The following is a 71824-nucleotide window of genomic DNA, read 5'->3' as shown; positions in this document are numbered from 1 at the left end:
TGAAGAGTTAAAAGATTTCTAGTTCTTGATCGTTATCAGATTGTGTTTCTTAAAATAATGTGTGTGTGACTTAGTTTAAAAAAATAAATGAATGCTTAATCATTAGAGATATTTAATGCTGCTTGTTCTTCACATAAATCGTTCAAAATATTATTTTGTCGTTATTCTATACTTGAAGACTCCATCACGTATATACATGTTTAAGGCCTATTTCTCTGCCGGATGATAGTAACATTTTAACATCTGCATATATAAAAAATCAAGTTAAGATAAAATTTGTTATAAAAATCCCATTTTGATGCCGTAAAATATATGGTTCCATCATAATATTAAGTTCAATAAAGTATTAGGAATAAAATAATTTGTAAGCTCCATTAACGTTTAAATTAAATTAGTTGTATTAGTGCTCAAAGAAAGTTGGAAGTTGACATCTTGCAACCTGTCTGTTGCACTGAATGGTCGTAGAACAATATTTTGCGAAATTATATTGCCTGAATCTTAAATTATGGAAATAACTTACTAGGAGAAGGTTTTTTATGGTTTTCCATTACAGATTGAATTTTTATGTCTCAAATTTATGGTTTTCAATTTGTGGCCAGAGTATTTATAAATATGTTAGTATGTCAGAAAGTCAAGAACTAGTATAAATCAGTGCCTAGAATATTAAATAATGAAGTCTTTTTTTCTTCGCTTGTGACTATTTTAGAAGCTTAATATTGATATTAATAAATATGGTGCATGTGGTGATGCAATTATACGTCAAGATGTGAGATTAATAAATATTTTTTTAGTCTAGTACCAAATCTTCCATGATTACATTGCATTTAAATTTTATTCACGCAGTAATACTTGTTGTCAATTTAATATTCATACTCATATTTTATGACTAATAAAAATTATATGTTTAATTTGATTCATAGTATTGTATTGAAGTCATATGTTTATGTTAAAAATATGAAATCAGTTTCTTATTTATGTTTTTGGTTTGCAATATAGTTTGGAAATGGAAAATCAAGACGATACAAATAAAGGAATCATGTCAAATCCAACTTTGAGTAAGAATACAAGTAAAAATTCAAATAAAACAAATCAACAAAGTGAAGGGCATTCATCTGCAAGGTGGAGTACATTTATGTCCTTGAAATTTGTTGATTTTTGTGAAGAAGAAATTTTATTGGGCAATCGGCCAAATAGCCACTTTAATACAAACGGATGGAAAAATTTAGTGAGAAAGTTCAATGAAGCAACTGAAAAAAATTACGTGTACAAACAGCTTCGAAACCATTAGGATTCTATGAAAAAAGATTGGTTATTGTTCAAAAAGCTTATGCACATGGAAACTGGAATTGGTTGGAATCCTACTAATGATTCTCTTGATGCATCCAATGAATGGTGGGAGAGGAAACTTAAGGTAATGTTTCTATCTTTATTTATATAAAATTGTTTATTCATTCATTGATTCTTAGCTTTATAATAATATACTTTATTATTGCAGGAAAATAAAGATTATGTCAAATTTATAAACAAAGACTTATCAATCATTTGGTTTCGATACGATCGATTATTTTCTGATGTTGCTGCCACGGGAGAAAGGACAAGAGCACCAAGTCAAAGAAATGTGCATTGTGTTGATGACAATGAAGAGATTACGAAGGAAAATGACAGTGTTCCCGAGTTTGAAAAGCATGTCGAAATCGATGATGTTGAGAATAATGAGGATAGGGGATTAGAGAATGACGTAAGTTTTGGAATCAAAGAAACAAGTAATATGGGTAATGACATTGTGTTTTCATATTTGTCTTATTTCAAGAGAAAATTTAATGGAGATAATGGTAAAGAAAGGAAGAAAATTTCTGGAGCGGTATCACTGAAGGAAGGTATTCACTTTCTTTTGAAGCATCTGGAAAATAAGAGCACTTCAACCTCTACACCTTCGACGGAGAAAGACATTGAATCTGCAATGGTGATATTAAAGAATATTCCTGGAGTATAACATAAAACCGAGCTTTGGTGTTATACTTGCAATTTGTTGAGCAAAAAAAAAAATGCGGGCGATTTTTCTAAATCAACCTGATAACGATTGTCGTTTGGCCTGGCTAAAGTATAACCATGACATGAGCAAGAAAACTTATTGACTTTGATTGTGGTTCGTACTCATGTGATCTAAGGAATTCAGTAGTTGAAGTTGATGATTTGTTTTCCAGTTTTGCGACTTTATTAGTGGTTTTGCTACATATTTAATCTTTTTTTTTATTGTTGTTTGACTGATAAACATAATATAATATTTTATTGAAGTTAATCATTTTTTTGTTTTGATATCTCATACATATTTTCTTCTATGATTTCTATAGTTTAATGGAGCCTTGGGATGTTCGACACTGTGCTTTAAATGATTCAAATACATTTTGTGAGGAGGTACAAATTGAAGATGAAGATGGAATCCACGACGATCTAGAACGGTTGATTATATGCAAAATAACAGCATTTAGCATTTTAACATATTTTGAGACTTATATTGATAAAGTTCCATGTCGTACATCTGAGCGAACATGTAATAAATTCATAGAAGAAGTATTGAATGGGCATGGAATAAGGTGTTATCAAGCCTTTCGTCTGACAAAACATGTATTCTTGTATTTATGTCACGAGTTGACCCAAAAGTATGATCTTATTCCTACTAGGGGAATGTCTATCTATGAGGAAGTAGGAATTTTTTGATGACTTGTGCTCATGGTACAGATAATAGGTTACTGCAAGAGATATTTAATCATTCAGGTGAAACCATTTCAAGACATTTTCATAGAGTTCTCAAGGTTGTTGGGAAGCTAGCTGAAGATATAATTAAACCTCATCCTGAGTATAATGATGGCAAATGATACCACATGCCTCAACATCAACGATACAAACCATTTTGTGATGTATGTTATATTCTTTTTGAAGATCATAAACTCCACATATTCATGTATTAAACTTATTTAGTATTCCTAATATACTGAAGTGTTTGTTTTTATATAATTTATAGGATTGGATCGGGGCACTTGATGGCACACATGTTAAGGCATGATTACCACAAGGAAAATCAATCCCATACATTGGACGCAAAGGTTTTCCCACACAAAATATTCTAGCAGTTGTAGATTTTAATATGTGTTTTACATTTGTCTGGGCTGGTTGGGAAGGAGCTGCTCATGATAGTAGAATATTTGGAGAAGCTATTCGTAGACCGGAACTTAATTTTCCTCACCGTAAAGGAAAAAAATATTACTTGGTTGATGCTGGATATCCTCATATGCCAGGATATATGGGTCCGTATAAAGGTGAAAATATAAGGTATCATCTTGAAGACTTTTGCCGAGCTAGGACCTTACAACTTCGTGCACCAAGAAATTTGAAGGAGAAATTCAACTTCTATCACTCTTCTTTTAGAAATTGCGTTGAACGTACATTTGGAGTTTGGAAAGCAAGATGGAATATTTTGGCTGATATGCTTTATTATCATATTGATACGAAAGAGAAATTGTGCTGGCAACAATGGTCATTCACAATTATATAAGAAAAAAAAATATTTCACATGAGGCATTCCGAATTGCTGAGTATGAAAATTATCAACCATCCACGGAACATAATATTTCTACTGCAAACTCTACGATAGAGAATGAAGATATTCCCGGCAATACATATTGGATGGCAGTGCGTGATTCTATTGCTATGGAAATTTCAAGAAGTGGACGATAATTTTAATGATACATTTTTTTATGTTTTTAATTAGTTGGTCATGTGTTTGATATTGTCACTTGGTTGTTTTTATTAATTTAAATATATATTCAATTATTGATTGGTTTATAATTTTTCTTGTTATTGAAATCAGGTTTTTGTTTTAAATTTTTTTTCTTATGATTTTTTTTTTAAAACAATGGCCAATGTATTATTGAGTATTATTTAACTACGATTTTTTTAAAATATTAATGATACATTACAGTTTTCATTTTTTCTAAATATAAATATATATATATATATATATATATATATATATATTAAATATGAATATAAAATAGATTTAAATTTTATATATAAGTTTAACATTTATTTATAAAATAGCAAAACAACTTCGTTTGTTTATATATATAACTATTCACATTACATTAATAATATTATATTTTTTTGGTAATTTTGTTACTAAAAAGATCTTAAATTACCAAACACATCAGCATCTTTAAGTTCTTTAAAATAAGTTTATCCAAACACTTTAACAGCTAATTTTGAAAATAAGACCTAACATCTTATAAGCTCTTAAAACAGCTTATAAGTTCTAGGAGCTTATAAGCTGTTTTTAATAAGCTTAGCCAAACAACCTCTAAATCAGGAAATCAATGGGTATAATACCCTTCTTTAATTGGAATTTAGTTAGACTATTTAGTTAGACTAAAGACTAAGAAGATATCAGATACCATACTAGGAAGACGTTGATTCAGCGTCAGCATCCAACCCAGCATCCACGATTGCCACTAAACCCGGAATCGCCTTTCTTCTCCAGGAACAGGAGGCCTTCACTTCCTTCATGAGTTTGTTGGCCCTTTCTTTCTTTAGCTGCAAATGCGCTACCAAGGCTTCGGAGCTCAGCCTTCCGTATTCCAGCATTTTTTCCTGAAAGCTTTCCATTGTGTTGTCTTTCATATTCTGTTTTGGGATCTTCCACAGTTTAACAGCGTACACGCCCTAATATGTTGCGGGGATTTTTTAAAATCTCTGAACCCAAATCCATACCCGAATATTCTCCCTCGAACCTGCCCTATTTTTGGGACCGTCCCGATAATGTGGATAGCATCCCCTTACATGCCCCAATATGTTGCGGGGATTTTTTAAAATCTCAGAACCCGAATTCATACCCGAATATTATCCCTCGAACCTGCCCTATTTTGGGTTTCCCCACGGGGACCCAAATCTGCTGGAAAAATTGTCATCCCAAACTAAATTAGATAATGTAACAAAAAATACAGAATTTAAATATTCATAATAATAATAGTAATAGTAGTAATAATAGTATATCTTTAACTTAGTTGATTCCGAAATAAATTAAACTATAAATAATGTTTTGACCAAATAAATAAGTGTCACCGAAATTAATAAGATAATGAAAGAATAACCAAGAACAATTGAATTAAGCAGTCCATCCTTCCACACCAAAGGTCCACAATTCAATTTAAATGAAAATCGATCGACTCAAAAAAAGAAAAGAAAAACCAAATCGGCGCAACAAATGTCCAGGAATCTCACAAAGTGGGGGCCCAGTTTATACATAAAATATTCTATTCTATTTGGCAGACCAGTGCCGTATACGTTGATCACATTTGTTCATTTTTTATTTCTTCAATCTTCAAGATTTCAATGGTGTTTTTCTTGGCCTAAAAATCTTCTTACGTTTACTTGAGAACCACCTTTAAAGCGGTGAATAAAAACTCATTGGAGTATGCTATTTGTGAGTTATCAAAGCTGAGGGGTTTATCAAGATAGGGGACAAGATTTTTTATGGATGTTCGAAGATTAATCTCTTACGTCACCCCTTCTTCTTTTTTTAGAAGGATTCCACTATAAGAATTTGATTTATACAACACTTTTTATAAATCCAATCCAATCAATCCTTTGAGAGGAACTCCTTGCAATACGCTATCTCGAAGCAGAACAAATACTCTTCTTTGAGCTACAAAATGAAGCCACAGAAATTGCTTCTGAAATTTGATCTGGAAAGCTACGACTAGCTTTGATCTGGATCATCTTTTAATATGAGATGTATTCCTTTGAGATCGATCGATCTTGATATATCTTCTTACTCAGAATTTCGAAGCTCTGATCTGAAAGACTAAGTTTCTGAGTTAGACTATGATGTGAAGATTTTTGGGCTTCTCGGATGAGTTTGAGACAATTTTTTTTGATTTCAATAACTGTGTTGTTCACTCTCTGTATTTGAATCTTTAAATCATCGAGTATTTATAGTCTTCAAAAACTAGCCAGTATGCCGCCAAAATTTTCTGAGATTTTTCTGAGATTGAGCCGCCAATAAATTCCTTAACTTCGGCTCACAGATCTTGAATTTGAGAAAGTTAGCCAACGTTTAAATCATCATTAAATGATTTTGTCTTCTAGCTCAACAACCTTGGCAACTCGTGCATTAATCAACTTCTTTTGATCTGAGTCGATGGTTTTCCCGCTTGACGGGATGTAATTACTCTTGTCCAAATAGGCTTGAGTTCGGTTTGATAAGATAAGATTTAAGTCGTTCTGAATTGATATTTTAGTACGAGTTCATTTGATCTGTTGAAGTAAATCTTTGTGAGGAAAACATAGATCAAAACTTGATTTATCCGAAACTCCAAATTCATCGAAAACTTGATCTCGACAACTTTGTTAGGTTTGATCTGTGCGAACCTATTTGATTTGTCTTGAGTTTGTCTTAAAATCTCATTTATTTAAGCACTTGGTTTTGTTTGACTTGTTAGCACCAAAACGTTGAGTTTGATCTCCAACATGTTGCTATTATATAAGTGCGATTATCAGAGATTGCTATGGAGTATTAATTGCAGCAATTTCCTACCGAATTCGTAATCCTGGTTCAGTTATTAAAGGTGAGCTCTGGGCTATTCGGTGCGGTACGAAACTGGTTATGAGTAGGGATGACAATGGTAGGGGTGTTCATATTTCGGATAAAATCAAAAAAATCGGAAATCCAAACCGAAAAATCAAAACCGAACCGAAAACCGTATTTTTTTAATTCGGATATAAATATTAAAACCGAAGTTTATTTGGTTTGGTTTTGGATTATATAGTCAAAACCGAACCGACAAAAAAAAAGGAAATTGAATTAAATTAATAATTTTATTTATATTTTTTGTTATGAGATGATTTTTAGTAAATGAATAATAGTTTTGAATAATTTTTAGTTGATTGTTGTTTATTTAATTTATTTGTTGTTGTTTATGTAATTTATAGTTGATTAGTTGATTGTTGTTTATGTAATTTTTAGTTATTGTTGTTTATGTAAGTCATTTAAACTTTATTTTTAAAGTTTTTACTAAGAAATCATGTAAAAAAACATATAATATTTTAAAATGTTTATATATTATTAATTTTAATAATTGTATCAAAATCAGAATAACCGAATCAAAATTTGTTTTGTTCTTTCGAAAATATTATAAGACTGTGGTCGAATATTCGTCCTTTTATTATTTGTTATTTGTTATTTCTTATCGTTTTGCATTGGTTTTGCATTTTTTTGCACGATTTCATGTTGTTAAGGCCATTCATGTTTATTTATTGCATATTTGTTTCATTCGGATCACTCCTCATGATTTTCGGTTGGTTGTAGGCAAAAGATGGAGAAAGGGAAGAGTTTGATCACGGAGAAGTGGAACAAGTAGGAATCACAAAGCATTAATGATCCAATTTTTTTTTTTTTGAATTTAGAGTGATCAAATCCAATTTCAACCGTTCCGATTGTATTTTAGGATGTTTTAAAGCTTCTGTCAAAATTTCAGCTCGATCCGACGGTTAGAACTCAAGTTATGAATTTTACAAAAATGTTGCGCACTAGGACAACATAGGGCCGCGCCCTAGCGGTAAGATTTTACCGCCCTAGCGATCTTACGATGAAAATTCACCCTGGACAGTGTAGGGGCGCACTCGGATGGCCACTTCTTAACGCCCTAGCATGCCCGCAAAAAGGAAAAAAATATTTTGATCGTGATTCTGAAATGAAGGATTCTTGGGCCACATAAATAGAACAAAAACTGACGTTTTGAGAGGAGAACACGCAGAGAAAAGGCGGCGGCCATCAAGAGGGTGAAGAACGTGAAGAATTCAAGGAAGAACAATAACCAAAGAGAAGCGATTTTCTTTTTTTCTTCTTAGATTACTTTTGTTTGTTGGGATTTAGGGGATCCTAACCCCAAAACTATGTTTTGATTTCTTCTTGAAGATTGAATTTGGGTTTTAAGCATTCTTGATTATATTATTGTGTTTATTGCAATTTTGGAGATTGATCAGCTTCTTATTGATTTTATGTTTTATAATTGATACCGAGAGAAAATTTTATGACATGATAGGGTAATATAATCCATAGATCTACTGCTTGCATAGAGATATGAGGTTGGATACATGTTGATAGTCATAGTCCACCAGGTCGAAAGCTAGAGGATTTCACAAATCGTTAATGCAATTGCAATTGTTAAATAACACAAGGAGACTTGGTTATTACAATTCGTTAATTAGATTAATATAACTCGAGATAGTATATTGATAGATTAGGGAATTTTGTCAAAAGCATGAATTGAGAATTAAAATTCAATCATTAGAGAAGAAAAGGGGTAGGTGAACCGAGATCCTAACAATCGTTTATTTATTTTCTGAACTTAATTTATTGTTTTTATTTTAATTCATCTTTTTATTTTAGTTTATTAATTTATACTCTTTATCGTTTTAATTAACTAAAAAATTATACTTGAGGTAAATTTGTCAATCAATCTCAGTGGAACAATACTCGTACTGTGACGACCTGAGTTCCAATCTCTCATGAATCAAATCATAATTAATAGACAAAGAATCAAAGTCTAAACAAAGTAAAAAAAAAAAAAAAATTTAAAAAAATGGAGCACCTCGCTCGATCGGTAAAAAATTACCGATCGAGCGAGCACTTAAGCCCAACTATCGGGTAAGTTCAAATGTGGCCTCGCTCGATCGGTCATTTTTTGCCGATCGAGCGAGCACAATTGCTCAAGTTTCTGTCCAGGAAAAGAAGACCTCGCTCGATCGGTAAAGATTACCCGATCGAGCGAGCACATATCCAGAAGAAAAAGATCAGAAACGTTTGCTGTCAAAACTATGCAATCTTCCTAGCATGATCAAGTACTACATGGCATAATTGAACACCAACAATTCAATCTTATAACCACAACTAACATTCATCCTAAACATGATATAGTTGAAGAGAAATAAGATCACCATATACTTGAATAAAGTCTCATGCTAGAATTACATATCATACAAGAATCATCATGCTACATCATGTTGTCTTAAGAATTTACATCATCAACTCAAATCCTATATACATTAACAAGACAACAACTTAATAACCAACAAGTCTTGGTACAAGTAGCTATAACATGATCATGTTTTTGACACTCAACACTATCATTGACAGCTCACACAACCACCTAAACTCGGATCATCACGCTAATCTCCTCATCCCTTGTTCTTCAAGTTCGCTTTTGCCCAGATCCACTCCCGCCTATTGCCATGACATATACACCACACCAATAGCCGGATAACTCCGGTGAGAAATATATTTCCCAGTAAAAGCAACTAAACATGCATAACAAAACATATATCAAATTCATGATATATAAGTAACTACAATGCATGTTTTAATACAAGGTTCTCTAGTTCATCGTTTGGGATCCCGAGAAGAAGATATCATAACTAACCACCGACTCTCCCGATCGAGGTGGGGCTACTTATCTTGCTTCTCTAGACTTTGAAGCCATTATATATGTAAATCAGACGCTAGGCTAAGTCAACCACCCAGGCCGTACATATATAATCCCTCAAATCGTCTATTCGAACGTTTCCGTTCATTTCAAAATCAAAGAATAAGTCTTGCAAGATGAATGCAACATATATCATCATAAAAACATTCATTAACATCAAAGACTCATTCAACAATTCATAGAAGAGCATATAAAAGCAAATAAGCAAATAAGTATGTGATTTAGGGAACTCGATACAAAACATCTCGAGTTATAATCCCATTCAAGTAGTAGTCCACTTTTACCTTTCAAATGTGAGGTTTCAAGGTGTCTTCAAAGCTATCCAAATCTGAACAACAATAGAACCACACCTCTATCAAAAATCTGCACTCAAGTTCAACCCAACTTCCAGGCAAAAAGGCTACAAACCGTGTTCTTTCTTCTATCGGTTTCGAAATCGACGTTCTCAAGCTCAATATCCCTTGTTTACAAGCTGAAACCACAACATAATGACCAAAAAACATCAGCTTAAACTTATCTCAATAGCAGCTCAAGCATAAGATAGTAAACAGCCTCAAATCAAAAGTTCGACGGCATATCGATATCATTCGGCAATCCCGAACTCAACTAAGTCAATTCTAACATTCATATCAGCTGTATATGATTTAAAACCATCATAATTCCTCAACATATCAGCAACATATACATCGAATAGTGGCTGAGAAATCATAAGAACATGATACAACAATCATTCCTCAACCCAACTTCAATATAACAAAGTATAGAAGCTCATCAACCTCAATTCACAACACAAATCTAATAACTACCATTTTCGAATTCTCAAACCCTGATGAACTGAAATAAAACTTACATCAAATCGAAGGACTCGTTGCAAGAATTCCAGAACACCTTTCGGAATCGAAATCGGATACCCGAAACTCAAGATATTGGCATTCGAAAATTACAACTTCAAAGAAATAAAGAGGAATCGATTTGCTCTGTTTTCTTTGCTGAATCAATCTGATGGAATATGTTGAACCACACGTGCATTCTAATAAAAATAACAAGTGTCCAACAAAATAAGAATTTTGCACTTTGACCCTTCAAATCTTTAAAAATTGCAATTTGGTCCTCAGCTTCTCAATTCATTCAATTTCAATCCTAAATAATTTAAGAATATTAGAATTTAAATCAAAACTCCAAATATTCCCAAATTAAATATTTTTGGATTAAAATTAAATAATTCCGGGCGTTACACGTACTCATGTACACTATATTATTACTTGACTCGTGCACTTGCGATTTATTTGAGCTTAATTGATATATATTTGAGTTGATTTTCAGTGGTAGTATTTGCTCGATCAGGATGTTTAAATTACATGTTGGATGAAATTTATGTTTTTTTATTGTGTTATGTATTATCAATGATCAAACCGACCAAACCGAACCGTATAAACCGGTCCATTATAGTACAAAAACCGAACCGAACCGAATTAGAACGGTTTGACTTCGGATTACATTTTTTATAAACCGAAAATCGGAAAAGCAAACCAAAATTAGAAAAATTAAAACCAAACCGACCGATGAATACCTCTACCAGTTTATACCTAAAATATTCTATTCTATTTGGCATACCAGCGTCACATACGTTGAGCACATTTCTTCATTTCTTATTTTTTCGATCTTCAAGACTTCAATGGTGTTTTTCTTGGCCTTGAAATATTCTTTTGTTTACTTGAGGACCACCGGAAAAGCGGTGGATAAAAACACATTATCACGATAGGGGGATTTCTTTTATTGTGTTATGTATTATCAATGATCAAACCGACCAAACCGAACCGTATAAACCGGTCCATTATAGTACAAAAATCGAACCGAACCGAATTAGAACGGTTTGACTTCGGATTATATTTTTTATAAACCAAAAACCGGAAAAGCGAACCAAAATTAGAAAAATTAAAACCAAACCGACCGATGAATACCTCTACCAGTTTATACCTAAAATATTCTATTCTATTTGGCATACCAACGTCACATACGTTGAGCACATTTCTTCATTTCTTATTTCTTTGATCTTCAAGACTTCAATGGTGTTTTTCTTGGCCTTGAAATATTCTTTTGTTTACTTGAGGACCACCGAAAAAGCGGTGGATAAAAACACATTATCACGATAGGAGAATTTTTGGAGAAACTATGGAAGAAGGAAGAAACTACTGCCAATGAGAAGAGGGAGGAGAAGTCCAAGAAGATTTATGAGGATAAATTGATGCAAATTGCAATATCAGAATATTAGCTCCAAGACGTTGCTAGAGGCTAGAGCTTCTAGAACTGAAGAAACTGAAGTTGAAGAAAGATTATTAATTGAAAACAACCTAAGGATGAACATTTTTCCCACGGATTTTGGGACCCGCGGGGAAAACCAAAACGAGACGAGTATTGGAGAGCTTTTTCGGGTATAGATTTGGGTTGGTTCGAGGATTTTTAAAAATCCCCGAAACATATTGTAGTTGGTATGAGGATGCTATCTCCATCCCCAAATTTGTCCCGATAATAATAATAATAATAATAATAATAATAATAATAATAATAATAATAATAATAATAATAATAATAATAATATTTTTTTATTTATCAAATTTTATTAAATATTTAAATAAAATATAAATTATATTAACCATTAAAATAAAAAATAATAGTATTTATTTGTTTGCAATATCAGAATATTAGCTCCGAGACGTTGTTAGAGTTTCTATAACTGAAAAAACAGAAGTTGAAGAAGATTATTAATTGAAATTGTCTATTACAAGTCTAACCAACCCAAGATGAAAACTCATCATATATAATCAAATGTGTGTGTCTGTATATATATAATTAAGTATAAATATAATAAATAAAATTGAGAATTGGTATGTTCAAAAAACAATGTACAAACACTTACATACATCATATATTATTTAAATATATTAAATGTCTAAATTATAAAATATTGGAACATTTCAAATATGCAAGGAAACATATGAAAGGACAAATGTATCTTTTAATGGAAGAAGAAAAAATTAATAATATTTCCCTAAGTTGGTTTCAATTAATAATCTTTCTTCAACTTTTGTTTCTTAAGTTCTATAAGTTTTAGCAACGTCCTTATCTTTTAATGAAAGGTTCCCAAACACGTTGAAAAAATTGTCATCCCTAGGTTGGTTTCAATTAATAATCTTTCTTCAACTTTTGTTTCTTCAGTTCTAGAAGTTTTAGCAACGTCTCGAAACTAATATTCTGATATTGCAATTTGCATCAATTTATCCTCATAAATCTTCTTGGACTCCTCCTCCCTCTTTGCCTTGGCAATAGTTTCTTCCCTCCTACCATAGTTTCTCCAAAAATTCTGCTATCGTGATAAACCCCTCAGCTGTGATAACTCCACCAATAGCATACTCCAATGTGTTTTTATCCACCGCTTTTGCGGTGATTCTCAAATCAACGTAAGCACATTTCAAGGTCAATAAAAATGTCATTGAAGTCTTGAAGATCGAAAAAATGAAGAAATGTGCTCAACGTATGCGGCGCTAGTATGCCAAATAGAATAGAATATTTTTGGTATAAACTGGGCCCCCACTTTGTGAGATTCATGGGCATTTGTTGGGCTGATTTGTTTTCTTTCTTTCTTTCTTTTTTTTTTTTTTAAAATCGACCGATTTGCATTTAAATTGAATTGCGGACCTTTAGTGTGGAATGATGGACTGCTTTATTCATTTGCTCTTGGTTATTTTTCACTATCTTATTAATTTCGGAGACATTTATTTATTTGGTCAAAACATTATTTATAGTTTAATTTATTTCAGAATCGACTAAGTTAAACGTATATTATTATTATTATTATTTAAATTTTGTATTTTTTGTTACATTATCTAATTTAGTTAGGGATGACAATTTCTCGCGCATGAAAAACCCAAAACGAGGCGGGTTCGGAAAAGAATATTTGGGTATGGGTTAGAGTTTGAGATTTTAAAAAATCCTCCCAACATATTGGGGTGGGTATGGGGATGTTATCCACATCCTCGAATCCGCCACGATGATGGCGATGATGATGATAATAATAATAATAATAATAATAATAATAATAATAATAATAATAATAATAATAATAATAATAATAATAATAATAATAATAATAATAATAATAATAATAATAATAATAATAATAATAATAATAATAATAATAATAATAATAATAATAAAGTATACAAATATTTTAGTTCTCAAATTTTATTAAATCTAAAATTTAATAAACATTAAAATTAAAAATATTAATATTTTCTATTTTATATATTTTTTTATGTATCAAATATTTTTTAACACATAAACTATTAATATTAATATATGTATATTTTTTTGATAAATTTAGAAAAAAAAATACATTTTTAATAATTTTTTATATATAGTATTCTATTTAAAAAATATTTATTTAAAATATTTTGATTAATTTTGAAATTTAATATTATAATCAAAATTTTCACCAAAAATATTTTATGTATTTTATAATAAAATTAAATTTAAATTTTTAATTCTTATATAATAAAATTTTAATATACATATATTCTCGGATATGGGGACTGGGATAAGGATTTAGTCCTCGCATGGATGGATTTGGGGATAAGGAATATCCGATAAAAAATTATGAGAATCGGGACAGGGATGGGGACGGGTTTTGAATTCATGGACACCCGGTCCGCCCCATTGTCATCCCTATTCCACATCCCCGTTCCCGAGTACAAAACTCGTCCTCATACCCAACCCATTCCACATTATTTTTAATCGGGGATCCCCATTCCCATACCTGCGGGGACTTAATCCTCACCCTCGTCCCCGTCCCCATACCCGAATATATATATATTTAGTTTTATTTATATATATATATATTATTAGTCAATTTTATTGTAAAAAAATATAATAAAAAAAATTGGTGCAAAAAAATTTGACTGTAAACTGGGCCCCCACTTTGTGAGATTCCTGAGCATTTGTTGAGCCGATTTATTTTTTTTTAATCGACTAATTTGCATTTAAATTGAATCGCGGACCTTTGGTGTGGAAGGATGAACTATTTGATTCAATTGCTCTTGATTATGCTTTTATTATCTTATTAATTTCTGTGACACTTATTTATTTGGTTAAAACATTGTTTATAGTTTAATTTATTTCGTAATCGACTAAGTTAAACGTATATTATTATTATTATTATTATTATTATTATTATTATTATTATTATTATTATTATTATTATTATTATTATTATTATTATTATTATTTAAATTCAGTATTTTTTTGTTACATTATTTAATTTAGTCAAGGATGACGATTTTCCCAGCTGGTTCGGATCCCCACGGGGAAAACCTGAAAGGGGACGAGTTCGGTGGAGAATATTCGGGTATGAGTTTGGGTTCAGAGATTTTAAAAAATCCACGCAACATATTGGAGCGGGTATGAGGATGCTATCTTCATTCTCGAACCCGCCCCGATGAGGATAATAATAATGATGATGATGATGTAGTGTAAAAATATTTTATTTATCAAATTTTATTAAATTTAAAATTTAATAAATATTAACATTAAAAGTATTACTATTTTTTATTTTATGTATCAAATATTGTTTATGTGACGTAAACATATAAACTATTAATATTAATATATGTATATTTTGTTATTTATTTTGATAAATTTATAAAAAAATATTTTTAATAAATTTTTGATATATAATATTTTATTTTAAAAAATAATTTAAAATATTTTTATTAATTTTTAAAGTTAATATTATAATCAAAATTTTCATCAAATATATTTTTTATAGTTTATTATAAAATTGAATAATAATTTTATTATTCTTATATAATAAAATTTACTAATATTATATATATATATATTCTCGGATATGAGGACAGGGATGGGGTTTAGTCCCTGCGGGGATGGAAAATCTTCGATAAAAAATTATGAGGATCGGAACAAGGTTTGAATTCGGGGACGAGGATGGGGAGGACATTCTCAATCCCGTCCCGCCCCATTGTCATCCCTATTCTAATTCTCGTCCCCGAGTACAAAACTCGTCCCCATATCCGCCCCATTCCACGTAATTTTTAATCGAGGATTCTCCTTTCCAATACCCGCAGGACTTAATCCCCATCCGTGGGACTTATATATATATACGCATATTTTTAGTCTTATTTTTATATATATTATTAGTCAATTTTATTGTATAATTATAAAAAAAATTGGTGTAAAAAAATTTAACACTAATAACAATATCTCGAATAAAAAATATCCCTATCAATCAAGATGATTTTTTAAGTGAATGAAAATTATTTTTTTCAAAAAAAAAAAAAGAATATTACATATCAAAATTTTAGTAAAAATATATTTTTTCTCAAAAATTTTCAAATAAAAAATAATAAATATACATAATTAATCTATCGTTTATTTATGTTACATAATCAAATAATATTTTTATATTATAAAATTATTTTATCATAAGCGTATGCATTATATATAATGAATAAAAATAATACAAACTAATAAATACTATTATTTTTAATTTTAATAGTTAGTATAATTTATATATTATTTAAAGATTTAATAAAATTTGATAAATAAAAAATATTAATATATTATTATTATTATTATTATTATTATTATTATTATTATTATTATTATTATTATTATTATTATTATTATTATTATTATTGGGGCAAGTTTCATATTTGTCCCAATATGTTTCGGAGATTTTTAAAAATCCTCGAACTCAAACACATACTCTAAAAAGCTTTATCATATCCGCCTCATTTCGGATTTTCCCCGTGGGTCTTCGAACCCGTGAGAAAAATTGTTATCCCTAGTTAGGTAAAACAGTAAGCGTTCGGTCTTACAACAGTTACCAATAAAGTGTTATTTAAAGTTTTTGAATTTGACATTAAGCACAATCACCAAATTTTGAATGTATTAAAATTATAATTGTAAAGACTATTATATAAATTGAAACATAATTAATTAGTATTATCATTATATTAATTAAATTTATCAACTAATTCGGTATTCATTATTACAATAGATTGTGAATTCTCAGTTCTAACAGTTTTCCCTTTTACTCACGAACAACATCGATATTAACTCGTCAACAAATTTTTTTTATGCACATTTTTTTTTTTGAAGTTAAAAAACATACATTACTCCACCAAATCCACAGATAAAACTTCAAGCACGTTTCGTACATCTGACACAGCGTGTACATAAGTACATCCACCGTTGATGATATTCTAAAAAACGTGAAACGCGTCGAAACGTGAAGGTCAAGTTTCAAGTTTTTCAAGTTTAAACGAGATTACTACGAGTTTAAACGCAAAAAAACGTTTTCAACTTTTATTAAAATTTTAAGGGATAAAACCCAAATATGTCCTCAAAGTTTCTTAACTTTTCCAAAAATATAATAACACTTTATTCGTTCCTAATTATGTTCATTATTTAAAAAATAGTTTCCTTAATATGTCCCCCAAACTAAAAATTGCCTATAATACCCTTGTTTTAGCAATTATAACTAATATTTCCTTTGGACTCAAAAAATGGTATCAGAGCTTAGGTAATTTTATTCAGACTTTATATTATTCATTAAATCATACTTTTCTTTGTTGAGGAAGAGATTTTCAACAAACCATGGATTCAAACGAGAGTTTGAACCTGAAGGATTTCATGAAATCCCATAAACAAGTGAATCTATTTAAAATAGATTCTTTACAACAGAACTTAAAGAGACTTAGATTTTTTATACTCTCTGAAGAGATTAAGAAATATGATTTCTAATTCTCAATTTCTAGAGATCACACCAGATTCCTCTAAACTCTCCGGAGATCTTAGAGAAATTCAAAAGATGGTACAATATTACAGTAATCAGCTGTATGAAATACGTCGGCAGATTGGAGAAATCCTTAAAAAACAAGAAGAAATTCTTGTAACTCTAAATGATCTTCAAACTAAAATCATAAATCTAGAACATACTTCTGGTTCTAGAAAGGGAAATACAGGAGGAAGGTTACCACTCTCGTTTGGTACCGAACCTCTGTTACATCAGAAAGGTAAAACTAAAATGGTTCAAAAACCTTTAACTGATGATGAAATGATGATTAATCTTATAAAGGCAGTATCAGAGAAAAACACTATCTGATGAATACTTTAGAAAGATTAAATCTCGAGGATCTACAAGATCTTGCGGATTTTTTTTCGAATCTTATAGTAGTAGATCTAAAAATAAATTCCCCTGAGGGTGAACAACCCATAGGGAATCCCTCGAGATATGTGGTTAAAACAGAAGAACCACATAGTGAGTTCCATGTTGGAGAAAATTCACATTCAGCAGGAACCAGATCAAGAAGGAGTAATATACCAATACATCAAACTCCTTATGGAAAAATTGTTTTAGACCCGATACATACTTATGGGGTTATGTTAAACCTGAATGTTCTGGACTTCAAAAACAGAGAAGATCTCATAGATGATTGGACATCAAACATGAGAATAGCAGCAGTAACTTTAGATCTCAATAAAAAAGGATTTATCAAACTTCTGGAAATGAGTCTAATGAGATCTGTCAAGATAGCTTGGGAAATGACCATGCCAGAAACCAAGGAATCAATCTTAGTAGGAGAATCACTTAGCGAGATTGGAGGAAGAATGTCCACCCTTTTTAAAGCACAATTCATAGGGGTAGACTATTTCAATAATCAAGATACAGAAAAAAAAAAAAAGAGAAGATATACTCAAGCTCTGTATAGCCTCGAGTTACATGATATCTGTTTAGTTGATGAATATATTATGTTATTCACCAAATACAGATGGAATTTGGGAGTTGAAGAAAATGTAGCCATTCAGCTATTTTTCGCAAAAATGCCAAGCCCCTGGAGAGAAATACTGATAAAAAAACACGTTCCAGGTAATCTTGATACATTAGCAAGACGTGCCTCCTTTTTGAAATGAAAATTGGCAAAATGGTGCCATATGGCAGCATTACAGAAGAACTACAAGAAAATAAAGGGTATTAATAAGCATACTCCTCTATGTTGTAGAGAAAATGATCTCCCTACGGTTAAAGGGAATAAATCACAGGGATTTAAAAGGAAGAAATTCAGAAATAATCCCTACAATAAAAGAATGAAAAGTTCTTGGAAACCAAGAACATTTTGGTCCAAACAAAAGGCCAGATGCCATAGATCAGGTAGAAGAAGTGGACCTACAAGAACATCCCCAACAACAAACGCATCACAAGGCAGGGGAAGAACACCATCTAGAAGAACTTTCAGAAGAACTCATACGACAGCAAGTGAAAGTTTCAAGGATTGCAACTGCTGGACATGTGGAGCAAGAGGACATATATCTACAAACTGTCCAAAAAATGAGAAAAAGGGAGTTAAACTCTTTGAAGCAACACCAGATATGGATGATGCGGTCTTCTTTCAAGATCTAGTCCAAGTATATCAATTTGAGGATATCCCCTCAGATGAAAGTATATACGAAGAAGATATATTGTTTAGCCAAGATGAATCTAAAGATGAATCGGAATCAGAATAAAAAAGAAGTGTTTCGACACGAAACACATGAGAGTTTGGCTGGATTTTTTAGTCAAACCACGATATCTCATAATATGGTCCAAAGGATTATGAGAGAAAATCCAACATTACAGAAGTACCAAGGATTTTCGGCAGGACAAGTAGAAAAAGTCTTAGGCAATCTAGGGCTTAGACAAAGAAGACATCATTTGATTTACAAAGTATCCAGAAGGGAAATGACAATGCCGATGGAGTTAACAAGTAATCAAATAGAGATGCAGTTAATTTCTTTTGAAGAAGTAAGAGAGGAATTGCAAAAGCTGAAAAGTAAGGTAGCAAGAACGATGTCTTGGATTCATATTGGAGCGATCCAAATAATGATCAAGACAACTTTTAAAGAAAGAATAGATTCACCCATAGATATCGTAGTTTGTGATAAAAGAATGGGGAATATCCAAGATGCTGTTCTGGGTACGATCTCAGGAAATCTATGTACAGAAAAAATTGTAGGAGTTATTTATCCAAGAATAGCCTACAATTTAGCTGACAGAGACTTTAGTCGAGCCTTGACGTTGCATCAAAACTTCAAGAAAAAAAGATTAATGAAGGAAGGTAATAGACCATATTCTATTACTTATCAAATTTCATATGCTCTTTCTAATACGCACCATTCTGAATTATTTATTAAAATGAGTTTATTGAAATTACAGAAATCTTTGGGAAAGTTGCTCAAGCAATATACCCAAAAATAATCAAGTTTCCTTTAATTCAGAAAACAGACATTCAAATACAAGATAAATCGGTTTTATACAGAGATCTTAAAATAGAACCCCGAAGGTTATCTTTCCAAGGTGACTGAATGACAAGTCGAAGGTGGGAAAAATCTCCTATTCAGGAAATTCCACCAGAAGAAAAGGAGTTTTCAATAATAGAAAAACTTAGATCTCCAGAAGAATGGAAAAAAGTCAAAATAGTATTCGAAATTACAAGTAACAGGAACCAATTTCCTTGTAACTCGATTTACTATTTAGAGCAGCAGGTAACAGGAACTTACCAAGGATTAATAAATATTGGAGAATTGGAAGTTCAAATCTGTGGAATTCCAGGAAAAGAAGTGGATCAGCTCATTATTGGCCTAGAGTTTCTGGAGGACCATAAACCATGGAAACGCCTTGAAAAAGGAATAGAATTTATGGCAAAAGAAAAGACTTGGAGGATTCAATAAGAATTCTACGAGATGGAAAGCCAAGAGAATTGGATAAGGGACAATCCCTTAATCAGATTTGAAAACTCTGTTTACAAACAGAGGAAGAAGAAACTGTTGAAATTAGTAAGTCATGAACATGATTTACTAGAACGCATTGAAGAAGTGGAAATGAGTAACCATACTCTACCTTCTGAGGCCTTAGGAAAACTAAAGGTGAAAAGTCTTAATCGGATTACTGAGTTACAACACAGTCTGTTAAAAATGGCGGGGCCATTTAGTAATCCCTTTAAAAAATGAAAAGAAGTCCTTTCTCTATATACATTCCGATAGGGATGTTGTATGAACAACATAAGGCTGAATAATTTGCAGCTTATATTGATTCGGGAGCAGAAATTTGTACAGCAAAAAGAGGAGTCTTCCCTGAAGAATGTGAAAAAGAATTGCCAAAAATTGCTGAACGAGATTTCTCTCGAAGAATTTTAATTCTTTGCAAAGGAATAAAACAAGCAAAGATCCTTATGGGAGGAGCAGGTCAAACACCTTGATACAAGGTAAAGACACCACCAATCTATTTCCATGATACATGAGCTGATATCCTGTTAGGAAATAACTTCTTACAAATGTTTAAGAAGTACACACAAGACAATGAGTCAAGAAGACTTATGTTCACTACAATTTGTGATCATAAAATTATTGTTCAACGACTCAAGGTTGTTTTTTATCGACAATTACCGATAATATTTCGCAGCCAGCGTGGTGATAAAGGACAAATTTTTCACCCAAAAATGATAGATCCAAGAAGTTTTGGAGAAACCATGTTGAAAATAACAACAGAACAAGAACTCCAAACAGAGGATATGGAGCTTCTCAAGGTAACTCTAAATCACAGAGATATAGAGTTAAAAAATAAGGTATTCATTGAAGATGTCAAAAAGAGGCTCAAAGAAAGTTACAACGAGCATCCTTTGGCATGGTAGGATAGAAATCAACTCAAAGTCAGTCTTACTCTAAAGGAAAGCAAAGAGTATGAAATCGTCAGATATAAGCCTATCCCAATGAACATAACAGATCAAAGGGATATGAGAATGATTATCAAGGAATATTTGGACCTTGTTCTAATCAAAGAAGGAGTTTCACCATATAGCAGCCCAGGTTTTCTGGTCAGAAATCATGGTGAAATAAAAAGAGGGAAACAGGGAAACCCAGGTTAGTTATTAACTACCAAGGTATTAATAAAATTCTGGAGTTTGATGGGTACTTCATACCCAATAGAGAACATCTAATTAGCTGTGTACGAAATTCTAGAGTGTTCTCAAAATTTGATTGTAAGTCTAGATTTTACCAGATTCGAATGGAAGAAGGCAGTAAGAAATTCACAGTCTTCTCTACACCACAAGGACATTATATCTGGGAAGTTATGCCTATGAGATTGGCTAATGCACCCCAAATATTTCAAAGAAAGATGGATAATTTTTTTAAAGATTATTTCAACTTCATGTTTGTTTATATTGATGATATTCTTATAGCATCAAAAAACATAGATGAACATATTAAACATTTAGAGATTTTCTCCAAAATTTGTACACAAGAAGGACTGGTTTTATCTGAAAAGAAAGCAGTCATAGCAACAAGGAAAATTTAATTCCTTGGAATTGAGATTGATGAAACTGGAATAATTCTACAACCCCATATTATGGAAAAGGTAAAGAATTTTCCAAATAAACTCAAAGATGTAAAACAACTCCAAAATTTTCTAGGAGTAGTTAATTTTGCAGGGATGTTCATAAACAATCTGGCAATATATAGAAAGGTGTTCAGTCCTTTGTTAAAAAAGAATGCAAGGTTTATATGGACCGATGACCATACTAAAGGGGTGAACCAATTAAAGGAGATATGTAAGAATCTCCCAAAAATGGATATACCCGTGGATGAAGATGATCTGGTGTTATTTACGGATGCCAATGATGAATGGTGGGCAGTAGTCCTTACTAAGATCACTCCGGATGGATAAATACCATGCAGATACTGCAGCGGTCTTTTTTCAGAATCTGAGGCTATCAGGTGGCATATCAATGAAAAGGAATTTTATGCGGTTAAAAGGGCTTTCGAAAAATGGCCATTATTTTTACTTGCTAAAAAATTCACTTTGAAGGTTGATAACACTCAGGTAAAAGCTTTCCTCAAGAAATAAGATTGAATCTAAACCTGAGAAAGCTAGGTTATTAAGATGGCAAGCTTTATGTCAAAATTATATTTTTGATATTGTTATTATTAAATCTCATGAAAATATTCTTGCAGATTTCTTAACAAGAGATGGAAGGCAGTGACGTGGATTTCATAATGAAAATGCAGAGGCATCTCAGGAAACACCTTGAGTTGCTTCAAACCGAGTTCAACCAGCTTGTCATAAGTGCCGATATGGCGAGCAGGTTACAACAAGCTGATCGGATCAAAGTATCCAATCGAATCACAGGATGTATGCAAGCTCAAACTCAACTATGGGCTGCTATTCAAGGGCCAATTATGCGTGCCATAGAAAAACCATTGGTTTCTCAGAAACAAGAATGTTAAAACCATTGGTTTTACAAGAACAAGAAATACAGCCTTCGGTTGTAAAACAATATGTTGAAGATTATAATACTCAACAAACAAGCGCTAATCTATCATCAGCTTTTGATGATCTAGATAAAGCAACAATCGATGAGGAAAACTCATCAAGTCAACCCTCCGCCTCGGGGGTAAAAGAGGAAGAGATCAATCTTAGGCCCAATACTGACAAGGGCAAATCTAAGATTGATACTAGCACAGCTGTCATTTCTCCATTTCAGGTTTATCACAAAGATGGGAGAAATTAAGTACAAGAAGTGCAATCAACCCAATCACTTGCAGGGTTGATGTTGCAGAAATATAACCAAGGGTTTGGCTAAAAAACAATATCAATCCTAAAGATGTAAAGCTATGGTATGAATTTGGGGCTTTAGCCTCAGTTTATACAACTTTACCAGGCTTCCAGGAAATATCACAGCTATCAAAATGGATTCAGGAAGCAGTCCAAGAAACATGGGCAAATAATGATCATTTGTCCAGAGGAGAAGTGCTCGAGTTATACTTCTTTAGTGCAGCCCCAGAACCAACAGAGAAAGGATCACACGAGCCCTTTCATTTTATCAAGCTAAGGAGACCTGACATGAATAATCAAAGATTTATCAAGGATCCTATATCTGAAGAAATACCATTAGAGTCCACTTTTGGAGAAAATGAAATTTCAACCAGAAGGGCATGGGGTCTTTGGGTTTGTCTCACCGAGATGGATAAGGTCAAGTTTTCGTTCAAATTTTATCAAAATTCTGAGAACGGATCATTCATGTTAAACACAATGACAGGAAAAACTACGGCTTTTGCGGAAGAACTCTTCAAAAAGAAGAGGAACTTTTTGTGGAACAACAAGCTGTCGGGGAGTAAAGAAACTCGCCGAAAATTTTGTAACATGGCTCATATCGGAAGATGGTCAGATAATATCTGCCCAGAATGTCCAAACCAGAAGGAGCCAGAATTCGAAAAAACCTTCAAACCCCGAATGGATCGAAAAGATTTTTCCGAGACAAGCAAAGGTGGACAGGGACCACCAAAACCACGTTTTCCCAGAGGCCCACTACAAAAGCAAAAGATGCCCCGACAACAATAAGGAAGGCATGTGAGGAGAATAAATCCAAAAGAAAAAGTCAAGCATGTGACTCCTCCACTTGTAAAAGATGTCATCTGACATGTGACTCTCCCACTAGTAAAAGATGTCATCAATAATGGAATAAAGAATTCAAGACAGCTGTAAGATTCCCTGAAATTTCTTGGTGAAACGAGTGAAACTTCGGCTATAAATACATGATTTTGAGAAAGCTGAAGATATAGATCATTCCCTTCAGTTTTCTTACAAATAAAAATCATTGTAATATTTCTCTTTCTACAATTATATTAAGCTTCTGTAATTTTATGTATTTCAAGAACAAGGCTACTATGAGTAGCTAAACTAGTTATCTCCTCCTCTTCAAAGGAGGTTGATTTATGTAATAATACGTTTTCTGAATAAATTTCCGAAGCTCTTCCCTATCATGTTATTTTATTTTAAAAATTAAGCTTTTACTATACGCATTAAGGTAGGAAACGAAATAGGGTTGTGCTAGCTGCTGCTGAAGGAGTCTTTGTCAGGAACCATCAGTTGCGATCGCGTGGTTTGATTGTGAGGAGCAACCTGTAAAACCCGGTGGACATTACCCGGCAACAGTGTGGTCAAAGAGGTATTCTGCTTTAATTTACTGACGAAAGCATGATGGGATTAAGCCTTTAAATATTAAAAAGGGAAATAAAGGGTAGAATGGGCATTATTTAATTTTAAGGAAAAATTCAAGAAATTATTTAATGGATTAGGGATATATTTGGAACATGAAAAGTGAAAGGATATAATACGGAAAATGGAAAAGATACAAGGATATATTTAGGAATTATCCCAAATTTTAATTATATTAATTCAAATAATAAATAAAATTACCATAAATGTAATATTAAACGAATAAATTTTAAGTTTTTAAAAACATAAAAGTATTAAAATTATATTAATTAATAGTTTCCTACATATCTAAAAAATAATATAATAAAAATAAGCTCATTATCAATTAATAATATGTTCTAAAAAGTGCGAAACGCATCGAAGCGTGAAAGTAAGCATGCGTATGTGGTATTAATACGAGCTTAAACGTAAAATTTTAAATATCTAACACAAATTAATGGAGTAAATAATACCTAAATATAATAAATTTAACTAGAATGCATTGATTTTTTGCCAAAGTCTAATTCAATTTATTATATCATTTTATATCAGTTATCATCAAATAAAAACTCAATTTAACTAGACTACTTTAAAATGTTAGCATTAATATTCTTCAATATGTACTACATATACTCATCATTGGTACACTTAACTATCGAAGATTGTACAATTTTTACATTGCTAGCATTACTTACCAATAAATTTGATAATTTATGTTCTTTCTTCGTGTTATTAATCAATTTTGGTATTTTAAAAAATTGCACTTAAGCGTATTTCATGACACTTAATATGATCAACATGTGTTTGACCGTTTTTAGCCGAAACGAGTTTTTTTTTACCGTTTTTAGCCAAAACGAGGCGTTTTGGAGAAGTTTCAAGCTTAAACGAGATTAAACGAGGTTTAATCAAGTTTTTTAGAACACTGGGTCAAACACCTTGGTACAAGGTAAAGACACCACCAATCTATTTCCATGATACAGGAGCTGATATCCTGTTAGGAAATAACTTCTTACAAATGTTTAAGAAGTACACACAAGACAATGAGTCAAGAAGACTTATGTTCACTACAATTTGTGATCATAAAATTATCGTTCAACGACTCAAGGTTGGTTTTTATCGATAATTATCGATAATATTTCGCAGCCAGTGTGGTGATAAAGGACAACTTTTTCACCCAAAAATGAAAGATCCAAGAAGTTTTGGAGAAACCATGTTGAAAATAACAACAGAACGAGAACTCCAAACAGAGGATATGAAGCTTCTCAAGTTAACTCTAAATCACAGAGATATAGAGTTAGAAAATAAGGTATTCATTGAAGATGTCAAAAAGAGGCTCAAAGAAAGTTACAACGAGCATCCTTTGGCATGGTGGGATAGAAATCAACTCAAAGTCAGTCTTACTCTAAAGGAAGGCAAAGAGTATGAATTCGTCAGATATAAGCCTATCTCAATGAACATAACAGATCAAAGGGATATGAGAATGATTATCAAGGAACATTTGGACCTTGGTCTAATCAAAGAAGGAGTTTCACCATATAGCAGCCGAGGTTTTCTGGTCAGAAATCATGGTGAAATAAAAAGAGGGAAACCCAGGTTAGTTATTAACTACCAAGGTATTAATAAAATCCTGGAGTTTGATGGGTACTTCATACCCAGTAGAGAACATCTAATTAGTTGTGTACGAAATGCTAGAGTGTTCTCAAAATTTGATTGTAAGTCTGGTTACCAGATTCGAATGGAAGAAGGCAGTAAGAAATTCACAGTCTTCTCTATACCACAAGGACATTATATCTGGGAAGTTATGCCTATGGGATTGGCTTATGCACCCCAAATATTTCAAAAAAAGATGGATAATATTTTTAAAGATTATTTCAACTTCATGTTTGTTTATATTGATGATATTCTTATAGCATCAAAAAACATAGATGAACATATTAAACATTTAGAGATTTTCTCTAAAATTTGTACACAAGAAGGACTGATTTTATCTGAAAAGAAAGCAGTCATAGCAACAAGGAAAATTGAATTCCTTGAAATTGAGATTGATGAAATTGGAATAATTCTACAATCCCATATTGTGGAAAATGTAAAGAATTTTCCAGATAAACTCAAAGATGTAAAACAACTCCAAAATTTTCTAGGAGTAGTTAATTTTGCAGGGATGTTCATAAACAATCTGAAAATGTATAGAAAGGTGTTCAGTCATTTGTTAAAAAAAAATGCAAGGTTTATATGGACCGATGACCATACTAAAAGGGTGAACCAATTAAAGGAGATATGTAAGAATCTCCCAAAAATGGATATAACCGTGGATGAAGATGATTTGGTGTTATTTACGGATGCCAGTGACGAATAGTGGGCAGTAGTCCTTACTAAGATCACTCCGGATGGAGAAATACCATGCAGATACTGTAGCGGTCTTTTTTCAGAATCTGAGGCTATCAGGTGGCATATCAACGAAAAGGAATTTTATGCAGTTAAAAGAGCTTTCAAAAAATGGCCATTATTTTTACTTGCTAAAAAATTCACTTTGAAGGTTGATAACACTCAGGTAAAAGCTTTCTTCAAGAAATAAGATTGAATCTAAACCTGAGAAAGCTAGGTTATTAAGATGGCAAACTTTATGTCAAAATTATATTTTTGATATTGTTATTATTAAATCTCATGAAAATATTCTTGCATATTTCTTAACAAGGGATGGAAGGCAGTGACGTGGATTCCATCATGAAAATGAAGAGGCATCTCAGGGAACACCTTGGGTTGCTTCAAACCGAGTTCAACCAGCTTGTCATAAGTGTCGATATGGCGGGCAGGTTACAACAAGCTGATCGGATCAAAGTATCCAATCGAATCACAGGATGTATGCAAGCTCAAACTCAACTATGGGCTGCTATTCAAGGGCCAATTATGCGTGCCATAAGAAAACCATTGGTTTCTCAGAAACAAGAAATGTTAAAACCATTGGCTTTACAAGAACAAGAAATACAGCCATCGGTTGTAAAACAATATGTTAAGGATTCTAATACTCAAGAAACAAGCGTTAATCTATCATCATCTTTTGATGATCTAGATAAAGCAACAATCGATGAGGAAAACTCATCAAGTCAACCCTCCGCCTCGGGGGTAAAAGAGGAAAAGATCAATCTTAGGCCCAACACTGACAAGGGCAAATCTAAGATTGATACTAACACAACTGTCATTTCTCCATTTTAGGTTTATAAACAAAGATGGAAGAAATTAAGTACAAGAAGTGAAATCAACCCAATCACTTGCAGGGTTGATGTTGCAGGAATATATCCAAGGGTTTGACTAAAAAACAATGTCAATCCTAAGGATGTAAAGCTATGGTATGAATTTGGGGCTTTAGCCTCAGTTTATACAACTTCACCAGGCTTCCAGGAAATATCACAGCTACCAAAATGGATTCAGAAAGCAGTCCAAGAAACATGGGCAAATAATGATCATTTGTCCAGAGGAGATGTGCTCGAGTTATACTTCTTTAGTGCAGCCCCAGAACTAACAGGGAAAGGATCACACGAGCCCTTTCATTTCATCAAGCTAAGGAGACCTGACATGAATAATCAAAGATTTATCAAGGATCCTATATCTGAAGAAATACCATTAGAGTCCACTTTTGGAGAAAATGAAATTTCAACCAGAAGGGCATGGGGTATTTGGGTTTGTCTCACCGAGATGGATAAGGTCAAGTTTTCGTTCAATTTTATCAAAATTCTGAGAACGGATCATTCCTGTTAAACACAATGACAGGAAAAACTACGACTTTTGCGGAAGAACTCTTCGAAAAGAAGAGGAACTTTTTGTGGAACAACAAGCTGCCGGGGAGTAAAGAAAATCGCCGAAAATTTTGTAACATGGCTCATATCGGAAGATGGTCAGAGAATATCTGCCCAGAATGTCCAAACCAGAAAGAGCCAGAATTCGGAAAAACCTTCAAACCCCGAACGGATCGAAAAGATTTTTCCGAGACAAACAAAGGTGGACAGGGACCACCAAAACCGCGTTTTCCCAAGGGCCCACTACAAAAGCAAAAGATGCCCCGACAACAATAAAGAAGGCATGTGAGGAGAATAAATCCAAAAGAAAAAGTCAAGCATGTGACTCCTCCACTAGTAAAAGATGTCATCGTGCATGTGACTCTCCCACTAGTAAAAGATGCCATCAATAATGACATAAAGAATTCAAGACAACTATAAGATTCCTTGAAGTTTCTCGGTGAAACGAGTGAAACTTCGGCTATAAATACATGATTTTGAGGAAGCTGAAGATATCGATCATTCCCTTCAGTTTTCTTACAAATAAAATCATTGTAATATTTCTCTTTCTACAATTATATTAAGCTTCTGTAATTTTATGTATTCAAGAACAAGGCTACTATGAGTAGCTAAACTAGTTATCTCATCCTCTTCAAAGGAGGTTGATTTATGTAATAATATGTTTTTTGAATAAATTTTTGAAGCTCTTCCCTATCATGTTATTTTATTTTAAAAATTAAGCTTTTACTGACGGAAGCATGATGAGATTAAGCCTTTAAATATTAAAAAGGGAAATAAAGGGTAGAATGCGCATTATTTAATTTTAAGGACAAATTCAAGAAATTATTTAATGAATTAGGGATATATTTGGAACATGAAAAGTGAAAGGAATATAATACGAAAAATGGAAAAGATACAAGGATATATTTAGGAATTATCCCATATTTTAATTATATTAATTCAAATAATAAATAAAATTACCATAAATTTAATATTAAACGAATAAATTTCAAGTTCTTAAAAACATAAAAGTATTAAAATTATATTAATTAATAGTTTCCTACATATCTAAAAAATAATATAATAAAAATAAGCTCATTATCAATTAATAATATGTTCTAAAAAGTTCGAAACGCATCGAAGCGTGAAAGTAAGCATGCGTATGTGGTATTAATACGAGCTTAAACGTAAAATTTTAAATATCTAACACAAATTAATGAAGTAAATAATGCCTAAATATAATAAATTTAACTAGAATGCATTGATTTTTTGCCAAAGTCTAATTCAATTTATTATATCATTCATTTTATATCATTTATAATCAAATAAAAACTCAATTTAACTAGACTACTTTAAAATATTAGTATTAATATTCTTCAATATGTACTACATATATTCATCATTGGTACACTTAACTATCGAAAATTGTACAATTTTTACATTGCTAGCATTACTTACCAATAAATTTGATAATTTATGTTCTTTCTTCGTGTTATTAATCAATTTTGGTATTTTAAAAAATTGCACTTAAGCGTATTTAATGACACTTAATATGATCAACATGTGTTTGACTGTTTTTAGCCGAAACGAGTTTTTTTCCCGTTTTTTGCCGAAACGAGGCATTTTGGAAAAGTTTCAAGCTTAAACGAGATTAAACGAGGTTTAATCAAGTTTTTTAAAACACTACCTTTGAGTGAACATATATAATTGATGGCGAACTCATTAGAGCCCATGTGATTTGACCCAAAGAGCTAAGCCCACAACTTGAGGGTCCCATGGCCCATCGAATCTATAAAAAAGAGGTCATTTCTTCACAATGTTTGATTTGATTTATTATTAATCTATGTATAATTTATTCCATTCAATTTCGCATCATTCTCGTCATATTATTTATCTATCTATTAATTATTAATTTTACATTAATTAAATCAAATAAATTATAATCTATCCATCAAATCAAATAATATATTAATTATTATTTCTTATTTATTTTTAATTACATTATATTATTTATATATGTATTACTTATCCTATAACTCAAATCAAACGCAGACTGAGAAAAAGATATATTTGAATGATGCGGTTCAATACAAAATATAAACGTTGCTGTTATCCCAAATAAGAGCAAGGACTATAAGGCTGTTTTGGCTACCGAAGGCATTGTTTTGAGAAGAGGTAATGAAGGTCGTCGTACAGCATGATTGAGTAGAATCATTAGGGTGAAAAGAGTTAGCGCTCCAGCTTGATGAGCACTTCCTAGAGAAACTGGTACGTACAACAGGAGAGTCGATATCCCCAAGGTAACCTGCAGGCAAGCAAAGAGGAGAAAAAACTATGTTCTGCTCACATTTGAAGAGAAGAACAAAAATGATTATCATAGGGTTCAAATTCTAGATCAAGTGGGAAAAGTGCCTTCAAATGTTCTATATTCTATACATGCTCGCTCGAAACGTAGGATTATTAATATAAGACGAAGATGTACTCAGCGTTATACTGATTTAGAACATGAACTTCTCATAGGATCAGGTGTCAACATCCTTGGTGCTTCAAATCCAAAGCTTAAAATTTTTTTAAAAAAATATAAGTTCTCCCAAAACCGTGGACTTCACTTTTATCTTCATTCAGTATGAACCAGTCACCACTGAAGCTCACATCAAAGAGCAACATTCAATAGTGGATCACACATTGTGCTACAAGAGTTATGTAACACTCGGAAATATGTTTTGCACACAAAAGCTGATCTGAGTACCTGAAGAGCAGCCATGCCCATAGTTGTTCCTATTAAATTCCGTACGGCAGGATGTACATTAAGTTTTCTTGTTGACCACCACAATCCACAAATAGAAAATAATGTTGCAGTTGCGAGGATTCGATGGTCGAGCTGGTATACATTATGTACATGACATCAGAAAATAATGTGTTGAATAAATTAGAATATGCAATTTAGCAAACAGCCACAAATTGGAAAGTTTATTAAAGAATTCTTTCTTTATTGTCTACAAGAACACAAATAACCGACCAAACATGCATCATAGTATCATACATGTTCTTGCTGAGTTTACACTTCTACTCATACTTTCTCGCAGCATCTTAGACAAGAGGGACACAAGTCTGCCACAATTTTAGCTTCTGGGCTTTTACTTAACTATGAGGTCAGATTCTGCAGCTAAAATACTTAAAAGTATGTTTCCTGTCGTGATTTGATCAAGCAGCTGTTGCCACAACGCCACCAAATTTCTTATAAGTTGATAAAATGGCACTATTAAGCGGCTCCAAGAAACATCACTGATAGTTATTACAATCACATAGTTTAGTGAGAAGCAGAAAGATAATTGATGATCTAAAGAATGAAAAATGGTTGTTTACTATATACTCCATCTTCAACCTTCCATTTCCAAAACCCCTCTGGTGATAGAATTTTATCACAATTATGATACCTCTAATCCTAAAACCTCAACTCACTAACATCAACCCCTCTTTGTTTACAGTGATTTAAGTATATTGTTTAGGGAGAGAAGATTGTGATACCGTGTTAAATGTTAAAACTAAAGCCGAGAAAAAATCTGATTAGTCAAAGCAAATTATTTATCATTGGATCCCTAAAATATGTAAAAGTAATTCATACAAAAGCCAATAAATATCAATCAGCTAACCACTCGCCATTTATAATTGTAGATTGAGACACATTCCACGACTAGTGATGTTAAACTGGAAATTTACCTGCACGGTTGATGTGTTCTCAAAGAAATTGCGAATTACCGGCTTCAGACTAAGTATATCCTCTGGAATCCATGTATCCCCCATCTTAGGAAAAGTATTGAATGCCCGACCCTGAAAAATTGAACACGGCCTTATAAGATCACCTTATAGAGTAAATTTTTAAAGCATGCAAATAAAATGTGAAAACAGAAAGGGTAGCACATACAGCATCATTCCCAGCAACGAAAGCTCCTGACACAGCAGTGATTCCTACGAGGATACTCACAGGAAGAGCAAGACGCTTGACCTTAGCAGCCCCTTGAACCCAGGCTACTGATTCACCGGGAGGTTCAGGCATAACAACAGAAAGAGCCGTCCAAAGCAGCCCAGAGTAAATAACAAATGCCGAAGTCAAATGAGCTGCAAGACGGTAAGGACTTACTCTGGGTTCAGCATACTCAGATTTTGGTTCCTAAACAAATAGGAGGAAGTATAATTGAAGAGCTCTGCATCTAAATTAAGTAGTCAGAATACAAGGAGGGAGTGAATGTATGCCAGTTTCTACCTCTAAACCACTCTTAACCATCCACCAGCCAATCAGACCCTGCCCAGCACCAAGAGCAAACAACCCAGAGAGCCTGAGTCCGAGCTGAAGCGTAATATATCCTTTATGAAGAAAGTATGAAAATGGTAGTGCAAACATTATACCCAATGCCCTTCCCCACATTCGATGGGCATACTCCATCCAGTATATGAACTTAAAATCAGCAAGACTCATCCCTTTATTCACACTGGAAGAGCCAAAAAATGATTGAATCCACCAATATCCAATGAACTACTCTAACAAAACATCGAAGTGCAATGAAAAAATAATCATGCAGTACTATGTTCATTATAGAACATTTAATGGCCAAAAATGTTTCTGAGGAAGAATTTTCACATTCAATAAGATGTAAACAAGCTTCAAAGATCTCTAATTATACAATCCTAAATATTTTGGGAGCTTTTAACCAACATATCGATTCATTCGGGAGCTTACGGGTTTTTTAATTGGAACTTTTGCATAGCAAGAAGGTGCCATGCATAGGAGAAGGATTATAAAAGGAAATGGAGTAATGGACAGTGGAGAAAGTGAGTTTGTGTTGGGGACTATATGTGTATGGGCTTTAATATATATTGGACTTAGGCCCAAGAGACTCAAGCCCATAGAAGTATCTAGACGCTTGAGAGAGAGCAATAAAATGTGGGGAGTGCAGTTTGTTAGGCATTCGGTTGTTTTCTTTGAAGGTTGTAACTAGCATTTTGGCTAGGGAAATACTAGCTTTGGCTAGGGTTTATTTACAGAGATACTATCTCTGGAAACAAGTTGTCGTTCTTATTTTCTGAAATTATCACTCCATATTTCAGTATTCTTGTGTTGGTGTTCTTCTTATTTAATTCTGTTGCATATCGGTGGCCATTATACCCAGACCCCATATGGTCAGAGACTGCTCATTCTTCGTCGATGATTCATGTTGGGCAGAGGCTGCGTCATGGGACTCATGAGAGCCAGGTTGGTGGCCGAAGTCCTTGAATCTTTCTGCCAGCAACTGCTCCACAATAGAAGTGATGTAGTCAAGCTTTTTGTGGACGGAGCCCATCTCGTCCTGGAGCACGGCGACTGATTTTTCAAGAATCTCGATCCTTACCTCAGAACGAGTGGTGGCCATGGCAGGTCGGACCAATTGTTAGCTTGCTGGTAAGATAAAGGCCACCGATATGCAACAAAATTAAATAAGAAGAACACCAACACAAGAATACTGAAATATGGAGTGATCATTTCAGAAAAGAGTATCTCTGTAAATAAACAGTATCTCTGTAAATAAACCCTAGCCAAAGCTAGTATTTCCCTAGCCAAAATGCTTGTTAAAACCTTCAAAGAAAACAACCGAATGCCTAACAAACCGTCCCCACATTTTATTGCTCTCTCTCAAGCCTAGATACTTCTATGGGCTTGAGTCTCTTGGGCCTAAGTCCAATATATATTAAAGCCCATACGCATATAGTCCCTAACAGTTTGCATGAGAGGTTTACAAGTTGCAGAATAAACGATACAACAGAAATAAGAATAGTGCAGATATTTTACTGCCTAGAAACCTAACGATGAAGAAATAATGGCCACAAGAATACAAGAAGATAAATTTAGTTAAATAGTTGTTTGGAAAGGGACTGTAAGGTGTCCGGTTATACAGATAACCAGCTGAGTAGACTTGTGCTTTCAAACAATTGAGTAACCAAGTTCTGATGGAAAACTTGTACAATAGCTAAGTGCACCTGAGTTTTTCAGAACTCTCACGCAAATGTACAATGACAAATTTCTGAAATATATTGGATGGATATCATCCAAAAATAAATTAAATAAAAAAGGAGCACATACAAATACCAATTGTATGCTTAAAGATAACAGAACAAAGACCAAAATTAAGTTGTGAAATCATGGTTGGCGCAACTATAAGAATCCTAATATTTTGATTTTCATTATGAAAATAAGGATAAACAAAAATCTATGTAGCAGACCCCAAACTTGTTTGGAACTAAGCAATATATAACGATGGCAATTATTGAACGCAAAGAAAGCATATACATAAACACATGAACTAACCGCTGGTATTCAGGGGATTGTTTATACTTCTCAAACTCAACTACCCACGCTTCATCTGAGAGAGGAGGAAGGCTACCGGTGAATTTCCAGTCAGTCATGGAAAGGCCAGATCTAGTTAATCGTGTTATACCACCAAGTACTACCATACTAAAAACCCAGGAAGCGGATGTAAAAAGCCAAATACCAACTGCTTTCCGAGCACTGTGCTCGGAAGTTACAAGGAGCTTCAATCCTGAAGCATCTTGTGCTGACGAAAATGACGCAGTGGACAAATTCCTGAACAGTAACTGGTAAAAGTTCTGTAAACAAATTCAGAATCACATAAGAATGTTGTCAAGAAGAATAACAAGGGAGTTAATCTAACAAAACTGAGGAAAGATACAAACTACTGAAGCCTACCAAGTACTATCAGGGAAAGACGAGTATACAAAATTAAAAGCCATGGTTAAATAATTCTAAGAGATAAACCTTGCATGAGCTGTATATGAATATTTGTGGGTTGAAAGATACTTTTATCGTAAACTTAATTTGGAGCATTCAAAATTTTTGTATCATATACATATAGTGACATTTGACAAATTAAAATTTTAACCACGTACATTTAAGACACCGGCTTTTAATTGACGAGAAAACTAATAAAATATACGCATGAAAAATCTGCCGTCAATTACCTCACACATATTCACAGTGACTCCACAGCTAGAGTTAATTGATTTAGTATGGAACCCAAGTTGGAATCTATCTCGATCCCTTAGACAGGAGGTGGGTCCAGGAACCGAATTTGCCATGTCAAGGAAATCAATTGGAGTGATATTATTCATCCAGGGAAACTTTGTTTATATTTCTAAAAATATAGCACATAAAAGTTAATGACTGCATCTTTCTCTCTTGCTCTACTGGATTTGCACCTTAATTTATATTTACATGATAACACAAAATCTGAAAGTGAAAAAGTTGGGAAAGGACATAACCTTGAATGAAATTTGGAAAAAAATAGTCAATTTTCTACAGATTATTTAATCATTTACGCCAACAATGTTTTCCACCAGTAACACGAGAACTAAAAATCAACGACACTAAAAACTAATTAATGAAAGAAACAATGATAAGTGCATAACTAAAAATCAAATCTTTTATACCTGGCGAAAATTCTTCTCCTCTGCCATATTTTTGATCTTTTCCGTCAACCCCTTCTCCATTTTCTGAAATAAACAAGGGTTTTAAATATCGACATAAAAAATAGACATAAATTTTTTAAAATAAAATAAAAATAAACCTGAACAAAGAAATGGCCTCTACCACCAGTGAAGTGGCGAAGCCCCAACGTAGATGATCGTCCTATCAAACCACCAAGCCTACTGCGTGTAATCAAAGATCTCATCGCCATTCGTACCAACCCCAAAACTATCTATGATAAAAGGCCGATTGAAGTGAGCAGGTAGCTACAAATGTAGCAGTTGTGCATGAATTGGTTAGCCACAATCACCATGTAGGCCGTGTTAGGCCTTGTGGGAGATAGATATGCATCTTCCCACCAGTCTTTGATAAGAACTCCTGTGAGCTACTGTGGCTGAAAATTTTTTAGAAGCCTTAAAGATTAGAAGGGAAGATCTGATAAAGCTTAAGTTTAACTACAAATCAGTTATTAAATACAGCTCATAATCCAGTATAACACGACCATGCAAAACACATAGAAGTGGATATGCACTTTACAAAAGAAAAGTTGAATAGTGGACTAATTAGCACGTCTTTCATTTCCACAAGGGAACAAATTCAGACAAACTCACCAAAGGAATGGTTGGAACAAACATTCGAAGAATAGTTAGCAAGATTGGAATGGATGACTCCCCAGCTCGTAGGGAGGGGTGGGAAAATCTCTTTTAAGACAAAAAAGGATTATGTGCATAATTCGCAGATTTTGTGGGATTTAGATTTAGATTATAGTACATACTTATATCTTCCTAATTTAGTTGTTAGTTTCAGTGTACATATCTCATTGTAAACATATTCAACAGATAGGAAATATAATTTTCTTCCTACACAATTAACATTTATACTTGGGATTCAAAGACTAATTTTATTTTTCCATGGGAATTTCAATTTTATCAAATCAACTCTACATTTGTTTCATCTTTATTTTTATTATTATGATTTTTTTCTTTAAACAAGATGAGCTCACAAAGGAAGAATTTTGTGCAGCGGAGGGGGTGGGGTGGTTTGCACCTACAGTTTTAAAAAATAAGAACATACTAAACTTTAACCTGCTCCAGTGGATTCCACATGGGCAAACACAGCCAAGACCAGACAGGCGAGGTATAGTTCCTTGGCAACACGCGCACAAAGATTGTGTTTGTGCAGCACGTTTGCGCAAAACAGTGAGCGAGAAAGGCAAAAAGTAGCGTCTGATATCTAAGCTTCTCACTTAGAAACACCACAATCATCTGAGTTTTTTTGAGAAGCAGAACAAAAAAAGAAAGGTAAAGGTTTTGCTCCCACGCATGTCATAGACAACACCTAGGACGCCACAACAACCCATTCTATTTGAATTTGAGTATTACACGAGCTCAATTAAAACAGCACTTACTCAAATCAGAGGTAGAGATTAAACAGCGAATGTAGAACATGAACACTTGAATGCTTATCAACTTACTTGAGATAAAACCTTTCAATCTTTTCAAGAAAGAGGCTCCCAATTATAGCTTCGTAGAAGGTATGGTAAACTTATAATTCAGACAACATAAAAGATATTCTCAAGCCTGACTCTCGAACCCCTCAATGATTGAGAACAGCAACCGCATACAACTACGCTGGACTAGCTTTTTTCATTGTTTTCTGAAGTATCTTTTTTTCAACAAATTTCTTTAAATGACCAATATCACAGCAAATTCATCTTTCTTCAACCATTTATATTTTCTGTTGGGACTAGGGTTCAGTTCCATCCTTGCTCTTGTATTTTATTTACATGTTGGAGTCTATCTTGATCCCTTAGACAGGACTACAGGAGGTGGATCCAGGAAACCAATTTGCCATGTCAAGGGAATCAAGTAGAGTGGTTTTATTCATCTTGTGAACCCAATTTGGTGTTTCTGCTCTTGCCTGGAAACTCGTTCGCATGAAATGAGACATCCACACAGATTGTAAGTTTGCATAGGTTGCATACTTTGCTGCTAGCACTTTTAGGTGAGTGCACGACTGGCATGATAGCTTTGACTCAATGACTAGTGAAGATACCTCCAATTTTATTTTATTTTAAACAAAAATAAAAAGAAAGTTTAATATGCAAATAAAATTACACAGATGAACTTGATAACTTGAAAGTGTTAATACTTTAAAATCATTGATCACTCTAAGGAAAATTTTGGAAAAAAATAACAAAGAAACAGGGCAGTTGGTTTTTGTGTAAAAAACATCAATTCACCTTCTTTTAATTGCAATATTGTAAATCTGAAAAGCACTCATCATGAAAAAGTGAAACTCAACATTTCATACTAGAAACATGTAAGTCAATGGATTCCAAAGCTTATAAATCGATTGACCAAACACAATTTGTTTTCCCCACCATGATATAGTTTCTGATCATAAAAAAGAAAAAGAAAAAAAAGAATCTTTGAAGCACATAATATAAAAAATGGTAAATCCCATGTGAAACAATGTTGAACCAAAACCTTCAATGTGAAATAAATAAATAAATAACTAATGAAAGATTGTCCAAAAAATATCAGGAACATAACCACAAATTTGTCTTCTAAATTCAGTCAATAACTTGAACAAAATGCAATTAAAACAATATTTAGGCATTTCATCAAACATGTTATAGGCAAAGCTAAATCATCTCTGCTCTAGCATAATGAGGAAAATATTCAGATCACCAAAGGGCAACAACATCAAAGATAAAAATAATAAAGATAAAGAGAGCAATCTATGAAGGTGTGGTATAAATAATGGATATTTCTGAATAAAAGGTGAAACTACTGCAAGGATTTTGCTAAAATACATGGCAAATGTAGTATATTGGCAATTCCTTCTCTTCATAGAAAAAATCCAAATATAGTAAATAAATCACTTGATGAAGACAAAGACAGCAAATTCTAGATATGGTGTCGGAATACAAAGTGACAACATAAACACTTATGAAATTAACTTTATTGGATTTAAACCATTTCCTGAATGTATATGCTAAGCCTAAGTTCCGCTCCAATTGAAATAGAAATCATAAAAATTTCTCCACGCGTTTGTACTAATATTTCAATATTCAGTGGATAGAACAATGGAAATAATAAATTCGTAAATCCATGCCAAAGTTCACTTTCCTGCACCAATACAATTTATGCATAACTACAGAAATTCTCTTAGAATCCCTGAAATCCATAAACTTATTTTCAAAATCATTGTTGCTAAATAAAGAAGAAGAAAAAATGAAACAAAACTTTTAAAAACAAAAAAATAATAATAAATAAATAAAAACCATCGTCCATCACAACGCCAAACAAAAAAATAAAATCTAAACAACATACAATTTGCTAAACTTGGATCATACAAACAGAAGCAGATCAAGTAACATGGACTTAAAATGGTGTACTTAAGCAAGTAACAAAAAAACGAAGTGCTTACACAAAACCTATGGTAGAAATGGAACTCTCGGAAAATGTCAAAATTTTTCGCATGAGATCACTTGCACAAATGTTACAAATTGTCACAAAACTAAAAATAAATGAATATTTGGGAGGAATATGAAATGTACCAAAACAAAAATGAAGGAAATAGGAGCCCACGACGGCGGTCCGGTGGAGGAGGAGCGGTGGAAGCTGGAGGCGGAAAGAGCTACTCCTGCTCAACGCTTCTTCTTTAAAAACCATGAATTACTTTTTTCGTTTTGCGGATTGTTGGGCTTGGCCCAACACTTCAATAAATGGGCCTTAATTACGTTACCAAACTTTTTATTATATTCATGGGCTTAAAAATACTCTTTTTATATAGATTTTATTTTATTTATTTATATATTTAACAAATTATAGACGTACATACTTTTATACAGGTGGGAGTCGGCCTTGTTCGAAAGAGCAAGCAAGGACTCAGAGAGCTCAAATTGTTTATCTCTCATCTGTTCGATCGCCTACACTGGATATCTCCCGATCTCTGTCTCTCTGGAGAGATCTCTGATCAGGTAGGCTCTGCGTTGAAATTGAATTTTTTGATTTGTGATTAAACTATCTCGACTGGCGAATCATTGTTTTCATCTCTCTGGGAAATTTCCCCGTGTTTTGTCCTTTTTCCGAGATTTGGTGTCTGTAGATTCAGTATGAACTGCTCCCGACGTTCTAGTTTAAATATTTTGTGATGTGATGCCAGATTGAGTTTGATTACAAAGTTTCCTTCCTTTACAGAGTTTGGTTTTCAGTTAGTGTTTGCACGGCAGGAAAAATCGAGCACTTTTATTGTCTGGTTTTGTTTAATTCATGAGTTATGACCACCCGATATGCAGTAAAGTGGTAGACGTTCGGTATCATTACGCGTGCATTGATTTGGTTTAAGTCTGGTGTGTTTGATATCGTGTATATAGAGGAAAGGGACGCAAAATGGACAAATCAACCAAATTGGGCTTGCTTGTGTAGTTGTGTTGTAGAATTGTATCACACTGTCCAAGATTAGTTAAATGTGAATAGCATGATAGTGAAAACTATGAAAACTAACAATTATCAAATAATGATTGTAATGATACTGGTACGAACAGTTCATTTGTCTATTCCTTCAAACCAGGAGAAGTTTTTTTTCCTTTAAATGAAGAGTGAAATTCTAAAGGGCCCAAAAATCTGTTCCTTTTTCTTCTAATCTATTGCAGTTAAAATGATAGAAGTAAGGGTATCAAATTTAAGAATGTTCACCTTGATATAAGTTGCATTAACAAATGGCTTTATGCCATATATTTATCTTTTTAGTATTCGTGTTAGTATTAGTATTAGTATTAGTATTAGTAAATTGTGCATGCTGTAATTACAGAAGCTAGACATTTGGTTGGAGATCACACAAAGCAATGGGGACCGAAAATCCCAATCGTCCAAATTATCCTTTAAGGCCAGCCACCACTCCCTTTTCTGCCCCACAGAATACAACACCTTTTTTATCGGCTGGTCCTGTGATTGGATCTGAAGCATCTGCCTTCAGACCTGCACCTCCTGCTTCCTCTCAATTTCCAACCCCTGCTTTTTCCTCTGGACCTTTGGTTGGACCTCCACCATCTGTCAGGCCTAATGAATTGTTTAGGCCACCTCCATCAATACAATCATCATATGGGCCACCGACCACAGGATTCCAACGTTTTCCAACCCCGCCATCACCCTCAGCAGATTATACGCAACACCAACGAGCGTCGCTTTCAGGTCTTCCAGTTGTACCTCCACCAACCAGACCACAAGGAGGTTCAGTTTCATCCCAAGCTTATTTTTACTCTCAGCCTCAACCACCTTCTATATCAATGGGATCTCCTCCTCAAAACATTAAAACTGGACAATTCAACCCAAGCATCCCTCCGTCTACAGATCAACCATTCTCTCCATCCAGGCAAAATGTCCAGCCAATTTCACCAACGATGGGACCATCTCAGGTCACTGCTAGAGGCACCTTTCAGCCAGCATTTCCAGGTTATGCTAGTGCACAACCTTATTCTAGTGCTCCAGTTCCTCCGGTGCAGCCTGCCCCATTTCCATCACAACCAGGAGGCTATGCTCCACCCCCTCCAGCTCCTTTTGTTGCTCAACCAAGAGGTTATCTGCCAGGTCCTCCAGTTACAACGTCATCAGTACCTTATTCAAGGGAACAAGTGCAGTTTCGTTGCATGGCACCGCCTATTGCTTCACAGGGATTGGTTGAAGATTTTAGTTCGCTCTCTCTTGGGTCTGTACCAGGATCGTTTGACTCTGGAGTTGATGTTAAAGCATTACCAAGGCCATTGGGAGGTGATGTGCCATCAAAGTTTTTAGCTGAGATATATCCCATGAACTGTGGCTCTAGAGTTTTGCGACTGACAACGGGTGGCATACCAAATTCTCAGTCTCTGGCTTCGAGGTGGCATTTGGGACTTGGGGCAGTTGTTTGTCCTTTGGCAGAATCTCCTATTGGGGTCAGTCTCAACTGTGTTTTAGATGTTATGTTTATTAGGCCAATTTATATATCAACCAAAAATTGTCTTTCGTCTTCGTAGATTCAAAATATCTCTATTCTGCTTTAATTGTTACTTTGTTTTTCATTCAGGATGAAGTTCCCATTGTCAATTTTGGCGCCACAGGAATAATTCGTTGTCGAAGGTGCCGCACGTATGTGAATCCGTTTGTTACTTTCACAGACCATGGAAGAAAGTGGAGGTGCAATATATGTTCACTGCTGAATGATGGTAATTAAGGAGCTAGGATATAGCTTTTCATTTTTGCTATTTGGGATCATGTCTTATATTTGCTGTTGAGAGAGTCTTGCATTTTCCAATTGTGTTTAGACTATTGTATTCTGTTCAAGGAGCATGTTAAATGGTTTGGCCAATTTATGAGTACCAAATATAACTAAATTATGACAAATGTAGGGGGAGAAAAATGCTCATCGACTCTCTGTCTAAATATTGTGTAGATGGCTGTTTTTCAGCCGTGATTTTTTTTTTTTCTTTTTTGGAGGACGGATGTTGGAACTTGTTCATCAGTTTCCTTCAGTCTTAATCTTTGTTTTTTCTCATACATTTGGTAGTTGCCTGCAAATTCTTGTCTGTTTACTTTTCTGTGGAGCAGCAGCTACCAGAAAGCATATAGTTGGTCAATGGTTATAAGGTGCAAACATAATTGCCTTAAATATGCCCTTATAAAATTGGCTATTTTGGTGTAATGAAATTTCTTAAGTTACTGCCAGTTAATGCATGTTCTATGCAAAATCCTGAAGTTTGGTCTGCTTTCAAGTCTTGCTTCCAGTAACATATATATATACAGCCAAAAATTTTAAGCAAGTGACTTATCCTTGTTAATTTTTTGTTTCATTAGTGTCAGTATGTGTGAATTGATTTATCTTAACTCCCCATGTTCAGTTCCTGGTGAATACTTTGCTCATGTGGATGCTAACGGCAGAAGAGTTGATCTGGATCAACGACCTGAGCTGACAAAGGGTAGTGTTGAGTATATTGCTCCAGCTGAATACATGGTCCGCCCTCCGATGCCGCCACTGTATTTTTTTCTTATCGACGTGTCAATATCTGCAGTTCAAAGTGGAATGCTCGAGGTAACATTTCCAGTTAAAATTGTATAATTTTATAGCTTCGTGATTTTGCAGTTTGTTATGCTGATTTGTCCACCCCGAATAATAATTTACATTGGAAATCTAGTTTTATGTTCGCATATAATGCTATTTCTTTCCATGTTTGTCACCCTTTTATAAAGATTAATATAAAGATTAATGTTATGGATATGGCATGATGGAGGCAGAAAAAAAGGTTTTGTGATGCAAGAATGTAACCGAACACCAAGAAAGATGTTTGTGATCTTTTATCGTTTTAGATTCCTTGTCAAAATTAATGCTTTAATGTAAAGAGAAATCAAAATTTTTGGTCAGACAACATTCTATGCAAAACGAATGTATTGTTTTTGATGTACGAAGTGGAAAATGGAATTTGGATTGTGGGGACTTTCGTTGTAGTTGTTAAAATCCTTTCATAATGTGTTGGATTAAAAAGTGGTGGGGATTCTGAGAATATTCTAAAACACCGTTAAATTTTATCTCAATTCCTATTTTTTACCAGGGCTATACATATAAAATTTTAACAGGGTAGGTATTCTGTCGACGTACGAAATATGGATTTTCTACTTCAGGTGTAGTCTCTTTTCCAACAGTAGACGGAAGTTTTTAAAATTCATGCCTTAATCTTCTAGAAACAGTGATATTGAATTTTGATTAGATTAAAAATCATAGATTTTCCGAGGAAAAATATCTTAAGAATTAGTTGGAATGCAGTGGTAATCAGTTATTCTGAAAAAGAATACAGGATGGGCTTTAACCTGGCGGCTGGCAGTTATGAACAGGCCAACTGATGAGAATATATCATTTTGTGTTAAATAATAAATGCTGATGTAAAGCATTCACATGGAAGATTAAGCTCTGTGGCCTTCATATGGACAGGTTTTGGACCAGTTTTGATGAGCTGAATTTATCAGCGGATGAATTTCTTAAAAAACTCTCTGATATCATCAGTATAAGTTTATTAACTTCCATTTTTTATAGCCATTGTTATCAATTTTTACTTTATTTTTATGTTAACCTTTTGTTCATTTAATGATAAGTTTGTTTAAATCAGAAGGTTCGTTAGAAGTTGGTATCATTTATGGACCACATGTAATTTATCAAATTATTTGTGAGTGGCTGATGGATTATGGTGTTGAAAATTGGTATGACTGACTCTCTATTCACTTTTCTGTACATATAACTCTGTCAACCAATTGGTATTTCTTATTTATTTTTCCAAATGAGTTTGTGGTTTCAAGTTTGATTGAAACTTGTCATGAATTGATTTTTTTACAAAAATAATAATGTAATCTGCAAAGGAAACCTTTCTGTTGTTTGCCTTGTCCATTTATTATGTTTGTGCCATTTTACTATGACATACTTTCTTTTCTTGGGATTACTGTTGCAAGAAATATTTTTATTTTGACTTGATTGATACAAGTGTTTTATGCGGTATTCCTTTCAACTTCTGATATAATTTGTATTTATAGTTTCATTTTGTATTGTGTCATTGTTCTAACTGTCTGTAATCTTAAGCTTTCCTGCTTATGAGCTGATTGAGAGGGATGGTCAAACTTGGTATTTATCTAGAATGACTAGTCCTTATAATAGTTACCATCTTTGTTTCAGCTTGTTTCCTTACATCTGCCAAACAATCATCAAATGAAGCACATGATATCTTGCAGGTTGTGGCCCAAACAATTAAGTCTTGCCTGGAGAACTTGCCTGGATCTACTCGAACACAGATTGGATTTCTAACTTATGATAGCACAATCCATTTCTACAATATGAAGGCAAGTAATACCATTTAGGATCAGTTTTGCAGCATTTTTAGTTCTCCCAGCTTTAGGAATGACAATAAACTTTCTTTTGTATCAGTCATCTTTGGCGCAGCCTCAGATGATGGTTGTCTCAGATTTGGATGACATATTTGTTCCACTGCCGGATGATCTTCTGGTCAACTTATCAGAATCTAGGAGTGTGGTGGAAGCATTCCTTGAGAGTTTACCCTCCATGTTCCAGGAGAACGTGAATGTAGAATCAGCATTTGGTCCAGCTCTCAAAGCTGCTTTCATGGTCATGGTGTGTTTGGCTTTTATTTGCTCCAAATTCAACTTTGACTTGTAATTTTTTGCCTTAGAATTATATTCATCGTTCTCTATTATTGTTATTATTTAAAATTGGTTGTATTTAATTTGTGTTGTTCCTTCTGTCAGAGCCAACTTGGCGGTAAATTGATGATTTTCCAAAATACCCTGCCATCACTAGGTGTTGGTCGCCTGAGGCTGCGTGGAGAAGATATTCGTGTATATGGAACGGACAAGGAGCATAGTCTACGTGTGCCAGAAGATCCATTTTATAAGCAAATGGCTGCTGATTTTACCAAGTATCAAATTGCAGTAAATGTATATGCATTCAGTGGAAATTACACAGACATAGCATCCTTAGGTACATAACTTAAATGTGTGTGTATCTAGTTTTTAAACTGAAAAGATGTGATGAGGGACCAGTATCCAGAAAATTGTAACAGAGTTAATAAACAAAGAGATTAGAAAAAGGAGAACAGACAGCTGCAAGCACGCACACATGAAATAGCAACCTGAATGTTACCACGAGGTCTCAGGTTCGATTCCCGCTGACTGCGGGTAGATTTCCTAATTTATTTAGGTAGATTTAGGTACTTTCTTAGCTCGAGACAAGCACGTCTCGAGTTCATGCTCAAGTCCCGTCAGTTGTGCGGGCAAATTTCACTCTTTAGTGTTGCAATATGATGTAATTTCGATATTCGATGCAATTTGTACTCCAAAAAAAGAAAAAATTTTGAGTGTAGAGTGAATGAGTACTAAATGACTCTATTAATTCTTCTCCCTCAGATCTAGTCTTGATACCTAGAATAGCTCAATGAAGTTGCACTCTAGTGTTAAAAAAATTAACGATTTTTTGGTTTCTTGTGAGCAGTGCTTTGAAACATGATAAGATGTAGTTAGTGAGCCGGAAAGCTCTTGAGTTCATTGCCTCAGTACAATTTTCCGATTTTTAGACTGCTGCCTTTCGAGTTATCTGATGTAAGCTAATTAGAAAGAATGGAGATGAAATCATATCATTGTGCTATCATCTGAGAATTCTGCTATTGTGTTGAATTTCCCAATGCTTCTGAGTTTTTTTAATTTGAAATAACAAATTTATTAAGTTCAGACCTCACTTGCGATGTGGCAGTTTATTATAAACTTAAACTGCCATCTTGAATCCCTTCCTTATCAAAAAAATATCTTGAATGCCTTTTAGGAACCCTGGCAAAATATACTGGTGGCCAGGTGTATTATTATCCAAGTTTCCTGTCCGTCATCCACAAAGATAAGTTAAGACATGAGTTAACCAGAGATCTTACTAGAGAGACTGCATGGGAATCCGTCATGCGCATAAGATGTGGGAAAGGTAAAGCCACCCTCCTCTAGTCGTTGGGCCTGAACTTTCCTGTTTTAGATTCTGTAGTAAATTGTTTTGTTTGCTAATTTCTGATATTCAAAGATTACGCCTTTCCTTTCTTTAGGTGTTCGTTTCTCATCTTTTCATGGGAATTTCATGCTAAGATCCACTGACCTGCTAGCACTCCCTGCTGTTGATTGTGACAAGGCTTATGCGGCACAATTATCTCTTGAAGAGACACTGCTAACAACCCAGACTGTGTACTTCCAAGTCGCTTTGTTGTATCCTTATCCGTGAAAAGAGTTTAGTGTGATGGTTTCTTACAAAAAGATTATGATTGTATAACTCGACCTATTTTTAACTTTAGAAACTTCATGGATAAGGCTGGCTCTATGAGGTCTTACCATTGTTTTATGCATTTGAAAAATGACATCTAGGTTTGCCTATCTTGCATGTCGAGCTAGTAGCTGTTTCATATGTAAAGCTTTATGCATGTTGGAGGCTCTTTGATTTTATACTTCTTAGGTTATGTATTTCTTGTATTCTATTTTGTGCCTCTTTTTAAATTGGCTATTTACCGTGTTCTTTGTCTCTCTTGAATTCTTTTTGAACCTTGGGAACTTTCTTGGAGGGAAAGGGTTGAAATCCCTTAACTGTTGTGAAGATATACATCATCTTCTGGAGAAAGGCGAATCAGGGTACACACGGCAGCAGCTCCAGTTGTTGCAGACTTGGGTGAAATGTATCGCCTGGCCGACACGGGGGCGGTTGTTTCTTTGCTTTCCAGGCTAGGTAAGTGGCGGTCTTTTCTTGTTCAATCCTGCCTTTAGCATCCATTCCTGATGGTAAATGGGAAAAGAAAACGTAACTGGGGGGTGGGAGGGGGGGGGGGTGGTTGGTTTCAGAGCTAAGGTGAAGACTAATGTGGGTTCAATATGATCTGCAGCAATTGAAAAAACTTTGTCCACCAAGTTGGAAGATGCTCGGAACTTTATTCAGTTGAAGATTATAAAAGCCTTTAGAGAATATCGAAATCTATACGCTGTACAGCATCGCTTGGTTGGAAGGATGATTTACCCAGAATCGCTGAAATTCTTACCCCTGTATGGTTTAGCTTTAAGTAGATCCACACCCCTCCGTGGTGGATATGCTGATGCTCAACTTGATGAACGCTGTGAAGCTGGTTATACCATGATGGCTTTACCTGTTAAAAAATTGCTGAAACTTCTGTATCCTACCTTGCTGCGTATAGATGACTGTCTTGCGAACGTAAGTTAATTGCACTTCCATTTTTTTAAAAAACAAAAGAGTTTGATTGATGAATAATATGGTTTGGTATTCTGATGTTGATTTTTTGATTACCAGTCATCTTCCCGGGCTGATGATTTTGACGTATCAAAGAGGCTACCGCTTACATTGGAGAGCTTAGATACCACAGGAGTATATATTTTTGATGATGGTTTTCGATTAGTCTTGTGGTTTGGCAGATCAGCTTCACCTGACATAGCCAGGGGTTTGCTTGGGGAAGATTTTGGTGCAGACTTCTCAAAGGTGGGTTAGTTTTAGCACCAAGTATTTTGCCTGGAATTAATCCATAGTTTGTGATGTATAGACCTGCATTGGTATGCATCATATATATGAAACGTACATGAAAAAAGTTGTTTGATGTAAGCATCTGAACAACCAATCACATGACGCTCACTAAGTCTTATTTCCTGAGTAAAAATTTATATTAAGCTATCATCACCTAGATCTTCTGATCTAATTTTGGATTATGTTTACTATTTTAATTTTGCTCCAAATGTTATGCTGAGACCTTTAACCTGGTGGAATTAATATCAGATCCCCAGCAGCAATTGGTTGTCTCTAATTAGTAATTGTTGTCACTCAGTTTTTTCAATAATTTTCTCCCTTGCAAATTATGGGAACTATCACAATTCATGAATGGAATGGTGTCAGGGCCAGTTTTTGTTATGTGATAGCTTTTTGCAATATCTTCTACTTCAGCTGCAAGTTTTCTCACCATGTGCATTTTCTAATATTTATCTCTGTATTTATGGATCCAGGTTAGCCTCTCTCAGCGAGACAATGAAATCTCAAGAAAACTGATGAAGATATTTCAGAAATGTAGGGAGAGCGATCCATCATATTATCAGCTTTGTCACCTCGTGAGGCAAGGTGAGCAGCCCAGAGAAGGTTACTTCCTTCTTTCCAATTTAGTAGAGGACCAGGCCGGAGGTGCGAGTAGTTATGCCGAATGGTTTATGCAACTACACCGTCAAGTTCAACAAAATGCATAATATTCAGGTAATGATTAACTTTACCTCCTTTGCAATGCTTCATCTTTATGAGGGACAAAAAGAGTTCATCTTTCGAGATTGTTCTTTTCCCCCAGTTTCGTGATCTCAATTGTCCTACGTACAGGCGCAGCTGTTGTTTTAAATGAATGTGTGAAACTTTGCGGACGAGAGGAGTTATATTTGGGATGAAACAACTGGATTCTCAAAGCTTATTTTGATTGCAATCGCCTAATAATGCGTGTTCCTTCGGTAATATATTCCGATCAGTGGGGTTTACTGGATTCCCGATGGAAGCGCAGGATACAATGAAGGGGTTTGCTTCTGGGATATATTTATTTTTTGGCATTTATTTGGCTCAAATTTTTCCTGACGACAGATTTTTGTGTTATTTTTATAGTTGTAGAAACTGATTAGATTTTCCTCCTGAAGTTTAATTTATACACGGTGTGTGCAGTGATTTTTTTGTTATCTGAGAATTGCTGGGCGACCTTTAAGATTTTTATAAGGAATTATGATTTAATATTTTGATAATGGCGGGATGCTGTAATACTATATATCGAATACCATATTAGACGTCATATTATACTTATAAATTAATATGGTCGCACACAAAATTTGTGTAAGATTTATGTAGCCGGTCGTTAATGATGCATGAGAACGAGGAATATGTTTTCCATGCAGGGTAGAACAAATTTAAATATTGTAGCGAAGCCAATCCACGAATCAAAGTTGAAAGATAATTTGCACTCGATCCAAATATAAACAGAATTCAAGTTTTCGAATCAAAATTGAAGAGAAAAACATTTTATGGGGTGTCACAAATTTAATATATTTAGCAAATTAAAAATGTTGAGAAACTAAGATGGCAAATTATTAAGATGGTAAAATAGCACGAATTTAAACATAAACTTAATTATTTGAGTAATCGAGTGAAAAATAGAAAACATTTTCATAGATCTTTTAGGGGCAATACTTAAATATTGACATTAATTTACCATATTTTAAGAACCCGTTTACCAATACCTTTTGACAATAGTGAAAATTATATTGACAAAAATTCACAGTATACAAAATCCAGGAAAAAAGGAAGACGATACAAGATAGAAGATATATGTTACAATCTAAAGTTCTTTATAATTTCCTCTTTTCTTTTCCATAACACAACAATGATGATCATTTACCATCCTTATTTGGCAATTCTTCCTCACCTCAGCTCTTTTCACAGGATTTGACTTCAAGGTTCCTGAGCATTCACACGGCTTCGAAGCTCCAACATTTCTTGATGATTCGGGTCAACTGAAAGAGCAGCTCGACAGTCTCGTAATGCACCTATAACATCACCAATGTGCTCGTGGAACGCAGCACGAAGATGAAAAAGGTGAAGGTCTGCTTTAAATGCAATAGCCTTTGAGAGTTCTGCAATGGCTTCTTTTTCTTCCCGGTTGTCCATCAAAACTGCAGAAAAAAACACAGGATTTTCTTAAGAGTCACAATCGAAACCTGAGCAAAAAATAGAACCAAAAAAAAAAAAAAAAATCAAAACTTTGGTGGAATCATGACATTTCCCTCCATTCCCACCCCCCCCCCCCCCCCCCCCACCCTTTCTCAGAACACAACATAAATACTGTTTCTTGGAGATGTTAAGAAATGACAACAATATCAAGACCTAGTAGTATCTGTAATAATGGATCTGAATCGCACATGCTTTCAACTAAAATACCCCAAAATCCATAACGAGTGCAGCAAAGACCCAACTCCATGTACAAGTTCATGAAACACTCATCAACCATTTTGTCTTCCATGTTTTATTTTTTTTTTAGCAACAACACTAGTCGTAGGCCTTTATTTGGTCTTCTTCACGCGTAGACACCGATTGACTCGTGGGAAGAGATGACGAAGGATGAGATGATAAATTGAAAATTAAGGATAGGATAGCTATTTTTCAACTCGATCATTGTAAAACTTAAATCAAAATGCAGGATGATGCAAGGACGTTGAATTTCATCATTCACACCAAACAGTGTCTTACAATATTCTAAATACATGGTCTCCAGCACCCTTTATTTAAGCTATTGCACACCCTTTTAAGTTCCAGGTTATGTAAGAACTTTTTTCATTATGATCCTCAAATAAACCTTCTTTGGCATTGCAAAATCATTCCCAAAGCCATGCAAATATAACTTCATACGAATGGATAATTTAAAAACATATTCCAGTCCTTGCACATCACATCATTTAAAGTCTTCACTAGCATTATTACAAATTATTTTTCCCCTACTTCTCCTTTTTCCTTACTATTTTAGGCTATGGAGTGGTTATTAAACCCATACACATCCCCCAATAGTCATCAATCTGCCAGCTATTTAAGACTTTTAGTAAAAGATTTGAGGCAAAGTTCCAAAGTCTGCTAATAGCTGGGATGTGCTTTCTCATATGGTACTTTGAGGACCAAGGTTTAAAAATCTTTAAAATTATCAGGAGATAACCTTAAGGGCTTAGTCTGACTTCCACACCACATGGAATTTAGTAAGGGTAAAACAGTGGGAAATTAGACCGTGATACTGATTAAATTGAAGGAGAAACCTAACCTGCAGCTCGATATCTGTATGGGTAAGCCCGCAAAGGGTCTAAGCGAGTGACCATTTCAAGATCAGCCTTTGTGAGTTCACGATCACAGTACTCAGACCTCTTTTCATAAGCTGATGCATTATTTCTCGCCTTCTCAACCAGTTTTGTCATCTCGGTATATGCAGCGTTTTTGTCATTTCTCAGGAAATGAACACGGGCTAGGCCTTGGTGAGCTCTGGTATGACGTATTTTAAGGGCATTAATGTAGCAATCAGCAGCTGCATCCAAGTTACCACAATCAACATGGACACTGCCTAGATTGTTGAGTGCCTAGCCAGAAAAAGAAAATGGTCAACTTCCACCCAAATTAAAAAAAAACAAGAAAAATAAAAAGATCACCAAAAATTAGAATAATCTATTATATTTATAAGATTAATAAAATAAATTATTACAAGAAAATATCCAAACACTAGCTGCCTGAGTTCATCATGTATAAACACAAAATCCACCAATTAGTTAACAAGGGAAAACAAAACTTAAGGTATCCACCAGAGATGCTACTTTCAATTAAACTCAGATTGTACATTGTTCATGTGCTTACAAATAGACAAATTATTAGAGAAATAAAGGTAGTATGCTTATTGGGTCAATTTCTTTCAAATAAAAATGGATATAAAAATTATAGATCTCAGTCAATGATTTTATTTTATTAGAGGACTTGAGTTAAGTAAAGAAATTCTAATCTAACATCGGCCTAATCTTCTATGTTGCCCATGATATAACTTTTATACATCAGACACCTGTCGATCAATTTTCTTTGCTGATGTTCATTAATTTGAACTTTCACACGATTGATGCCTCTTGTCGACTCTAATGCAATACTGTATTTTTTTTTCAATATTTCAGACAGTACTATTTAATATTTCCCCAAATGAACCTTGGATCCCCAAAAAACCACCAATTGTTTGAAAAAAAAAATTTACAAAAGCTGAGGTTTCGCATCATTGATGATGATTATTTCTCATAGTATTTAAGAGTAGAATAGAGAAGAAAATCATTACCTGACCTTTTCGAAGTCTATCTGATGGGCATTTCAAGGCTTCCTCGAGAAGGGATATAACAGTGGACGAACAAGAAGGATCCTGACTAGAGTCAGCTAAAGCATAGGCTTTTAGGAAAAAAGCTTCGAAGGATCTCTGAAGTTTAATGGATTCCTCAGCTTTCTTTAGCCCTTCTTCACAATGACCAGTATCATATAGGATCCACCCCTCGTAAACTAACCGTTCAGGTTCGTTGGAAGCATGCTGGCGGGCTAGCTGCAAACTCCGCATGGCTGCTTCAGGACAATTCAATCTAAGCACAAATAACATCAGAATGCTATTTACTTGAGTTTTCCATGTGGTTGATGCAAAGGTAAAATTGATATACAGATGTTCCAGTTAAAACGCCAGGAGCACTAATGCCAGCCTCAGCACTTGAGGTAATCGAGCATTTTCTAAAAATAGGAATTCATTAATGGACCACAAGGCAGAAGACATAGAAGGGCTTTCTATGGCAATTGACAGTAACAACTATAATGCAGCCCCATATGATAGAAAGAAGACATTGGCATGTTAAATGCAGCTACCAAAGAAAACAAAACATGTGATATAGTATTAAAATAATGGCATATAATGCATTACTTCCTAATAGAAATGCAAGGTAAATTTGTCGATAGAGTAATGGGGCAAAAGTTACCTTAAGAGAAGCAAAGACTGCCTGAAGTACAGGACTCCTTTTGCTGCGTCGGACTCGAGCATCTGGTATATCACGGAGAGTGATCCAATATCATCAACTAATGACCATCTATCATACAGTTGTAGCCAACAATCAGCTGTTGTCCAGTTTTCAACATGCTCTCGCACAAGAATCCGAAGTTGGGAAGCTACAACTCGTCCATCAAACATCCGGTAATCTGGACATAGGGTAAGAATTGCCTGTACATCACATAGAGCTGATTTGTAATCCTCAAGGGCAAGGTAGAAACAGAAGCGCAGCTCTAAGCACTCTAGTGCAAGTTTAAATCCAAGAACCCTATTGATTTCTGCGAGGGCTGCCTGGACATCTGGTCTCCTCATCAAAGATGCAGCTCGATACATGTACGGATAAGTCAAGGTTGGGTCCAATTCTGTTGCTTTCTCAAGGTCTCCCAACCTTTTCTCACCCTCACAATATAATGATCTCTCTTGATACATCCATCCAAGTGGTGTATATGAGGATATGACAGAGCTGATCTTTTCGTACGACAAATGTTTATGACCATTGATATGGCATAATCGGGCCAAGCCAACAACAGAATAAACATGTCCTTCACGCAAAGCAGACTCGAAAAGCTTCTCTGCTTCATCATATTCTTTTCTAAGGAATCTAACACATCCCAACTTGTGAAGTGCTATCATTTTCTGTCGGCTGCTTCCAGCACAGTCTACTGACTGCTTCGAGAAAAGAACTGATATGTCTGACCCAGGATCAGAATTCATAGCGACTTCGGTTAATAGAGAATATAGAAAAAATGAAGCAGGCCCCACCATAATAGACCTTTGCTGCTGATTGAGACCGCTTAACAATTCAACTACCTGTGGGTCATTTAATGAGTTAGGTAGTTTGTGAAGGAAAACTTGCAGACAAGACGCAGCCAGGACAGGAGCGTTCTCTTCAAGCGCATATTCTAAGAGTTCCACTGCATCTTGTGTCGAGGTTACAAAGGAGGCAAGTTTCCTATCACAAGCATCCTTGAGGCTTTCACAACAAAATCTATTTGCAAATACCAATATCTCTAACAAAAGATCTGGGGGAACTTCATTTAAGCTTCCTGTAGTGCTAAATTTATTAATGGCCATCATTCCTGAAGGGGAAATGTTGTTTTCCGATAGATTAATGTCATCACACAAGGCTTCAGTAAACGACCCATTAAGCATGGCATGAAAAGGAGCTGACAGTCCTGCTATTTTAAGCCTATCACACACAATATGCTTGTCTCCAATTCGAAAGGAAACAATCCGTGGACAACAGGTGTCGTCCAACGTACATGGAAAACTTGGAACTTTGCTGACAGGAAATTCCGAGGCAATGTCAATAGCTCCAAATTCCTGACATTTACCACAAGATGACAATAAGTCAGAGATAATATCTTCACCTTGTTTCCCATATTTCAGCCATGCCCCAAAGATAATTTTCTCATAAACAGTGCTTGCTTTGAGCCAGGCAGAGCGAAGACTCCTTCTCGTCAATTTGGCTTCTCCGAGACCCTTAAAGACCTGGTACTGCAACAAGTAAAGATTTGATCTCTCTTCTGAGGGACATGACTCGAGTTCTTCATGGATTTGAGCTAAAACTTCTACATAATCTACAGGCTTGTAATGAGGAAGAATTGGAGGTTCAGGGACCTTGATAAGAGATTCTCTACAAACAACAGAAAATTTAGGTTTTAAGCCTTAATCACGTGAATAATGAATGGAAAGTCTTAACATTAAATTATAGTAAAAGAGAGTAAAAGAGGAGGGTCCATTGTTTACATTGAAGATGGAGACTGTGGTGCAAATTTCGAAAGCTTTCCTCTTTCAACTTGGAGCCATGACTGTGGATTGATGGAATTTAGCTGTGTTTCTTTACAAGATTCAGAAGCAAAAAGTGTCCTCATGGGACACAAAAGATGAAACAGCTCCCAGATCTCCACAACAGCAAGACGGGATTTTTACCTCAAAATTTTACGGGGGAAAATCAAATCCGAAAAATGGTCAAAATAAAAATAGATCCCCTTAATCCAAAATCATTATCTCCAGGATGAACACTAACTATTCCCAGGCAACCACACAAGCGATACCTGAAGCGGGGTTTCCCAAAACGCTGAGAAATTTTACAACAAAGCAGGGCTCTTTACAGCTCACAATAATAGTAAGAAAAATAGCTAAAACTTGAACTTTTTCAACTTCATATCCGGGGAAGAAAAATAAAGAGCCGGAAGAGCATAAATAGAATCGCAAAGATTTAAAAAACAAATTGCCAAGACCCACGTAAAATTAAGTAAGATCTCTACCAAACCGTAACCTAAACCACACATAAGCCGTCAAAATCTCTGAATACAACAAAATAAACGAACCCACCAAAATGAGAAACTAAACCAAATCAAGAACCAAACCCACTGATCTTTTGGGCTTGATTCCGCTGTACAAGATTGAAAAGACATAAAATTTGAAACTGAGGTGGAGGGTGTGGATCAAAGCGATGCCATGGAATCCAAATGAATAGCTTCAGTCTGCCACTTCTCTCTTTTTTGTTTGTTCGGTAAAAGGAAACGTTTTTCTTTATTTTCACTCTCTTTCTCTGTTCTACATTTTTCTCAATAAAAAATTATTGAGGTTAAAAAATAATAATTAGAAAAATATTTATATGTCGAATCATATTTCTGCGATGGATCCATAATTATAATAATAAAAATAAAAATAATATTTTTTATGTGTCAGATTCAAATAATAGATCTGACTCATACCTTCAAAAAAAAAAAAAGATCTGACTCATATTGACCAGTAATTGATTCATAAAAGTTTTTTGTGAAAAAAATTATATATGTTTTTATTTTGACGAGAAACTTGTAATAATTTATTGATGGATGATAAAAATTAACCATCTAATAAAAAAAACTCTCACCCGACCCAGAAAAAAAAAAAAAGGACGAGGAGGTACATATATGTTATTTTTAAAATGCATATGAATTTAGAACAACAACGAGTATATAAATTATCTAATATATAAAAGTATAAAATATAATAGAATTCAAGACTATAATCTTTACTACGATTTTAAAAATATCAATGATTAGGATTTGTATTTTAGCTCAAAACATGGGACTTAAAAGCTTGGCAACATGGAAATTAATTAATTAATTAATTATACAGATGGGAATATAATAAAAGGAGCGTATTTGAAATGAAATTGTTCTTTCCCAAATTGCTAAAATAAAGTATTCAAGTTATAGACAGACTTTAAAATACTTATTTATAAAAGACGGATTTTAAATTGTGTGGGTGTCTCGTCTCTTCTTGACAGGTTAAAAAGCAAATATTTGACTGTTGATTTTAACAATACGTTACCAATCAACTATTAGGTGGCAAACCTTATTTAAAACTTGATTCTTTATGAAGAGAGTGATCCTTTTATTTCTTCAAGTTTTTCGTTTTAGCTACTTTTGAGTTTCCTTTTCTAGTTCATGAATAAATGAGTACCACTCAAAAAATGAGTACTATAAGGCTCCGTTTGGTAGGATTATTATTAATCAATATATAATTTATCTTATTTAATCCTACGTTTTTTTCGCCATATTATTTATGCTTTTATTAATTATTTATTTTACATCAATCAAATCATTAATTATTTATCTTACTATATTACCCCTTTATAAATAATATTATTCATATTTTATTTATTATTAAAAGGGTCAAATGATAATTTTGTATTTTTATATAAAATTCAACCCATCAAATCAAATAAACTATAATCTATCAATCAAATCAATTACTATATTACTATCATTTCTTATTTATTTTTTATTACATTATATTACTTATCTATATATTATTTATCCTATCGTCCAAACCAAACTGAGCCTAAAAAAAAAAAAACAATGGAAATAGATTTAGTTATGACTTACGATCGTTTTTTATTCGATGCAAACATCTCGATTTCCGAGGCCACGTTCAAAAAGCTCGAAATACATCATATCTTATGTGTTCTCTATTCATAATACCCAAACTCGAAGCATTGTTGAAGAAACATCAAATGTTTCGTACTGGATATCTTTATGGATATGTCACATGTACTAATTGAATTACTGACAAATTGATGTCACAAAATTAGATGTGGTATGACCACCAAGACAATAGCAACTATTTCTTTTAATGTGATTTGTGAAAGAGTGTAAATGGCATTTCAAGTTTCACCATGTAAATGCTCAACAAACTTCTCAAATTGTGCGTGGATGGATATTTTATGTAGCAGCTATTATTTGATTTTTAAGAGTTGCTAGGCGTGATGGATAGATTCTTTTTTAAGAGTTATTAAGCGTGTGACGCCACAACAAATTATCATTCACGGGGTCCAGACATAATGTCAGATGAACCAAATGGTTTAAACAAATAGATGGCTGTTTAATAGCTTTTTAAATAGATAACAACATACCAAATATTCGGATTTGAATTCCCCGCTGTGGGTTAAACATTTTTAATACAAGACGATCAGCTAGAACCCCACATGATGATCAATTCGTATTTTTAATACAAGACGATCAGCTAGAACCCCATATGATGATCAATTCGTATTGTGTTTATCCCTACGGCGGCACCGTAGGATCCAAACTCAAAAATATCCCTTTATATTAGCCTTCTACGAAGCAATTCAAGAAAATAATAATAAAAAAAAAGAGTGAAGTATTAAACATAATGAGAATTGACCGATGATTGTTCGTGATGGATCTAAACTCCAAGAAGCACTAATACAAAGACCAATAAATGAGATGAAACAGTTGAAATGACACCCCAACAAGAACTTAAATTGGGACTCATTTTGTATGTGTTCCTCGGGTGTGAAAAATGAGACATAACTTGGGCATGGGCCATGCTTGTTTACAGATTTTAGATTTCATCATTGTCCTATCTATTAGGACGTAAATAACTCTGCTGAATATTTATCCCCAAAGTGATTTCTATCAGGAGACAAGTAGAACTGCCCATCTCCAACACGACTGCACTCCGTTCATTGGCGAAAACTTACAGATCATTCACTATTCGAGTATGTGCACGAGTTATCAAGTGTATAAATTGGACAAGCACATCACCGTACCATGGTAAAAGGTGAATCGGACATACAAGAACATTGAACATGACAACATAATCAAATAGACCATGTTAACACACACAGAAAAAGGATCATGTTTCACAAAGCTGCAGAAGCATGCCAAAGATTACCGACACTAGCTCAAGTTTCTCAGCTAAAAGGACACCCGATTCAACTACCAAAGGAAATGAAACTAACTGGGATTTTGCTGAAAGGCGGAGGCTGGGGTTGGGGCTGGGGCTGGCTAACTCCTACACCTATACTCGAACTACTTGTACAACAAGTTCGAACAAAGACATGACACTGGAACATTTAGTTAACGACAGGGAAAACGACAATGCCACAGATAGGGATTCAAGTCCCAAATGAACCCTGAAGGCATCATATAGTGTCAGAATGAGATGGCTCTGTCATCATCACCATGTGAGAAAAAATAAGTAATCGACTGCCGCGAGTTCAGTCCAAACTAGTCCAGTTCGAGTGCTTGGTACCTGAAAAGCAACCGTTCATGAATCATGATTCATCATTGATCTATCTGGTTTCTCTTTGGTTTCCTCCCTCTTCCAGTGTACCAACAAAAAGAAACCGTCAAAAGACTGCAATAACTAATGAAGACATCACAAAAGGCAAGAAACTGAATTCGGTAGTTGAAACTGGATCTCAGTAGAAATTTTCTTTCTTTTATATGTTTTCCTCCTCTTTTAAGGTAACTGAATACATGACAATAAAAGCATAATCATTCTCAAACAATTAATGGACTAACCAAGTGTTGTACACCTGGACATACATTATCGGTATTGAGCAAAGCAATTTTCTAATTTTAGAGTAGAGATAATCTCTGGTAGATGATGCCTCCTGAAAACAATTTCAGTACCCTCAACCACGAATCAAGTGATTTGCTCAACATAACAACAGCCAGAATGGAATATTAGCCTGAGCATGATTCAAAAATTGGCCACTAAAATGAAAATTCAGGTTTAATAGCTATCAGATTAAAAGCAGCCCAAGTTCGCTCCAGATGCTTAACAATTTTAATACAATTTCTAATAAGCAATGATGAAACTTTAACAAGAAGGCTGTATTTACGTAGTTTCCTGATTTTTGCTAAATGATATTCCATTATTCTTCTTGTGGGATGTCAAGATCAAAGAAAGGATGTCAATTTCGTAAGCCATATGCTCACCACTATTCTCAGTATGATCTTTCTTACGTTCTCTTCTTTTCCTTTTTGTCTTTGTTCTTTTTTGAATTCCTGTTATTATTAAGTTCAGGGCAAAATTTGGGCATATATTACACATAGAAGTTACAAACGAGAACAATACTGGAAAATGGCAACATTTAGGGAAATATGTACAGCCGGATTTAGTTCGTGTTAATGAAAACACACGAGATGAAGATCTCACCTCAGTTATTCATACCAGAAGAAGTATAAATATTCTGTATGAAATCATTATCCACTGAACTGCATCGTTTTGGGGTAGAAGGTGGCATGATTTGGGGCGGTGAGCATATGCCGCTTCCAGTCAAAGGCTCATTTATAATCTGATTACCCATTGGATGATTAAAGTATATGTCCAGGCTTGAGCATGATGTTATTCCTGCCTTCCTCTTGATTTTAAACCTTCACTTGACAGAGATACGAGGAACCAAATAGAAACTAGAAGCAATTGACATGTGTCTTGTTCGTAACACAGATTGCAACTTAATGATTTAAGATACCTGTCTTTTTTCTTCTCGAGATACCTTTGCACAGATGCCTTACGGGTCAGTGACCCTTCCACTGCTTAGAAAAGGAAATACATCAGAATAAAGCTTATTTGATGATACATGACAGAACTCTTATACTACTAATCTTATTTCAAGTCAGACAAAAATCTTCCTCCCTAGGAATAATATAAATAGTGATTGTACAAGTATTTCCATATAATGAAAACACATAAATATTCTATTTGAAATCCATACTGATGCAGTTCGTATGCACCGTCTTAATCTAAATCACTACAGCCCAGTAAATAAGTTTGCCCAAACTAATTGACATATTATACCTCATTCATGCAGTTAAAATTTCAGAAGACGGAATAAAATGAAATCCCAAATTTATTATCTAAAAGAGCGTTCAGAATTGTAGAGTCTTACAGGAGAGTACTTGTCATTGCCAGCGAGATGAGTAACCTAGTAAGCTAGGCCAAGCACATTGGGATATGGTTTGCGTTTTTTAGATATGAAGAGCCATTGTAATCCATTCCAATAAAATAAATGAATTATTGTAAAAGAAAAGGTGGACAGGAAAGTTAATTAAAATCTTTTGATCATCTTTCTGTGCATTTTACTTTAACTTAGTTTACCCGATAGTTTCAGTCCTATGAATTGAATTGATGCATTGCATAGTCCGTTCGATGTTTCTTTGTCAACAAAAAATGGGTCCTTCAACATGAATATGGAACTTTGCAGCTTGCAACCCACGAGTAAACGAAGTATGATAAGTTAGCATGAATGTAGCCTAAAAGTATAACCCCATTACCCCATTCAAGGCTATTGCAAAAGTAGTCCACCACAAATTCAGTAATTCTGGTAGCTTGAAATAATTTAAATTTTAAGGTATTTTACCAGGGTTCTCTTCACGAGGCGTGTTACTTTCTTCCCCAAGAAATCGAGAACTGTCACTTGTTTTCACTGGAAAAAAACAATTCAAAATACATAGATTACATTAATTCTATTGAAATAAGTTGTTTTCAAAATTGAATATAAGTCCTCCGTGAACTTCTGAACCTCCTGGCCAATCATAATAATAGGATAAATTATGTACAAGTCATGAGACTGAACACGGCATGCGGGCATACTTGCACTCACGCGCATACACCGAGAGAGAGAGATAGAGAGACTTCTTTAGGTGTCAATTTATCTTTTGATAAATAAGAAAGGCAATAGCACAGTATATGGAACTATCACCTGTTTGCACAGATGGCAAGTGAATAACATTATAATCAGGACAAGCTTGGGCCTTGACAGCTTTTGAAAACCATGGTGAAGACTGCATTAAAACAGTGCCCTCAACTGGATGTTCTTGTGGAAAAAGTATTGGGCTTGCAGCGATATGCATTATTTCTTGTGCCTAAGACAGATACCATTATGGTGGAGGCCAGAAGATTTGTAAGGAGTTTAACCTAGCAAGTCAAACATAACTTGGGAAGGGAATATAACATAGTTGGAAAGAGTAGCAAATAGGCACAAGACTGGCCTCAATGTATTTCTATTCTTTTCAAGAGAGAAAAATGGCTTCAATACCTTATTTAGCGGCACGTCTTCATACACATTCACTTCACCAGAATAAAATATTGTCATCTGTCCCACTGTCATCTTTGTTGAAACTGTGGTTCTGGAAATTACGGAAAAAAAAGCCTATTTAGAAAAAAAAAAATACTAGACTTCAAGCAATGCCAGAATTGCCATTGAGTTGGATGAGAATGGTAACATGGAGCTTTAGTTCAGACAGAGTACTCGTGAACTGTGAGACAAAGGGAACGCACACAATGGCAAGAGATTCGGTTAACTAAAAAAGTCATGCTACAAATATGATAACATCACCGTCGTATCAAACTCTCAAGACGAAATTTTAAACAGAATTAAAACAAATGAAAAGTGTTTCTATTCAAGGATGCGAAGATGAATCAGTTATAACAATTAATATTAAAAAATGTAACCAATGAGGAATGTTTATTCGTTGACAGGATGCCACAAATAATCCAATTTAATGAAAAAATGTTATACAATAGAAGTCAAATCCTCATTAAATCTTTCTTTAATTTGAAGCTTCTAAAAGAATTATTAATGAATGTAAAGGACGACAGCAGTAGATTATCAATTGGTGCACGCACTCATTAACGGCCATCATATCATATTTTATAAAATTATTTAACTTTTCGATCTAAAGCATGCATCAAAGAGCAATAATAAACCTAGAGGGAGCAGAGCTATCATCGGCGGCAGCAAAACCACCGGAAGCATCTGCTTTATCCAAATCCTTTCTACGGTATGGTGCCAACGCGGAATCTGCATCACGGCATGTCTCTTGGGGAACCTACAATTGTTTAGTTAGTTCAACAATACTGTTTTTAACAGCATCACTGAAACCGATGCAGAGCATGTGGCCGAATCTTTTAATCTTCTCTTCCAAACAAACACACGATAATGTTGACAATAAAATAATCATACGGATAGATTACGCACACTTTCAGAAACAATCTTGTCATCATGAAGCTTGTTAGGGCGGGAAATACGGAGCTTCTTGCGAAAATCCGACTCGCAATCCGCCGGCGTTTCCAGCAGAGCCTTCAGCATTATCACCTGCTGAATTGCCTGTGACTTGTTCCACGACGGTCTCCTCATCCCTGCGCCCAAAAAAAAAAAGTACTGAAATGAACTCGTAAAAACAAGATCGCGCTCCTTCTTCTCCGTAACTAACTTCGATTTTAGTCAATCTCAGCAACCTTTCTCCTTGAGGTAGCGGCGGCAGTCCTCACGAGTGACCTGAGCAATGTCATCTTCTGTGAGCTGCTGAAGCGGCTTGTCGAGAGGAGACTTCGCCGCAGCAACTTCGGAGCCAGATTCCGGCATCCTTCAGCCGGGAATTCGCGATAGAAACCGAGATCTTCAGCTTTGGGAGGAAAATTGGTTGGAATTGGGGTCTGCCATTGGCAGTAACGGCGCTCGTCTGATGGTTGGTGGGCCCCCCGGCGTCGTTGCTTTGTCGGGTAAGGACGATATTTGAAAATAAATAATAAAATCGGGGAAAATACAACCCCAGCACGCCACGTAATACGCTCACGCCCTTCATTTATTTATTTACATTTATTTATTTACGGAATAAAATAAAATTTAATTTGATACACAAACTACTGGTTAATCGTCAAATTGATACACAAATTTTTGTTAATAGTTTAATTGGTACATGTCCGTCGGATTCTGGTCAATTTTCGGTGAAATTTATGTAAAATGTCCAATTTACCCTTTATTACAAAAAAAATGCATATTTTATTTTTGATTTTAATTAGATATATTTGTATATTATATTTTATACATAAAATTTGATTTGATTAAAATTTTTATTTGTACATAATATTTATTATATTAGATAGATTATATATTTCAACGAGAAGGATTAGATAAATTATATTAAGACATACAATATCTAAATAATTGTAAATAAATAAATTGATACCATAGAAAATAAATAAATATTTTTTAGCTAAAATTTTGATTTTTATATACATAATTTTCTCGATAATATTTTGAAAAAAATATTAAATAAATAGTGATTGTGATAAAATATTTTTTAATATTTTAACTATGTAAAAATTTATTGAATATATATTTTAATAAAAATATTACGTAAGTTCTATATACTAAAAATTAATTTTAATTTTTAAATAATATTTATAAGAAAAACTCATCGAAACACCAATTAAACTTCGCTATAACGTGCCACATGTTTTTTAATCAACAAATAAAAAATTGAATTGCGTTAGTCCAAGGGTTTACCCAATGCACATCAAAAGGTAGCGAGTGCGGGTTTTCACGTCATAAAAAAATAAAAAAAACAAATAAAAAATTAAAAGTTTATTTAAACACAATAATTTTATAAGAGAACATGACTAATAAAAAATTGAAAGTCGTTCTCAATTTTTTAAAAATTGACCGTTTCAGTCCAATGATACAATAGACGTAGAATGATAGAGCCGTTAATTTGAGTTGGGTCAATCGAGTCAGCTCGCTCCGTCACACAATTTATGTGGATTGAGTTGAAATTTTTTCAAACTAACTAAAGACGGCCTGAGGCGGGCTGGAGTTGGCCCTCGAGCCTGGGAAAAAGTTTTATTTTTTTTTTTACTTTATAGCGATATGTGCATTTTTTAATGAAAGTTGTGAATTTTTTTGTTGTATTAATCGCTTTATATAAAATTTATCCGTATGAAATCAATAATTTGAAATTTTATTAATATTTTATTTGTGAAATGAAATTTATAATCAAGTATAATTATTTTTTATTTGTTGTGGGCTAACCCGCGGGTCGACCCGCCTAACCCACGACTCACTTCGAATAGGTTGGGTTGAGGATTTCTGATCCGTCGGGATGATAGGTTGGCCCGTCTTTGCGCTTCCAAACGATGGGTTTTTGGTGAATCGGTTTGCTCTACCATGAATTGATCCATCTGACCGCTCTACGTAAAAAACATGTGATTTCCTTTCGATAAATATGTATTGTAAATGAAAAAAATGTAAAATATATGTTTTGCGTAAACCATATTTTGATGCCTAAAAAAAAAGTAAATCATATTTTGAAAAACATTTTAAAAAAAGTAACCTCATGTGGGCCTGCATCAGCCCAGTCCTCTGGTTCAGCCTAATGACATGTCTTGTCCTATGGTCTATTGGTCTAATTTGGGCTTATCAGACTCTAATTGGGTAGTCCATGTTTCACGGGCCTGGCGGATCCAGTCCAGCCCAAGTTACACGTGCCAAAAAAATGAACTGTATTGCGTGCGCACACTCGTACCAAGTGATTTTTAGGTGTGACTATTGAATCATGTGGTCAAAAAAAAAAATTTAATGATTTTTTAAAAAAATAAGTTTTCTTTTAAAAAATATTTACGATAAAATACGTGTAGTATTCAAAATGATATAAAATATTTAATACATTCGGTTATATTAATAAACTTTTGTATATATTCTATAAAATGGCGATCAATTTTTAGCAATTTCAATTTAGATAACCTACTTTTTCATTAAGTTAATGTCACGACATTGGTCAATTAAGAAACTCTCATCTTCAAAACATAATTGAGCACGGTCTAATTTGACTCTATCCCCCTCTAATGTATAAATATCATAATATATTTTTCAGTTGTCCATTTACTCTCTTCTTGATTTCTATTAATATATCTAATTTATTAATTGAGTTTTGAAAAAGAGTATAACCCTTTGTTTAATAAAATTGAAAATTTTTAAAACTTGTTTTTATTTTCAATAATAATATCATTTGTGTAAAAAATAGAAAAAGCGGACGAATATATAGAAATATAGCATAATGAAATTAAAAATGAGTAAAATGTATTTTGATATACGAACTATTGGTAAAATGTCATATTGATACACGAAATATTGAAAATGACTTAACTGGTACATGATCCAATTAAAAGGATAATTTTACCCTTAATATGAATTAATATTATATTTATTAATTTTAAAAGAGTGAAATATATTTTGGTATACGAACTATTGGTAAAATGTCATATTGGTACACGAATTATTAAAAATGGCTTAATTGGTACATGATCCGATTAAAATTTCAATTTTACTCTTAATAGGAATGAATATTATATTGATTAATTTTAAAATATCGTATTTATTTAAAAATTAATTATATATATAATGATAAACAATTGTTAAGTCAAATTATACAACAAATATTATAATATATCGATATGATAAAAATATATATCACCAAAGTCTCTTGATCTTGTGTTTAAATGATTGAAACAAGCATAATCACTATTTTAGTTTTTCAAAATTTAGTATAAAAATTTTCAAAATCAAAGATTAGATCATGAAAAAACAAATATCACAGAAAAAATCTCACTCATTATCTCGATTTATGTAGTTCAAATAACCCAAAATTTTTTTACTCGATTTAATAATTTGTAATTTTTTATTTTTTACTCGCACTTAAATTAAATATAAATAAATAAATATTTATTTAATTATATTTTATCGTTATTAAATATATTTTAGTCTTGAATATGATTTATTTATTGAGTTTGTAATTTTATTATTATATAATTTATATCAATTTTTTTTAAATGGATACTTATTTACATAGATAGCAAAAAATACCATTTTATTTTATATTATTAATATTTTAAAAATATAAATAATTTATTAATGAGTACAATATAAATATATTATAAAAATATTAAGATACTTATTATTATTTTTAAATTAATATAAATTTTAATTGACAATCAATAAAAATTAATTTAAAAAATAAAATGTATACTTAGTTGAAATTTATTATTAAAAATAATTGAACTTAAAATCAATTACTAAAGGATAAATTAGACTTTTTAGTTGAATCATGTACAATAATTCTCAATAGTTCGTGTACCAAATTGACATTTTATATATAATTCTGTATCAAATGAATTTTACTCAATTAATTTTTAAATAAATATGATATTTTAAAATTAATAAATATAATATTAATTCCTATTAAAGGTAAAATTGACCTTTTAATTGGATCATATATCAATTAAATCATTTTCAATAGTTCGTATACCAATTTGACATTTTATCAATAATTTATGTACCAAAATACATTTTACTCAATTAAAAATATGAAAAGATGAATATTTATCGATTTATTATATAAGATCGGTTTTAAAACTAGAATGAAATTTGTATTTCCATGCATCGACTACCAAACTTGTGTACGTGCGTGCAACACACGTGATACATCGAACGGTTATCCTGCGATCTAAGGACGACCTCAAATCTGTATATAAACCCTCGATTGATTTCTACATTCTTCGCCATTAAGCAAAAGGGTTGAAGAAAATTCCAAGTCTAAATTTGTTCTCCGCTGAATTTCTGTGCTCTTTTCGCGTGAGGGATGTGGAAAGACGACGTTGAGTCGGCCAGTCGGCCGCTGTATCCGATGATGTTGGAAAGCCCAGAGCTTCGATGGTCGTTTATCCGCAAAATATACTCAATTGTCAGCATTCAGTTACTCCTCACCATTGCTGTGGCGTCTGTTGTTGTCACTGTGCGCCCAATATCGCATTTCTTTGCGACTACTAAGGTTGGCTTGGCAATTTATATTGTTCTCATCATCGCCCCATTTATCGGTACAAATTTCTTCCTTTTATTTTTGTCTGTAAATCAAGAAACCCGAAATTTGTCCTCCACCTTTGTTATCTGCTGTGGGTACTTGTCTTGACTGGTGGGTTTGTTTTTTATGGATTGCAGTTTTGTGCCCTTTGCATAGCTATCATAGGAGACATCCTCTGAATTATTTCCTTCTTGGGTTGTTCACGGTGACTCTTGCTTTTCCGGTGGGGTTGACTTGTGCTTACACCAGTGGTAATCTATTCTCAGCATTATTTCCCAGTTTTGTTTCTGAATTATTAAGTATTTTTCATATGCTGAAGCCAAGACGTTTAATTAATATGTAATAGTCATGGAAGCATAAAGCCAGAATCCCCTTGTAGCTCCATCCAAATCTGGTGTTTGGTTGTGCTAAATGGCTATTAGTACTTGAAGCCTGAAGGTCACGTGTTAAAAGATATTTAAATAAATCGAATAAACTCTTGTGATTCACCTCATGTATGAAATGGGAGATACAGATTGCATTTAGATACGCGTTGAAAAGAGCTCCGAGTTTTCCATTTTGAGACAAGGTTGTTACCACTGTATTTTGATATTGGATGGATTGAGAATTAAGAGTTCCAGGGTGAATGATGGGTATGCTTGGCCATTATTACATGGTCGGGGAGCATGGATATGGAGGATGTAGATGGACATCTGTTTAATGAATATGCTGTTTTTAAATAGCCATCCTTGCATAGAACACTACCTATGTGGCAAGTTTGTCGTTTGAGCACAACAATACATAAGCATTGCACATATATATCCTATTTATAAGAGTGTAGTTGAAACATATTTACCTTTTTATCTAGACATGTTGATTTATCATGCAATCCATCTTGACCTAGTGGTAATAATTGGGGGTGAATAATGGTGTGGGAAGAGTTAAATGAAGTGAGAAATAGACATGTTAGAAGGTGTTTGAAACCTTTTCACATTTTGAATGTAGCATCCATACCTCAGTTTAAGCTTGATTCTTTTGTGTTATTTTGCTTATTACGGTAAATCAATCATTCTCGAAATGATGATTAACTGACCCTTGCAAGTCCATGCAATTGGAATTGTTGGCAGGGAAAGTTATTTTGGAAGCAGTTATTTTAACAGCGGTTGTGGTTATTAGCCTTACTCTATACACATTCTGGGCTGCAAGGAGGGGTCAAGATTTCAACTTCCTAGGACCCTTTCTGTTCGGTGGTATTATTGTACTTTTGCTCTTTTCGGTGATTCAGGTTTGCAGAATTACAATTTTTGTCTTGTTGACATGCTCAGATAGTAATAAGTTGATAGTTGATAAAAAGAGTAGAAAAAGACTAATCTGCCAACGAACTTCTTATCTTGCAGATATTCTTCCCCCTGGGTAAGATAAGTGTGATGATCTATGGCGGCCTGGCATCAATCATCTTCTGTGGTTACATAATTTACGACACTGATAATCTGATCAAACGATATACCTATGACCAGTACATCTGGGCTGCTGTTGCACTCTATCTGGATGTCATAAACCTCTTTCTATCTTTGTTGAACGTTCTCAGAGCCGCAAATAACTAGGCAATAAAAATATGCACTTATTGTTGCCCACTTAGTTATTTTCTTCTTGGATATTTGATATGGTATGTAAAATTGATGTTATCTACATTGATATTATTATTGAAAGATGGTGCCTCATTTATTCGTTCATGGGCCAGTAGAATTGATAAAAAGAGTAGAAAAAGACTAATAGCTCTATAAATATGATTTTTGCTACTCTTTCCCTCTCTGCATCCTTATACTTAAGCACTTTCTGGTCAGTTGTGTGATTTGTTGTTTGAAGCTGTGTGTTGTTCTTACACCATTGCATTGTCATGTGTGGCGAATTACTTCTTTGAATCCTCCTTTAACTTCTTTTTCGCAGCATATTCTTTACTATTCCACAGTGTTTCCAAATATTTTCCCATCTTCACAAACCCTTCTCCTATGATCACTCCAGAAACCACAAACAACCGGCAAAACGTTGGATATAAGTACAATGGAGGATGTGGTTTCTGAAGTGATAATAGAAGAAGGGTTTGTGACCCAACAAAAAAGCCATCGAAGATGGAAGAAAGATGAAGAAATGTTGCGGTGCTTTCATCCAAATAAAATATACTATTTTAGGGCTAAATAAATTGGAGCTAATAGTATCCTTACCCTTTTTTAAATATTTTAATTGCCATAAAACCCCTTATAAATATTTTACGAGCTAATTTAACTTCGACTTCTTAAAATTTTTGCTCCCAGTATCCCTTTCACTCATGTTGTAATTGTACGCGTCGTGAAACAATTATTTATGATATTTTAATGTCTCAAAAATGATTTGATCCAATTTTTTAAAATAAATATTTTTTTTTCAATATACCATGTTTAGATGCATTTTTTTTTCAAAAACTTATATACTTAAATCTTCTTGATCTTCATTCTTAAAAAAATTTACATTTATACATTTGAAAGTTGAAACACATCATTCTAGAGATCAATATTGCTGACAATTTTAATTTATAATATTTGAAGACACTGTGGAATAGTAAAAAATATGTTGCGAAAGAGAAGTTGAAGGAGGATTCAAAGAAGGCTTATGATGATGCAGTATTGGAATAAAACAAGATTTGCTCTGAAACCTTGCTAGAGTTCCTACAAATGAAGAAACAATATTTTCCCAAACTTTGCTGCTCTGGGGATGATCTGAGGAATCCCATGGGTAAGCAACAATAACTTTTTAACTTTTTAGTTGTAGCGCAACTCTCCGTGCAATCGAAATAACATCAAACCCATTCGAAATAACAACAAACCCATATCAAACATCATATGATGGCAAATTTAGAGAAATGCTTCGAAATAACAACGAACTCATTCGAAATAACAACAAACCCATAGCAAAAATCATATACTGGCAAATTTAGACAAATGCTTCGAAATAACAACAAACTCATAGCAAACATCCGGTTTCAATTATGCGCTACAACTAAAAAGTTAACAAGTTAACCATTTTCACCCTCATATGATGACAAAGTTATTGTTGCTTACCCTTGGGATATCCCAGATCATCCCCAGAGCAGCGAAGTTTGGGAAAATACTGTTTCTTCATTTGTAGGACCTCTAGCAAGGTTTTCGAGCAAATCTTGTTGTATTCCAACAGTGCATCATCATAAGCCTTCTTTAAATCCTCCTTCAACTTCTCTTTCGCAGCATATTCTTTACTATTCCACAGTGTCTCCAAATATTTTCTCATCTTCACAAACCCTTCTCCTACGATCACTCTAGAAACCACAAACAACCGACAAACGGTTGGATAGAATTACAATGGAGGTTGTGGTTTCTGGAGTGATAATAGGAGAAGGGTTTGTGACCCAACAAAAAAGCCATTGAAGATGAAAGAAATATGAAGAAATGTTGTTGTAACACTCGAAAATTTTAATACGTAAATTCGCATGCATAATTAGGGAAAATAATTATTTAAAATTTCAGGGTGTTACAGTTGCGGCGCGTTCAGCCAAATAAAATATACAATTTTAGGGGTAAATAAATTGGGGCTAATAGTATCCTTACCCCTTTTAAATATTTTAATTGTCACACCCCCTTATAAATATTTTACGAGTCATTATAGAGATCAATATTGCTGACAACTTTAATTTATAATATTTGGAGACACGGTGGAATAGTAAAGAATATGCTGCGAAAGAAAAGTTGAAGGAGGATTCAAAGAATGCTTATGATGATGCACTGTTGGAATACAACAAGATTTGTTCGGAAACCTTGCTAGAGCTCCTACAAATGAAGAAACAGTATTTTTCCAGACTTCGCTGCTCTGGGGATGATCTGGGGAATCCCAAGGATAAGCAACAATAACTTTGCCATCATATGAGGGTGAAAATGGTTAACTTGTTAACTTTTTAGTTGTAGCGCAACTCTCCGTGCAATCGAAATAACAACAAACCCATGCGAAATAACAACAAACCCATAACAAACATCATATGATGGCAAATTTAGAGAAATGCTTCGAAATAACAACAAACTCATTCGAAATAACAACAAACCCATAGCAAACATCATATGATGACAAATTTAGAGAAATGCTTCGAAATAACAACAAACCCATAGCAAACATTCGGTTTCAATTATGCGCTATAACTAAAAAGTTAACAAGTTAACCATTTTCACCCTCATATGATGACAAAGTTATTGTTGCATACCCTTGGGATTCCCCAGATGATCCCCAGAGCAGCGAAGTCTGGAAAAATACTGTTTCTTCATTTGTAGGAGCTCTAGCAAGGTTTCCGAGTAAATCTTGTTGTATTCCAACAGTGCATCATCATAAGCCTTCTTTGAATCCTCCTTCAACTTCTCTTTCGCAGCATATTATTTACTATTCCACAGTGTCTCCAAATATTTTTTCATCTTCACAAACCCTTCTCCTACGATCACTTTAGAAACCACAAACAACCGACAAAACGTTGGATAGTAGTACAATGGAGGTTGTGGTTTCTGGAGTGATAATAGGAGAAGAGTTTGTGACCCAACAAAAAAGCCATTGAAGATGGAAGAAAGATGAAGAAATGTTGCGGCGCTTTCAGTCAAATAAAATATACTATTTTAGGGCTAAATAAATTGGAGCTAATAGTATCCTTACCCCCTTTTAAATATTTTAATTGCCACAAAATCCCTTATAAATATTTTACGAGCTAATTTAACTTCGAATTTTTAAAATTTTTGCTCTCAGTATCCCTTTGACTCATGTTGTAATTGTACGC

At 33.9% G+C, this 71824-nt stretch overlaps 6 protein-coding genes across 23 annotated transcripts in view; 3 read left to right on the top strand and 3 right to left on the bottom strand.

Moving 5' to 3' along the window:
- LOC140883981 (uncharacterized) overlaps positions 1-3119 on the top strand; it is a 16908-nt gene extending 13789 nt beyond the window's left edge. For 4 of the 10 annotated variants that reach the window (XM_073290619.1, XM_073290618.1, XM_073290616.1 and 1 more), the window contains 2 exons: positions 1-1411; positions 1496-2335. The exon at positions 1-1411 is cut by the window's left edge and continues 892 nt beyond it. In XM_073290619.1, the coding sequence (XP_073146720.1) occupies positions 1295-1411; positions 1496-1993 (615 nt within the window). In that variant the 5' untranslated portion in view covers positions 1-1294 and the 3' untranslated portion in view covers positions 1994-2335. The other 6 variants (XM_073290622.1, XM_073290623.1, XM_073290621.1 and 3 more) reach the window with 4 other exon arrangements.
- Positions 3120-30398: 27279 nt separating this feature from the next.
- On the bottom strand, positions 30399-39604 carry LOC140880682 (heme A synthase COX15). 5 transcript variants are annotated; one of them, XM_073285325.1, is made up of 10 exons: positions 39476-39559; positions 36996-37175; positions 36011-36304; positions 35874-35936; positions 34735-35033; positions 32659-32884; positions 32320-32565; positions 32115-32225; positions 31144-31275; positions 30400-30699 (listed from the first exon to the last, which is right to left on the bottom strand). In XM_073285325.1, the coding sequence occupies exons 3-10, from the start codon at positions 36119-36121 to the stop codon at positions 30526-30528; spliced, it is 1362 nt and encodes a 453-aa protein (XP_073141426.1). In that variant the 5' UTR covers positions 36122-36304; positions 36996-37175; positions 39476-39559; the 3' UTR covers positions 30400-30525. The 5 variants fall into 5 exon arrangements, with proteins under 5 accessions (XP_073141429.1, XP_073141426.1, XP_073141428.1 ...); XM_073285327.1 differs by lacking the exon at positions 39476-39559 and adding an exon at positions 37385-39466; XM_073285328.1 differs by lacking the exon at positions 39476-39559 and having other exon boundaries at positions 30399-30699; positions 34735-35021; positions 36996-39466.
- Positions 39605-39758: 154 nt separating this feature from the next.
- Positions 39759-49227, top strand: LOC140880299 (protein transport protein SEC24 A). Its single transcript, XM_073284628.1, has 14 exons — positions 39759-39898; positions 40732-41851; positions 41983-42121; positions 42794-42984; positions 44667-44774; positions 44860-45063; positions 45198-45429; positions 46267-46416; positions 46532-46688; positions 47072-47199; positions 47354-47676; positions 47773-47958; positions 48474-48714; positions 48832-49227. Exons 2-13 carry the CDS (start codon positions 40766-40768, stop codon positions 48705-48707), a joined length of 3138 nt encoding a protein of 1045 aa, XP_073140729.1. The 5' UTR covers positions 39759-39898; positions 40732-40765; the 3' UTR covers positions 48708-48714; positions 48832-49227.
- A 537-nt stretch (positions 49228-49764) lies between these two features.
- On the bottom strand, positions 49765-55673 carry LOC140881741 (ETO1-like protein 1). Its single transcript, XM_073287286.1, has 5 exons — positions 54830-55673; positions 53013-54716; positions 52337-52628; positions 51296-51605; positions 49765-50162 (listed from the first exon to the last, which is right to left on the bottom strand). Exons 1-5 carry the CDS (start codon positions 54952-54954, stop codon positions 49942-49944), a joined length of 2652 nt encoding a protein of 883 aa, XP_073143387.1. The 5' UTR covers positions 54955-55673; the 3' UTR covers positions 49765-49941.
- A 2523-nt stretch (positions 55674-58196) lies between these two features.
- On the bottom strand, positions 58197-62930 carry LOC140881442 (protein TIFY 4B-like). Of its 5 annotated transcripts, XM_073286762.1 has the most exons (10): positions 62630-62930; positions 62370-62530; positions 62099-62220; positions 61428-61518; positions 61268-61306; positions 61092-61173; positions 60750-60815; positions 59862-59922; positions 59546-59763; positions 58197-58633 (listed from the first exon to the last, which is right to left on the bottom strand). In XM_073286762.1, exons 1-9 carry the CDS (start codon positions 62754-62756, stop codon positions 59547-59549), a joined length of 966 nt encoding a protein of 321 aa, XP_073142863.1. In that variant the 5' UTR covers positions 62757-62930; the 3' UTR covers positions 58197-58633; position 59546. The 5 variants fall into 5 exon arrangements, with proteins under 5 accessions (XP_073142863.1, XP_073142862.1, XP_073142861.1 ...); XM_073286761.1 differs by lacking the exon at positions 61268-61306 and having other exon boundaries at positions 58197-58702; positions 61092-61254; XM_073286760.1 differs by lacking the exon at positions 61268-61306 and having other exon boundaries at positions 61092-61254.
- Positions 62931-66741: 3811 nt separating this feature from the next.
- LOC140882918 (protein LIFEGUARD 2-like) lies at positions 66742-68733 on the top strand. The gene is made up of 4 exons (XM_073289181.1): positions 66742-67042; positions 67164-67277; positions 68133-68290; positions 68403-68733. The coding sequence occupies exons 1-4, from the start codon at positions 66808-66810 to the stop codon at positions 68607-68609; spliced, it is 714 nt and encodes a 237-aa protein (XP_073145282.1). The 5' UTR covers positions 66742-66807; the 3' UTR covers positions 68610-68733.
- The last annotated feature ends 3091 nt before the right edge of the window (positions 68734-71824 follow it).

This window comes from Henckelia pumila, chromosome 2, assembly GCF_033568475.1.
Source record: "Henckelia pumila isolate YLH828 chromosome 2, ASM3356847v2, whole genome shotgun sequence".
Classification (NCBI taxonomy): domain Eukaryota; kingdom Viridiplantae; phylum Streptophyta; class Magnoliopsida; order Lamiales; family Gesneriaceae; genus Henckelia; species Henckelia pumila.
Note: the sequence above shows the minus strand (reverse complement) of the source record. Positions and strands in the feature narration are given on the sequence as shown.

Coding starts and splice junctions, on each gene's coding strand:
- LOC140880682 (XM_073285326.1), bottom strand. CDS start 36,121: ATGGCGATGAGATCTTTGATTACACGCAGTAGGCTTGGTGGTTTGATA. Junction 32,885..34,734: donor CAATCCCCTGAATACCAGCG/GTTAGTTCATGT, acceptor TGGCTCTTCCAG/TGTGAATAAAGGGATGAGTC. Junction 30,700..31,143: donor TGGGCATGGCTGCTCTTCAG/GTACTCAGATCA, acceptor GCTTGCCTGCAG/GTTACCTTGGGGATATCGAC.
- LOC140880299 (XM_073284628.1), top strand. CDS start 40,766: ATGGGGACCGAAAATCCCAATCGTCCAAATTATCCTTTAAGGCCAGCC. Junction 46,689..47,071: donor TACTTCCAAGTCGCTTTGTT/GTATCCTTATCC, acceptor ACTGTTGTGAAG/ATATACATCATCTTCTGGAG. Junction 47,959..48,473: donor TTGGTGCAGACTTCTCAAAG/GTGGGTTAGTTT, acceptor TTATGGATCCAG/GTTAGCCTCTCTCAGCGAGA.
- LOC140881741 (XM_073287286.1), bottom strand. CDS start 54,954: ATGAGGACACTTTTTGCTTCTGAATCTTGTAAAGAAACACAGCTAAAT. Junction 54,717..54,829: donor CCACAGTCTCCATCTTCAAT/GTAAACAATGGA, acceptor TGTTGTTTGTAG/AGAATCTCTTATCAAGGTCC. Junction 52,629..53,012: donor CAGTCTTTGCTTCTCTTAAG/GTAACTTTTGCC, acceptor ATTTGTGCTTAG/ATTGAATTGTCCTGAAGCAG.
- LOC140881442 (XM_073286761.1), bottom strand. CDS start 62,756: ATGCCGGAATCTGGCTCCGAAGTTGCTGCGGCGAAGTCTCCTCTCGAC. Junction 60,816..61,091: donor CTTGCCATCTGTGCAAACAG/GTGATAGTTCCA, acceptor GTTTTTTTCCAG/TGAAAACAAGTGACAGTTCT. Junction 59,764..59,861: donor CTCGAGAAGAAAAAAGACAG/GTATCTTAAATC, acceptor TGTCAAGTGAAG/GTTTAAAATCAAGAGGAAGG.
- LOC140882918 (XM_073289181.1), top strand. CDS start 66,808: ATGTGGAAAGACGACGTTGAGTCGGCCAGTCGGCCGCTGTATCCGATG. Junction 67,278..68,132: donor GACTTGTGCTTACACCAGTG/GTAATCTATTCT, acceptor AATTGTTGGCAG/GGAAAGTTATTTTGGAAGCA. Junction 68,291..68,402: donor TGCTCTTTTCGGTGATTCAG/GTTTGCAGAATT, acceptor CTTATCTTGCAG/ATATTCTTCCCCCTGGGTAA.